This window comes from Somniosus microcephalus, chromosome 6 (genome assembly GCF_052327205.1).
Source record: "Somniosus microcephalus isolate GS21.2 chromosome 6, FLI_Smic_1.0, whole genome shotgun sequence".
In the NCBI taxonomy this organism is placed as follows: domain Eukaryota; kingdom Metazoa; phylum Chordata; class Chondrichthyes; order Squaliformes; family Somniosidae; genus Somniosus; species Somniosus microcephalus.
This window is the reverse complement of record NC_140992.1, coordinates 47,480,118-47,541,065: the sequence shown is the minus strand read 5'-3', so window position 1 is coordinate 47,541,065 and position 60,948 is coordinate 47,480,118. Positions and strand designations below refer to the sequence as shown.

At 40.4% G+C, this 60,948-nt stretch overlaps 1 protein-coding gene across 2 annotated transcripts; it reads left to right on the top strand.

Annotated features, from left to right (window-relative positions):
- Positions 1–462: 462 nt before the first annotated feature.
- Positions 463–54,213, top strand: dcun1d1 (DCN1, defective in cullin neddylation 1, domain containing 1 (S. cerevisiae)). 2 transcript variants are annotated; one of them, XM_085990143.1, is made up of 7 exons: positions 463–910; positions 9,185–9,401; positions 30,284–30,452; positions 39,995–40,125; positions 46,150–46,232; positions 51,433–51,529; positions 52,426–54,213. In XM_085990143.1, the coding sequence occupies exons 1-7, from the start codon at positions 908–910 to the stop codon at positions 52,503–52,505; spliced, it is 780 nt and encodes a 259-aa protein (XP_085846269.1). In that variant the 5' UTR covers positions 463–907; the 3' UTR covers positions 52,506–54,213. The 2 variants fall into 2 exon arrangements, with proteins under 2 accessions (XP_085846269.1, XP_085846270.1); XM_085990144.1 differs by lacking the exon at positions 463–910 and adding an exon at positions 1,043–1,066.
- The last annotated feature ends 6,735 nt before the right edge of the window (positions 54,214–60,948 follow it).

The following is a 60,948-nucleotide window of genomic DNA, read 5'->3' as shown; positions in this document are numbered from 1 at the left end:
CACAATTTTACCAACACCTGGATATATCCTGGAGGGCCATATCACACTTGCTCAAAGAAAAACGATGACTAGTACATCACATAAAGGAGATTGGAGGTATAGTAGTAGTTCTACAACCTAGAAACAAGAGATGAATAACAACCATAGGTTTTGTAACATATAACACTGTATGCAGGAAATAGTAGGAACATAGCAAAATCCACTAGACGAGATTACATTTTTTTAAATCGGAGATGCCTATATAAGAATATTTTAAATTTCCCGCTCCGTGCCAATCACCTGACGTAGAGCAAAGGAAAGTCCCTCCCACGGCCCTCTGACGCAGGGAGACTGTTAAGAGGCTTTTTCTTCCTTTTGCGAGTTACTGCCTGTGTGTGTGTATGTATATGCGGGGTGGTGGTGCATTATATTCTATTAATTAAAAAAAATCTCTCTTTCCCCCCCCCCCCCAAATCCCAATCCTCCTCTTAAAAACTCTTCCCTCATGATCTACACAAAGTAAAACAAATATTTCTGTAGTCTTTCTTCCCCCCCCTCTCCTTCCTTAAAAGAGTTGTGTGTTTTTTAAAAAAAGAAGCTAATTTTGAAACAGCCTGTCACAGCAGATACTTCCTGCAGCGAGTGAGGGCTGGTGTAGCGGTGCTGCTGCTGCTGGTGGCGGCTGCGAGTGAACTCGAGGAGGAGTTTAGTTTTTGCAAGTGAAGTTTGGCTCAGCCCCCGCCCCCGCCCCGTGGCCGCACTGCCCGGGCTGCAGGCAGCGAGCGGCTCCTCCAACTTTTTGTGTGTGTGTGGTGTGTGTGTGTGGTGGGGGGGGAGTGCGCTGCACTGCGCATGAGTGTCACCCACGGTGACTGCTAATTGTCCGTTTTTTTCTATTTTATTTTTAAAGAGGCCCGAGCGCTTGAAGATGGTGAGTGTTTTTAAAAAAAATCAAATGATCTTTTACAGTAAAGCGCGCCAGGGAGCCGACACATCCATTCCCACCCCTCACCCCCCCCCCCCCCTTTAGCTGCCGCCGCTCGGTTCGACCCGCTCGGGCCCCGCCGCTTCCACCGGTTTTGTTCTCGTACGTTTTTCGGATTGAATGGTTTCATTTTTTTCTGGGCGATGTGAACATTGCCGGGGGTTTTAAGGGGAGGGGGGCCTGAGATTATAACCACCCCCACACCGGCCTCGAGTGACACAGGCCCCTGGCTCTACCGGCGCCCAGCTCGGCCCGGCCAACACTGGGGGGGTGGTGAAAGTCGGTGGCGCCATCGCCACTCGAGGCCCGCTGCTTCAAAGGCCTACATCAGACGGATGTGTGTTGGCTTTTCGTCATTTATTTTTAAACTGAATTGCGGACGAGTTTTGTTTCGCCATGGCTGAGGGTCGGTTTCACGGGCTGGTGTCTATATTCTGTGTTATATCAACTCTGCTCTCCTCTCCCGGGTAAAGTGCCGGGGTTTCTGTGCTTTTTTTTTTATCGCTCTGTTCCTTTTTTTCCAATGCCTTTCTCGTCTAAACTGCGTCACTGCAGAGGGTTTCTTGGGGTTTACTCCGATCCTATGTATCCGCCAGATAGAAATAGCCAACTAATTTTTCTAATGGGGCTAATACTTTGTCCTTAATGTCAACGCTTGCAACAGCCACTCGTAAATTTAGTTTTTATTAATGCAGTTTTAGGTCTAGCACTGGGGAAGACTGCTCATTTTTGGTTTACTTAAGTTGAAGAGATTGTATTGGATACATTTTTATTTATGTGGCTTTTACACACCACCTTGCCTGTCACTGCTATTCTATGATGAATCATACAAGAAAAGAATCAATCAGGACTTTATCGCATTTGAACAGTGTTAATATTTTGTGGCATGTCTGACTTTGGTGAACTTGAATGCATGGTTTGCAAAAAAACACCTTTTTTGTTGAGAATGCTGAACAAGCAGGGACAAGAGTAGTTGCTCCACTCATTTGCGCTTCTGTATTTATATTGGTGCAATTTTGTACCCATATAGAGAAAAATGACTACTTGTGAGTGAAGAACAAAACTGTAGTGTAATCGAAGGTTTCAAATTCTGTTGAGCCACAAGAATAAAATGTAAGGTTTTTTAATCTCTTGACTTGTACTGTTTATCATCCCCCCCCCCCCCAAAAATCCAGAAGATTGAAAAAGTCTTATTCTTCCTGACATATATTTTGGGGGACAAGAAAAGCCTTGTGTTCCTAGAATTTTTGCGATGTTCTTGAGTCTTTGACTTATGGCATTCATAACAGTATTAATGCTTTACATGGTTTAAATACTTAATATTACTTGCTCTTTATCTTGTTCACCTATGGGTATTATTCATATATGCCGGGCATGGAATTTCTTAGTAATTACCTTTTTTAGATGCTCTCACTTCAGTGACCTCTCAATCATCCAGTCCTTGTGTTAATGTCACTGGAATATGATAATGGTTGGTGTCTGCATTGATAGCTACTGCTAGTATGCTCCTGTGAAGCGCACCTTGGGATGTTTTTGAGGACAAAGCAGTCCACTTGATCGGTACACCATCCAGCAGCTTAAACATCCACTCCTTCCACCACAAGCGTACTGTGGCTGCAGTGTGTCCTACCTACAGATGTACTGCTGCAAGTTGCCGAGGCAGCACCTTCCAAACCCGCAACCTCCTGCACTTAGAAGGGGAGCAGGTGCATGGGAATACCATCACCTCCAAGTCACACACCATCCCGACTTAGACATATATCGCTGTTCCTCCACGGATCAAAATCCGAGAACTCCCTATGTAACAGCATTGAAGGAGTACGTTCACCACAAGCACTGCAACGGTTCGAAAAGAAAGCCTTCTCGAGGACAACCAGGGATGGGCAATAAATGCCGGCTTTGCCAGCGATACCCGTATTCTGAGAATGAAAAAATATATAAATTGAAGTATTGAAACCAGTCAAAAGTGGGACTGAAATACGTGTGATACCAGCAAGCGATTTATAGGTTGTATATTCTCACCAGGTGTTCTGATGAATGTTGTAAAATACGCAAGCAATATTCTCACATATTTCTTGCTTTATATCATTAGTCTACAGGGCACTGCACTTCTCCAAAATGTACTAGTTTTTCACTACGTTAAACTTATATTTCCCATTTTTTTGGTTGTTAGAATTTAGCAATTCCAAACACTTTTTAAAACTTAGAATTTCTCCATTTTGTTACCAACATATTCCTCAAATCAGACTAGCTCAAATTTTGACTTCACAATGTCAGATCTTTATAAAACATATAAAACGATTGTAGTTTATTTTTGGATCAGTTGTGCCTAGCTTGGCGGAATATTAGAAGGCACAACTTTGCATTGTGTATGCAAGTAAGAAGTGTTTATCCTTAACATTGGTTTTTAACATTTTTCTATTTCCCAGGAAGATCCTAGTTTTTATCCTGCTCCTGAGTTAGTTGATCTCAGCCAGGTTGCAGTTTGGGTTCTACAATTGGTTTGAGCTGCTGGGTTAGAGAGGGCAAAATGAGCCGGGGTTCCTGCTCCCGAGTGCTGTTCAGCAACCTAACCTGGAAGTCCATGTGCATGGACATTGTGCTGACACGCACTGTCAAGGTTCATATGAATAATGGCTATCTGGACAAGGTATTGGAGAACACCTGATACTTGAGAAACTATACAGCAGCAAGTAGTCAATGAAATGGGGAGGGAAGAAAATTGGTAAGGAGAAAAAAATCCAACTTTTTTTGAAGAAGTTGAGATTGGGGAAAAAAAAATGATACTTGCTTAAAGTCTTTTTGGAATTCTTTCTTTAGTAAGGAGTTATTGGATAGCCACGGCAAATTTTGTAAACTAATCCATTTTAGTTCGTATTAGTGTGTAAGCTTTTTGTAGTATGTTGGTTTTGAAAAATAAACATTAGTTTACTATCCCAGTAACTATCTTGGTGTAGACTTAGTTTTTAAAGCTATATTTTGCAGTTGCATATTGTAAAGTGTTATACTTTTGAATGTTTTTCAGTGAGATTTTGTATATGCTTTTCAATGAGAAAATGCAGAAAGAGGGATCCCACTGACTTTGTGACCTTTTCCTACCAGAAATCATGTTTCTCAACATAGTTATACAGCTATGATATTATGTGCCTCATACTGTTTGCTAAGAAAATTGTTTTTTGGAATCTTTGAACAGATTGATAGAAATCTTCCTTTGTGTGGATTTTAAAACATCATAACTTTATAGTTGACTCCATAAAACTGCAGAGAATTCAAGTGGACCCAACTATATCATTCACTTCTGGAGCATAACATTTAAATAGAAAATTCTGATCCATACATAAAGGATTTCCTCATTTTGTTTTCAGCGCAGTGACTACAATTTACTTTTGAAGACTAATCACAATTGGTATCATTTTGTTGTTTCGGTTGATTTGCTGAATGGTAAGCTGTGGAACAAAGATTTTAAAATTGGCTATTTTCTTTAGCAGTTTATAGAAATTCTAATTCAAACATAACATTTCTTGACGAGCTAGTTAAAGACTTGAGATTCAGCTGTAATTAGTTGATCATTTGACCTGAGTAGGTACTGTGCCTGAATTCATTTAAACAATTGCAATTATTTCTATAGTTTCTTGTCTCCGAATTATATAATATGATAAACTACAATGTTTAATTAAAAAGTTGTAACATTTTGAAAAGTACATGTGGATTCTGTACCTCATGAGATCTAAATCCATCTGCCAGATACACTGCATCTTGGGTTTCACTCCAGAAATACATGCTGTAATGTCATTGGGATGTGCTGGATCAATCCTGTTTTTGGCATGTGGAAGCTATTTTTAGATTCTAACAGGGAGGACAAAAACACGTTGGGAAATGTCTAACGGAATGTTAGCTCATTTTGGGGTACGGGCAGTATACCTGTGGCTTCTTAGTAATTTACACAGAGCATTGGAAGATAAGTATGAGGGAGGAGATGATAAACACGAGTTTGATTTGGTCGTGCTTAAGTAAAGTTGCACTACATTATGTGTGCGTGTAGTTAGCATTTCTGTTTAACTCCATGTGTTAGATCACCTAGGTTTTTTTGTTTTAGTATTTTGTGTACTTTGGGGAAAGAGTCAAATAGTATCATTTAAGCCTTGCCTAAAATATCTAACCAACTTCAAATTTTATTAAGAGTGAAAATATTTTTAAATTTGCATACAAAAAGAATGTTCTACTAAATACTCATTGCATGTGTCCTGATAAATATGTATGTTACTTTAAAAAAAAAAGCGAGGCTTTTCAGCTTTGCTCTGCTGCTACATTGGGTCCTGGATAGAAATTCACTTTCTTCTGAACTTAATCCCATTCCTGGTGACTTTAACTTTGCTGCTGTATACTGAGACTGTATTCTTTGCTGGATTAGCTCTCTTCCACTGTGTTGTGTGCTCTTGCAGGCTCGGTCTCTGCTGAGACTTTTCACACTGTTGGGCTAGTTCTGATCTGTTCCTGCTGGTTCCCATCCTGCTCTGGATGATGCTGAATTATCTCTGCTGCTATGTTTGATTCTGTGGTTGCTGCTTCTCTTCCACTTGTTGTTGATCACCCTTTGCTGGACTAGGTGAGACTGGTTCCTTAAGCCCCTGATCGTGTGTGCTCCTTGCCACCCTACAGCTGCTCCTCGGACCAGCTCCTTCACCTGCACTGATCCCGTGGCTTCTTGGTGTTCACTGTGTGCCTCTCTTGGCATTCTCCGAAGGGCCCATCGTGGCCTCCTCACAAGCAGCAATTCTATCTTCTATTGCTAATTTTCCTGCCCAGTGCGTCCGTTGGGGGCTAATCTTGCCAACCGCTTTCGCATCTCGCTTACCCCCACCGCTGCCCTTTTGGATTCTACCTATGGATTCCACTGTGCCTCAGAATTTCCCTCCAGAATGTCCCGTTCACTCACGAGCAAGGCCATTGTCATCCACAACCTTATTGTGGATGAATGTATTGGCATCCTGGCTTGGACTGAAGCTTGGTTCAAAGATGGCAAAACCTTGTTACTTACCAAAGCCTCCCTGCCTGGCTATACTTTCTACCACCTGTATCACCCAAACTGCTGCAGGGGAAGCATGACCCTCATCACCAAGTCTCACCTTGATCTCTTTTCTGACACCCCCCCCCCCCCCCCCACAAAAAAAACCCCCACTCTGCCGTGTTTTCCTCCTTTGAGCACCACCTTATCTCACCCTGCTGCCTATACTTTAAAATCCTTGTTCTCTACTACTTCCTTCCAGCCTCATCCCAAATTTTTTCCTGAGATATTGCCGCTCCTTTCCTCCCTCTGCACGGCCTCCGCAGGTACGGTAGTGTAATGGTTATGTTCTTGGACCAGTAATCCAGACGCCTGGACCAATAATAGAGAACATGAGTTTAAATCTCACCATGGCGGCTTGAGAATTTGAATTGTTTTTTTTAAATGTCTTGAAATAAAAAGCTGGTATCTGTAAAAGTGCCCATGAAGCTATCGGGTTGTCCTAATAACCCAATGAGTTCACTAATGTCCTTTAGGGAAGGAAACCTGATGTTCTTATCCTGTATGGCTGATATGTGACTCCAGTCTCACACCAACATGGCTGACTCTTAACTGCCCTCTGAAGTAGCTAGTATGCCACTCTAGTTGTGTCAAACTGCTACTCCGGGTAGCTTGGGATGGGCAATAAATGCCGGCCTTACTAGAACGTCCACATTCCGGGAATACATTTTTTTTAATTTTTTTTTTTAATTTTTTTTTTTTTTTTTAAGTGTCAGTACTGTGAGATTTCAATCTCCAGCTCAACTCGTCTAAGGGGTACAGACTTGAGTTTATCTGATGTACAACAGGGTGAGCCATCCATTGCCAGATCTAGTTCTACTAGGCCTCTTTCTCTGGGGAAACTGCCCACTACTCTAGGATCATCCTGGACAATAAAGATAAAGCCACACTATTGACTGCCTCCTTTGAACTTCTCTCCTCTCCAACAACAAATGTGATGAGCCCTTGAACTTCTTTGTTAGCAAGATTGAGACTATCCTTTCATCCCATTCATCGCTTAACTCCTTACTCTTGGCCATTAAACCAAACCTCCCAGGCTCCAGGAGGGAGATCACCAGGGTCAGGAGGCATCAGAGCTTCCGTTTCTTTCTCTAACCCCCCTCCATCTTCGACCTAAATCTGAGTCTCTCGCTGTCATCTCATTTAATGTGCTCTTCAACCTCATCTGTACCTAGAGCATTTCTACTACTGCCGTCTCTTCGCACCCCTGGACCTTGGGAGACCCCAAGTTTCCATCCTTGGCCCCCTTCCTTATCTATATACCACCCCTCGGCAACATTATCTGCCGACAAGGAGTCCGCTTCCTTGTGTGTGCTGATGATACCCAGCTCTACCTTTTCACCAGCCCTCTGGAGTCTGCCACTGCCTCTCTGCCGTCGGACTGCTTATTTGACATCCGGCCTTGGATGAGCCACGAAACATTGGAAAGTCCCAAGTAATTTGGCCGTACCATTGCCTGTCATATCCTGCACCAGGTCTTGCTCTTCCGCCACCCTGTCCTTGCTGACCTACATTGGCTGCTGGTCCCCTATACCTCAAATTTAAAATTCTCATCCTCCAAGGGGGTCTCGCCACTCTTTATTTTGTAACCCTCTCTGAACCCCTCCATCTTTCCACCTCCCTTTTCTTCTTTAAGACCTCTTTAAAACCACTTCTTTCACCAAGCTTTTAGTCAGTGTGTCTAATATCTCTCTCGTTGGCTCAATGTCCTTTTTATAAAACTTTACATCTGTGACCTTTACATTAAAGGCGTTAATAAATGCAAGTTTTTTTTTTGCATTTTGTTCGGTTGACGGCAAAGTGCTGTCAAAGCAGCAGATCGTTTTACAGAAATTTAAAAGTTGCACTCGTTTGGACACAAGTAGGTGTTGTCAGTGTTCCTTTTTAAAGGAATATTTCAATTCATAATCATTGGAGCTATAGATGTTTATTTAAACTTTTTTTAAATGATTTTATTTTGTCAGTCTATTTTTTGTAACGTAAACTAATTGTGCGTTTGTTACCCTAATGGATTTCTTTAGCATATTAAGTAGAATTGCTGTTCTGCTGTGTAGAACCTGTGTACTTAATCTGGAGTAGCTGATACATCCATATGGTATTTTGCAGATGTGTAGATTGAGCACTTAGCAGCTGTGTGTTCCCATTCACCTACAATCTGTCACCATTTCCCATATGGCACACTGACATTTGGTGCTGTGCTGTAAGTTTTCTATAACTTTTTCTTCCAGTTGACATAGATGAGGTGAAAGGTGGGATTTGCTGCATTAGGAAACTGTTCTATTCCATAATTCTTGAGATGTCTACATTTCGGTTTAGAAACAAAGTAGCCTCAAATTAACACTTTTATAAAAAAAAAGCGAATCACTGTACATTACTGAATGCTTATTTCCCCCCAGTCGGCTTCCTCTGGCTAGGTTAACGGTGGTCTGAGTTGAAGATTTCCTCGTATTATCAGTGTTCATCTATGATCTGCTGATGGGCATGATTTGAGCAGGCTGAATTAGTTAGCTTATTCTCTGAGTTCTAATGGAACAATATTTGGGCAGTATTTCGTTTAATGGTCTAACTTAAACCAATTAAAGAAAGTGAATTAATCTGCGACCCTTGAACTTTCACTGTTTCGCTGTTCTAGGAAGATAAACCCACAAGTATATGAGCTACTGTAGCATCCTTTTTGTATGATTTTAATGGTTAGACTTTTAAATGCTTATAATTTACAGATATGATACAAGTGACCAACACTAGATAGATGCTAAATTTAGTGAAGAACGAGACAATGTGTAATAATGTTGGACCATACCTGGCGCCAATGTTCCCTCTAATTTTTATGTTTGGTACGCGGTCCCTTTAAATTTGCCGCACGGTATTTTTTTCCAGCGGAACAGCTGGTGAGCGGGACCTCCCGATCGCTGTGCGGCCACGTGCCCGCGCAGCTTGGGGAACGTTGCTCGGTGCATCAGTTATGCAGGATTTTTACAGTGGGCACCTGTATATAAAAGGCTGATGGCCTGTTTAAAAAATAAAACTCTCAAATGTTGGGTGGATCATCCTTTTTTGCAGTGGCATTTGTTATGGGACTTGATTGTGTGTGTATAACTTGAAAGTAATCAATGCATTAGCTAAGAGCTAACAACTTGTTCCTTTGTTCTGTGCAGAACAAGCTGAAGTCCTCACAGAAGGATAAAGTGCGGCAGTTTATGGTCTTCACACAGTCCAGTGAGAAAACTGCAGTATGTTGTTTATCGCAGAATGACTGGAAGTTAGATGTTGCTACAGACAATTTTTTTCAAAATCCAGAACTTTATGTTCGTGAAAGTCTGAAAGGTTCATTGGATAGAAAGAGATTAGAACAGCTATACCATAGATACCGAGGTAAGTGCAGTTTTTGTCCTTGTTAAGCATAAATTAAGTTTATTTAAATGTAGGGCTTACTTCTTTCAAAGCTTCTATGAACAGCTTTGACCTGTATTATAAGAACATAAGAAATAGGAGCGGGAGTAGGCCCTTCGCGCCTGCTCCGCCATTTACTAAGATTGTGGCTGATCTTCTACCTCAGCTCCACCTTCCTGCGTGATCCCCAAATCCCTTGGTTCCCTTAGTATCCAAAATTCTATTGATCTCTGTCTTGAATATACTCAACAACTGAGCATCCACAGCTCTCTGGGGTGAGAATTCCAAAGATTCACAACCCTTCTTTGAGTGAAGAGATTTCTCCTCATCTCAGTCTTAAATGGCCGACCCCTTATTCTGAGACTGTGAGCCCTAGTTCTGGACTCCCCAGCCAGGGGAAACATCCTCCCAGCATCGACCCTGTCAAGCCCCTTAAGAATTTTATACGTTTCAATGAGGTCACCTCTCATTCTTCTAAACTGCTCAATCTCTCCTTGTTGACTCTGACTTTCTAAGTGCCCTGTTACCATGTCCCTAATAATAGATTCTAACATTTTCCCTACTACTGATGTCAGACTAACTGGTCTATAGTTCCCCAGGAAATGTGATTTCAGAGTGAAATAAAGCATCACTCACGATGGAACCCCTAAATCTTTTTTTTGGGGGAGGAATTTGCGTATTGCAGAAAAAAATTATGCGATTTGCACATGCACGAGAAAATCATTGAATCCCGGCCCACCCACCCTCCCCGAGGCCCTTGGCTTTCTTTCCATCATTCCCCCCCCCCCCCCCCCCCCCCGGGGCATGTCTGCCACAGCCTGCTGGAAACAGGAGGAGACAGATTAGGGATAATGTGCAGGTACTCTTAATTGGCAGGATGTGACTCGTGTTGGGGCCTTAACTATTCACAGTATTTATTAACGACTTGGATGATGGCATAGAAAGCCGCATATCCAAATTTGCCAATGACACAAAGATAGGTGGCACTGTAGGCATTGTCGATAAAAGCATAACATTACAAAGGGATATTGATAGATTAAGTGAATGGGCAAAACTGTGGCAAATGGATTTTGATGTAGGCAAATGTGAGGTCATCCACTTTGGACCTAAAAAGGATAGAACAGGGTATTTTCTAAATGGTGAAAGGCTAAAAACCGTGGAGGTCGAAAGAGACTTGGGGGTCCAGGTACATGGATCATTAAAATGTCATCAACGGGTACAGACAATAATCAAAAAGGCTAATGGAATGCTGGCCTTTATATCTAGAGGACTAGAATACAAGGGAGTAGAAGTTATGCTGCAGCTGTACAAAACCCTGGTTGGACCACACCTGGAGTACTGTGAGCAGTTCTGGGCACCACACCTTAGGATGGATATATTAGCCTTGGAGGGAGTGCAGCATAGGTTTACCAGAATGACACCTGGACTCCAAGGATTAAATTACGAGGAGCGATTACACAAATTAGGGTTGTATTCCCTAGAATTTAGAAGATTACGGGGTGATTTGATCGAAGCTTTCAAGCTATTAAAGGGAATAGATAGGATAGATGGAGAGAAACTATTTTCGCTGGTTGGGGAGTCTCGGACTAGGGGTAATAGTCTAAAAATTAGAGCCAGACCTTCAGGAGTGAAATTAGGAAACACTTCTACATACAAAGGGTGGTAGAAGTTTGGAACACTCTTCCGCAAATGGTAATTGATACTATATCAATTAATTTTAAATCTGAGATTGATAGATTTTTGTTAATCAAAGGTATTAAGGGATATGGGCCAAAGGAGGGCATATGGAGTTAGGTCGCAGATCAGCCATGATCTCATTGAATGGCGGAACAGGCCTGAGGGGCTAAATGGCCTACTCCTGTTCCTATGTTCCGCGGCCCCACAACCGGCAGTGTTTCGAGTGCGGGCAGCGCGGCCTGATCTACAGCGACATCATTGTCGGCAGCTTTGTCTGCACATCGTGCTCGGGCATCCTGTGAGGACTGCGGGGAGAGGGTGCAGTGCGCTGTTGCCGCGTTACTCAATCCCAGTTGCTGAGCACTACAGTCGTCCCTTGGCCATTTGGGTTAACACGAGTTAGATAAGTGCTCAATAACTGGAAACAGCAGCCACTCGGTCAACACGTGATTCAGAGTGATAGGTTAAGGTTTAGCGCGAGACCCTTGTTCTGACTCCTGTCAGTGTTCAGTAACTGGCGGCCCCTCCGATTTATTGGCTTTAATCTTTGGCTGAGATCAGCATTTCTGTCGTTGTCACCATAGAAGCTGCCATCACAGAAGGAGTCCATTCAGCCCATCCTGTAAGTGCCAGCTCCTTTCTAGAGCAAGGGACACCAGGGTTTACACAAAGGATTGAGAGGTTGTGGAATGTGACATTTAAGGATAGGTGGTTGAAGAAAAAGGGGATAAAGCCAATAATGAGCTTTATAAACCAACTGTCAATCTATTGGTTTTTTGAAAAAAAAAAGCAACTCCTGATTTCTATACCAAATCTCATGATTTTTAAGAGTTTGTCTCCTGATTTGTGAGGCAGGTGATACTAGTTTCTTGTTTTCTCTCTAACTCCTTTCTAGAATAGCGGGGTTACGTTTGCTACCTTCCAATCCGTGGGGACCGTTCTAGAATCTAGAATTCTGGAAGATCAATACTTTACCTTTAAGATCTTTATGGGCACATTGAAAGTAAATGTCCAGTTCTTCTGTACAGCCCTTGTAGTCCTTGAGTGCACTCCTAAAGGGTCACTATTTTGCAAAGAAAGAATTGATTGGACTAGTTGTTTTAGGCACTCCAGTGCCATAGTACATTGGGCTGATTTCACTGGAGTTATGGATCATAGATTTTTAAAAAAAAATTCGGTCATGGGATGTGGGCATCGCTGGCAAGGCCAGCATTTATTGCCCATCCCTAATTGCCCTTGAGAAGGTGGTGGTGAACGGCTGCAGTCCGTGTGGTGAAGGTACTCCCACAGCGCTGTTAGAGAGTTCCAGGATTTTGACCCAGCGACGACGAAGGAACAGCGATATATTTCCAAGTCAGGATGGTGTGTGACTTGGAGGTGGTGGTGTTTCCATGCGCCTGCGGCCCTTGTCCTTCTAGGTGGAAGAGGTCGCGGGTTTGGGAGGTGCTGCCGAAGAAGCCTTGGTGAGTTGTTGCAGTGCATCTTGTAGATGGTACACACTGCAGCCATGGTACGCTGGTGGTGGAGGGAGTGAATGTTTAAGGTGGTGGATGGGGTGCCAATCAAGCGGGCTACATACCGATGATTCACCAAAAATTGGCAATCATTAAAAATAGGCAAGGAAGAACAAATTGGAAGGCAAATCAATCCATGCACACTTTTAGTAACTGGCTGAAAAGGCATTGATGTGGTGCTTTGGAACAGTGGTAGCCAGGGATTTGATCCTGTATGCAGCTGCATCAGCGTACTGACATCCATATTGCCAACAGGGTCGCCAAAATTTGTTTTCCTAACATGTATAGTTATATGGGGCAGTAAGCATTAACTTTTGAGTACTTTCTGCTAAATTGCCACATAAATGATACAAAGAGATAAACTTGTGCATTTTTCTGTGTATGTCATCTGTTGGGAAGTGTGGGCCACAATCCACTGTTCTGTGCATGATTAGACTTGATGGTGGGTTCTTCACAACATGTCTACATCTAGGCTTTCTTTAACTAGCAATTCAGTTTTTCTACTGATTTATTCTACCTTTATTCCATCTCTTCACAAGGTGGTGACGTGCTGGGGTATAGTTCATGGGTGGAAGACGACCTCTGGTACCTCACTCAAATGGCTGTTCTTCATGTGCTCCTGGATAGTAAATGTTGGCGAGCTATTCGCCTGTGGGAGTGGTATTGGTTGTGCCCACTCCTGTATTTGTCTGAATTCTACACTTGTATTCTATCAAGGGTAACTACCGGATAGCAATCGGGAGCAAGAGTCCTGATTATTTATGTTTCCCCACCACTGAACCCAATTGTAGTGCCATTTTTGCTGACCTTGGTACAGTTGACAAATGGATCAAACCTGGGGACTTGCTTGAACTGTGTGACTGAGCCACAGTTTATAGTGCATTAACCCACTGTGCAATTGGGATGGGGAACTCTATATAGCACTTTTGAGGAATAAAATGGGGAAACGGGTGGGTAAAAGATGCTGATGAGTGTATCACTTTCTAACATTAGGGATTAGGTGACAATTTAACAGAATATGTTTACTATTTTAAGTACTTTTTGTTGGTGTTAGCTAGAGATCATTATCAGAAGCTGTCAAATTTTCCCAATTCAAGTACTGTGGCATTACTTATGGCTGCTGTTCCTATGAAATGTAGCATACTCCTGTAAATTCTGTAGATTTTTGTGTGTTTATGGTAGTCTGGTTTGTCTTGAATTGTCCAGGCAAAATTGGGGTATGAGTAGTTTAAATTTTAAGTTGTCACCGTAGTCTTGTTGGGCTGTTTGTAAGGTAGAGGTAACTGATGTAATACATCAATCCAGTAGAGTGCAAAGTAACAGCCTGCTCCTTTGACAGAATTAACATCAGCGTAACTTCGGATTCTATCATGTTTTCTCAGAAAATGTGCAAAAATACCTTGTATATTACAGACTTTACATATAATTCAAGAAATGCATTTGTGTTCTTCCTTGTTGCTTTAAGTTAAAGCCACACTGAAAACTTTAAAATCGAGTCAAATGTACTCCGAGTAAAAAAGCCCAGTGGAGAAAATGAATAAATGGAGAGGCAAACTTGGAGATTGACAGAAACTGTGCTTGGTCTTTTTATCTGAGAATATGTGTTTCCACTCCGCCATTCTGCCTTCTGTTGAAGGGGGATAAATTGAAAACTGCCAAGTGTTTCAAGATCATGAGTAGAAAAAGTCAGGATCATTGAAGTACAGTAGTGCTCCTTTTGTTTCTCAGTTGAGGAAAAAATATTAAGCCTGCTTCTTGCCCATTATTCTGAAATAAGCCTGTTTAGATATGAATCTAAATAAATTCTCCTGAATCAGATCAAGATTTCATTGATCATGACCTGGAGGCTTAAACTTTGTGATCTCTACGGAAGTGCCAAAACATAAGTTAATTTTGTCCCTTGATGTGCTTTCTTTCAGGAATAATTTACCAATGTCGTTTATTGAATATAGGACAGTTAAGCCTATTAATTTTATTGCAATGCACTTAAAGCATTTCAGATCACCAAATCATTTCATATTCCTTTTTATATAATCTTGGAGTAGAGACTAATGTTTGCAAACCTCTTGCTGCATTAAAATTATGTGGGACCTCAATCCTTGATGGAAGAGCTACAAATATAATGTACTTTACTAGTCTTTTGAAAGTTGTATAATCATCAAAATTTGAGTTCTAGTCTGTCAATGTTCTGCATACCTCCACTAACTGCAAATAGAATTTAAAATGTGATTGTGTCAAAAGCTTTCTGCATCTAACCTATGATTGTGGTTATGATCAACTTAATGTACTAGAATTTGATATTTTATTACCCTGCTATTTTATAACATTTCAGCATCCTTTATGCTTTTTCCTTCTTGAAATAGCTTACAGTACACCTTCCCCCTCATTTTTTGTGAAAGATGTTTTTTTTAATTAATATCTGCTCCATTGCCTGTGTTGGAGGCGGGAGGAAGACTTCTGTTGTCTGAACACTGGGTTGGTACCTCAACTCAAGTACTCTACCAGATGTTAACTGAACTTCAGAATTATAAGGAAGAAAGAACTTAAATTTATATAGTGCCTTTCGTGACCCCAGGACGTCCCAAAGCGTTTCACAGCCAGTGAATTACTTTTGAAGTATAGTCACTATTGTATCCCCTCATCATTGCTCGCCTCTTTCAATAATGGACATGCTCAAGATTTTGCTACATTCACATGGATCTGTGAGGGTTGAGAGAAATGCCCCGCATAGTAAAGTGAAAATGATAGGTTTGCAGATAATTTGAGATTCATGTTTCCTGTTGATTTCATGTAAACACATTTTAACCCACAATTATGATAGAATATTTTAACAGTATTCTATTTATCTGGAATGTCAACTCTTGTTTTGATCAAAATGGCTGATTCCACATTGTCAAGAAAAAACTGCGTTAATTTTGATTAATCAAGACATTTTCTCTCTATCTACCACTGTATGCTCAATTTTTAATCTTCGAGTGGGTGGAAACTTTTTTCCAAAATTGAGCATTTGATGGCATAATCCTATGGTGATTAAGATTTGACAATAGCTAGTTGTACACTTTTATTTCCCTTTTTTCCTGCAAGTTTTCTCCCCCTCCCCTGTTCTCCATGACGACATTGGCCTGGAATTCGCTGCAGTGCGTGTTGACACCAAATGCCATAAGTTAGTGCCTGGTGCTGCCCGATCTTCAGTGATGAATTTACGTCAAAATTTGCTGGAAAAGTAATTAAAATACAGGAAACTCTCTCTTATCCGGGACCGGCGTGGTGCCGGTTGATCAAAAAGTCCGGATCACAGAGAGGTATACTTACTAAGGTACGAGAGCCCTGCACATGGCAGCAGATCCAGGCGTCCCTGTTGCATGGCAACAGGTGCAGGAACCCCAGTTACACGGCCACGGATCCAGGAACCCCGGTTACATGGCCACTAATATGAAGTAAAACTTACCTGAACCTACTCCTGAATTTTGCCGGTTGAGAGATTTCCGGTTATTTAGGTGCCGGTAAAGAGTGTTTCCTGTACTCCATAGCGAACATAGCAACAGCTCCGGAGCCAATGGATCGTTAAGAATTTATTCTGCTTGTTGATTTTTGTGGGACTTTCAACCTAATTTATTTGTTTAAATCAGGCAGCAAATTACTAAAAGATATAAACGGGAATAACTCTCCAAATGTATCATGAAGCTGTGGAGTGCAAGAAGAGTGCCGTACTTTACCACCGATTGACATCCGAAAACGATTTCAGAAGCAATGCAGAAAACAGCCACCCCGAGAGGCAATTTCAGTGTTTCAGGGATTACCCTAGTTTTTTTGATTCATTGTATCTAGCAGTGTGAGAAATAAGTATAATATTTGCATTACATTCAACCATCAAAAATGTGGGCTCTTTGATCGATCTGATCAAGAAAATTTAGAATCCAGATAGCATGGAATCGTAGACTTTCATAGCACAGAAAGAGGCCATTTGGCACATCGTACCTGTGCTGGCTCTTATGAAGGAACTATCCAATTAGTCCCATTCCCCTGCTTTTTCCCTATAGCCCTGCAAATTTTTCCTTTTCAAGTACAGTTACTATTGAATCTGCTTCCACCACCCTTTGTAAATAAATTCTCCTTTATCTCTCCCCTGGTTGTTCTGCCAATTATCTTAAATGTGTCCCTGGTTATTGATCCACCTGCCAGCGTTAACAGTTTCTCCCTATCTACTCTTATCAAAACCCTTCATAATTTTGAACACCGTTAATAAATCTCCCTTTAACCATCTCCTGCTCTACGGAGAAACATAGCAGCTTCTCTAGTCGCCCCATAACTGAAGTCCCTCATCCCTGGTATCATTCTGGCAAGTCTCCTCTGCACCCCCTTTCAAAGCCTTGACAGCCTTCCTAAAGTGTGGTGCCCATAATTGGACACCATACTCCAGCTGGGGCCTGACCAGTTATTTATAAAGGTTTAGCATAACTTCCTTGCATTTGTACTCTCTGCCTCTATTTATAAAGCATTTCCCACATGCTCTTTTAATAGCTTTATCAACTTGTCCTGCCACCATCAAAGATTTGTGTATGTGAACCCCCAGGTCTCTCTCTCTCTCTCTCTCTCTTCCTGCCCCTCCCTTTAAAATTCTACCATTTAGTTTATATCGCCTCTCCATATTCTTCCTCCCAATAGCAACTATTTATAAAGCCCAGAGTGATGTTGCCTCTTTTACGTGCGTTCCTGTTGTGATTCCTGTATACTTTGCCATTCTGCAACAATCTGAAGTGGTGAACTCAGTGGCTTAAATTCAGCAAACTCAATCTCGCTATTGATTTTTAATGGGGGGCAGAGCTATGATAATTAGCTGTTCAACTGTTTTGGTGAGGGAAATGGCAGAGTGGCACAAAAGTCTCTGGAAATTATGGAGTGGCGTAAGTAACTGTTGAAGTGACCCTTCTAAAGCCTGGGACTTCTGTGCTGTAAATCGGGCCCTGCAATGTTGATGTGCTGTTACAATGGCACAGATCTGGAAATTCTGGGCCTTTGCCTCCTTGCTGGGGTATGCTTTCACAAGTGCTTGGTCACCCTCCAATACTCTAGTCAGAGAAAGGGAGAGTTTTGGGGGGTGGGTTGTAGGGTCATAGGGCTGGAGGAGGTTAGAGATGGGGAGTAGGTCAGACTATTAGTGGATTTAAACATGTCCAATTGGTTTTATATAAATTATTCAGATTATTTATAACCAAGATAGATGAGTACTGTTGGTGGCAAGTCTGCGGGCATACAGTTTTTGAATAATTTTCTTTCAAAATACCAATTTTTCAAGTACTAATATTTATTGAACTTCTCTAGATTCTTGTGCACTGTTGAGAGAACACAAGAACACTTGCTGACTTAAAAGATGCTTAGACTGTAAAATATTTTATACTTAGTTTCTAAATAGATTGGTCTGAAGACACGAGTGTTGTGGTACTTGCTGAAAAGCTGCTTTTCCATTTACTGTTGAGATTTGGACTGTGCATAAGTAGGTAACTGCAGTACCATTTGTAGGTGGAGTGAGGAGTATACAGTTCTAATGACTGTCATGATATTTCCTTGAGAGAATAAAAATGTAGTGTTTCACAGTGAGAATTTTGATTTTTTTAAAAAGGGGTAAAAAGATTTATGGAGTTATATCAAGCGACTAATGTTTAATGACATCTAGTTCTGGTACATGTAACCTATCCATCTGCGTTAGGTCTGCATACAGCTGAGATCATTGCATTAATATTTAAGTTTCTGAAATGAGTTAACATTAATTGTACATTAAATAATGGAACCTGAGTTGAAACAATATATCCAAAAGATTGTCAATCTTTGCTTTTGAGGTGTTAACCTCCAGTTTGGTCAATTTGTGATTTTCTGTTAATTTCGGTTTTATTTTAGGAAGCTTGGAATCCAAATATAAATAGACAACATTTTAATTAAAGCAAGAAATTGTTTAGCATGGTAAATCGAATTGGGTTTGTCCTCAAATACTTTTTTTTATTCTTGAGAAATGGCTGGAAAATGAAGCTTGATTTTAAAAAAATCTAATCTTGTATAGTGATTTCACCAGCTCACGAACAATTTAAATTCCCCTCCGTTATAAGCAAGTGAAAAAGGAGAAAACATTTGTAACAACTTGTCTTGTGTAAAGTCAAGAAAAATCCTTTTTATGATGGGGTATAAACTTATAATATGACCTTTTCCCTATAAAGAAGAAAGACTTGCATTTATATAGTGCCTTTAACGACCTCTGGATGTCTCAAAGTGCTTTACAGCTTCTGAAGTACTTTTGAATTGTACTCACTGTTGTAATGTAGAAAACACGGCAGCCAATTTGCGCATCTAATAATCTTTATAGATATGGGCCAAAGACCAGTTGCAACCGGAACTGTCAAAGTTTTAACTTTTTTTTTCTATAGGGCACTGGCTTTTTTTTAATCCCCTTTATCCACTTGACCCAAAGTCTGCACGCTGGGCTACAGGTACATGGCTTGTTTCCAGGCTGCCATCAATGTCCCATGTAGCTGGCTGCCAGGAAGCACCAGGGTCTAGAAATTATCTTGAATTATGGCTACATCTTAAGCTTAAGTTAAAAGACGCAGTTTGAAAGGCAGCAGTATAATTTTGTAATTTCCATGCCATTTGTAAGCTCTTATCTGGGCTGAGTTTTGCCTCATTGACCATTTAAGCTGACTGTAACTAGCTAACCCCATTTTTTTGGCACTATAATGTATGCTGAAAGTTATATGAAAGGTGAATGAATGAAGGAAAGATGGTTGGCTATCTTTTGTTACTGTCTTCCAGAGTGTTTGAAAGTAGTTTTATCCTACACATTTCTCATTCTGATCCTCCTTCCCAACTGTTTCTAATTGATGAAATGTTTAGACATTACTGTGCTAGTTAATTTTAAGAAAACTTTTATTTTCCCTTTGAAATTTTAGCCTACACTGCAGGCTAGTCTGCCTCCATTTAAAAAGATCTGAGGACCCATCTGTGGGCAGGGCTTTATTGTAGTGTGAGACACTGGAATGATGCATAGTTATCATGTCTTCAAAATATGAAACTCCTGAGGGAAGTGCTTGATCAGCAATATTTTTCCACTTGAATGGTGGGCCTGTGCCAAAAGTATATGGAATGTAAATTACATTTGAAGAATAAGGAAACCATTCTGAAGCTAAGTAACCTAGTTCACCATGGTTTAGATAATTGTGTTATGAAAAGTGGATAACAATGCTAAATCTATTCTCATTGGAAAAATATAATGGAGGGGATATCAAGGTTTGTCTTAAATAAAGGAATTGACATGAATGTAGAAATATTTTGAGCAGAACTAGGTTGGGGGTAATGAAAACTTAAGGAATAGCCAAGCAAGACACATTGGCCCAGATTTTGCGGTCAGTGGCGAGCAAACGGCGCTAGCCGTTCATTACACTTTCACTTGCCCACAGACTTTATATGCTTTTTCCACTTGAACTAGCAGTTATTAGAAATAGAGAGGGAAAGAAAGATGGGATTAAGAGAGAGAAATAAGAGACGAGGAAAAAGTTTAAAAAAAAAAAAAAAGTTTAAAATTTTTAAAAATCTCCCGACAATTAAAATATGAAGGAATGAGACTCTGCACTTGTAAAAGTAAATTCGCAGTGCCAGAGAGGTTGCTTGGCAGTAATTGAGACTTATCACACTGTTTAAAAATTCACTTACACTTGAATGGCCAAGCCCTAACTTTTTCTGGCGTGTTTAGTGGGTACCTATCACGTAAGTGCCCCAACTTCATGCTATTGCATGTATTTGAATGCAGTTTCTCAGCGAGGTACCGGTTTAGCGCAGCTTGTGAAGGAGCAGGGCATCTTGGACAGCAAGTTTCTGATTTCTGTGTGTTTAACTGCACATGTGTGCACGCTGAAAGTTGCTGTCCGATTTAATCCTTAATAACGGTGAGCGCTGATTATTTCTACCGCATAATCCAGTACAGTACCTAGAATAGACTGCTACCTAGTGCATTAAGTAATAGAGCAGAGAGGCAATAATCAATGTATTGGATTCTGACTCTGGGCAGAATTTGTGCCCTGGATGTGAACTTTTTCATGGCTACTTTTGTGGTACTGTGATTTTTTTTCTTCCACCTTGCTTACGCTGTTTGCTTTTGGGACCAGGTGTTGTACAGGTTGCTGACGTTCCACACTCTTGCAGTTGGACTGTAAGGGGTTCTTGATGATTGAGAGCTCATGGCTCAGGGAAATTGGACCCTTTGTCTATATGCAAATATCTGCTGTTGGCAAAACCACAGCTAGGAGCCCTTGCATACCGAGCCTCCTTAGATATATGTGGATATTTGGTAATTAAAGTCAGATGTTGCAGCATGAAGACTTTTGAAAGCAAGGGCTGATTTTATAGTGAAAGGAGAAGATTGACTGAATCTGAGAACTGATATTTTCCAGTTTGGGTGAAAGTTAAATAATTGCTTGTATATGGCTAGGACACTTAAATAATGAGAAGTAGTGACCTCCATTCAGTAACAGAGCGTCATACAGCAAGATAAATGTGGTCAGGACATTTGGCTGTCTAGCTGAAGATTAAGACCTTTAAATGGTGATTGAATGGATCCCACCTCTCAAGATAATGTAAAAAACAATATCTGAGATGATACAACGGTGAACAAAAAGACTTGGGAAGAACAATGGCATGTACACTGCTAGGAGAGCTGGCAGAGGTGGGAATCAATAGTGAGGTCTTGTGGTATACATAGCCAGCCTGACAACTGACTGACCACTGCAGTGCTTGTTAAACTTGAAGAAAAAATGACTTCAAAATTTGTATGTATTCATATCTGCTATGATGTTGCTCCGGTAAGTCAGATGAAAGTTTTATAAAGACAAGAGTGTTGTGCAGTGTAATGATTCTGCTGATTAAGGTAGAAATGTGCTGCCTTATGACTACACAATCTATATGTTAAAACAGAGTCTTGGGTCATTGAATTTATTTGTTTTGTTCAGGCATCTTGCTTATGAATTTCAGGTGCCAGCTCAGAAATGCATAGTATTTTAAGGTTCTCTTATGTCTATGAATGCAGAAGCAGCTTTTTAATATATTAGTGGAGCTCCTGTGAATCAGAGGAAATGCTATTTTACGTCATGTAGCATACAATTATATCAGGACACTGAATAATTCAAATTACATTTTTATTAATAATCTGAGTGTTGACACTAATTTCCAGTCCAAATTCAATGTTTGTTTTTATTTTTGTGGAAATTATAAATCCGTGACCGTGATTATTTTTGTTTAGCCATGCAGTCTGTTTATCTTTTAAAAAGAAATTTTTTACAAAGCCCAGGGTACAGTGGAAGAAGGCAGAGTAGATGCTGCTGGTAGGCACGTAGGATGCTAGAGAAAGTGGTGTGGCATTTCTGGGAAGGGGTGCTGAGACCTGCTCCCGAGAGCTGGGCAAGAGTGATTCCTGAGGTCTACTGGGAGAATGAGAGGGTTCAGATCAGGGTAAATTTATAAGTCTGAAGAGAAAAGTAAAGGCCGTAGAGCAGAGCATTGACTTGGGTAAAATCAAGCAGGTTGGGTCAGGAAGGGGCAGAGAGTTACTAATGCCCTATTACAGTTGTTAAACTAAGGCCACATCAGGGAAAAATAGCAAGAAATTAAAATTAAACAGGCTATATCTGAATGCACGAAGCATTTGTAACAAGATAGATGAATTAATGGTACAAATAGAGATTAAATGGGTTTGATCTAGTAGCCATTACTGAGACGTGGTTGCAGGGTGACCAAGATTGAGAACAAAATATTCCATGGTACTTGGCTTTTAGAAAAATAGGCAAAATGGAAAGGAGGTGGGGTAGCCCTGATAATGGATGAGATAAAGGCAGTAGAGAAAAAGGGTTTTAGCCCAGAAACTCCGAATGTAGTATCAGTATGGGTGAAGCTACAAAATAACAAAGGGCAGAAAATACTGGTGGGAGTAGTTTATAGGCCCCCTAACAGTAATCATAGTGTTGGACCCAGTATAAATTAGAGGAGCATGTAACCGGGTAATGCAATAATCCTGGGGGGCTTTAATCTTCATTATAGACTGGGCAGACCAAATTGGCAAAAGTAGCTTGGAGGACAAGTTTATGGAATGCATTCAAGACAGTTTTCTAGAACAATGTATCGAATAACTAACTAGGGAACAGGCTATTTTAGATCTAGTATCGTTTAATGAGACCGGGTTAATTAGTAATCTTTATAGTAAAAGATCCTCGTGGAAGAGTGATCATAATATGATAAAATTTCATAGTAAATTTGAGAGTGATGTGGTTAAGTCCGAAACTAGACACTTAAATTTAAACAAAGCCAATTACGGAGGTATGAGCGGTGAGTTGGCTGAGGTAGATTGGGAAATTAGATTAAAAGATATGACTGTAGTTAAGCAATGGCAAACATTTAAATAATTCATAATTCTCAATGAATATACATTTCCAGTTGAGTTTTTATACCTCAAGGGAAAGCGGCACAGCCATAACTAGCTAGAGAAGTTAAGGATAGTATTAGATTAAAATAAGCTTACAATGTTGCCAAAAAGAGTAGTAAGCCTGAGGATTGGAAGGCCTTTTTTTAAAAAAAAAATCAAAAAAATCAGCAAAGGCTGTCCAAGAAATTGATAGAGGGAGAAAATAGAATGTGAGTAAACTAGCAAGAAATATAAAAATAGATTGTAAGAGCTTTTATAAGTATAAAAAAGGAAGAGCGTAGTGAAAATAAACATGGGCCCCTTCTCGGTAGAGGCGAGAGAAATTACAATGGGGAATAAGGTAAAGACAGAGACGTTAAACATCTATTTGTGTCTTTCTTGACAGTATAGGACATAACATACTGGAAATTGTGCAGAACCAAGGGTCTAATGAGAGTGAGGAACTTGCAGGAAGACATTAATAAACTTGCAGAATGGGCATATACAGGAAACTTTGTGCTATCCGGCACCCACGGGACCAAGCTGCTGCCGTTGCCTCAAAACTTCCGGATAGACCAGTGTCAATGTTATCAGATAGGAGCTTTTCATCTCCGTATCTGACAGCAAAGACTGTTGCTTAGCAACAGCTTGTCAACACTCGGCCCGTGGCTTGGAAGCGTCTCTGAAGCTGTTGCTAAGATACAGAGACACCTTCCAGAGCCTGCCGTATCTGACCACAAACACTTGCTCAGCAACAGCTTGTAAACACTCGGCCCAGTAGCTTGGAAGCGTCTCTGAAGCTGTTGCTAAGCTACAAAGACGCTTTCCAGAGCCTGCCTGTGAAAAGAATGCTAGGAGAAGAAAAAAAACCTAACCAAAACGGCTGCTGATTTCTGCCGTTAGATTGAAGCTGCCGGACATGCAACCTCCGGATAGCACAAAGTTTCCTGTAATTGGCAATTGAATTTCAACACGGATAAATGTGAGGTATTACATTTTGGTAGGAAGAATAGGGAGGTCACTTATTATTTGGAGGGTGGGGTAGAGGAGCAAAGGGATCAGAGTACAAATCACTAAAAATAGCAACACAGGTGAACAAGGCCATTAAAAAAAAAAGGCAAACCAAGCCCACTAGGGTTTATTTCTAGTGGGATAGAATTGAAAAGTAATGAAGTTATGCTAAACTTGTATCGAACCTTGGTTAGACCACATTTGGAGTGCTGTGTACATTTCTGGTCTCCATATTATAAAAAGGATATAGAGGCACTGGAGAGGGTGCAGAGAAGATTTACAAGGATGATGCCAGAAATGCGAGAGTATACCTGTTGAATTTGCAAACCTAGGCAGCTTCAGGTCAAGTTAGTTAAACACTATTTGCCTTTAACAAATCCATGTTGGCTTTCCTTAATTAATCCACGCTTGAACAAGTGATTGTTAATCACTCTGTAGATGCTGAAAGGCTGTTTCTCCTGACTGGAGAGTTTAGAACTAGGGGTCATAGTCTCAGGATAAAGGGTTAGCCATTTAGTATTGAGATGAGCAATTTCTTCACTCGGGGCTATGAACCTTTGGAATTCTCCACCCCAGAGGGCTGTGGATGCTCAGTCGTTGAGTATATTCAAGACGGAGATCAATAGATTTTTGGCCACTAAGGGACTCGAGGGATGTGGGGATAGGTCGGGGAAGTGGAGTTGATACAGAAGTTCAGCCATGATCTTATTGAATGGCGGAGCAGGCTCGATGGGTCGTATGACCTACTCCTGCTCTTATTTCTTATGTTCTTAGAGTCTGGTAGAATTCGGGGAGGGATGTTGGTTTCTTGGAATCATTGGAAGTAGGGCTAGGGACTATTTTTGGCAGAGTTTTGTTTTTGGGGGGTGGGGGGCTTGATGGAATGCAGCAGATTGGAAACTCTCTTTCATCCCATCTACGCATCCTGCCTTGCCATTTTAACAATATGGAGTTGCAAAGATGGTTTCCCAGCAATTAGCTGGAAACTCTCTCTTGTTTAAAGCACATGGTCTGCATATACTGTTTTCTGACTGCCTGTCAGCTCTGTGTACTTTGAAAAGCTAAGAGACTACCCCCAGCAGAAAAGCTGTTGCTGACCACCTGCCCTCGCTCCCAGCAAGTCAGTATTGCCAAGTTTTCAGTTGAGCACCTGCTTTAAGTTCTTTGATATAAAAACAGAAAATGCTGGAAATACTCAGCAGGTCAGGCAGCATCTGCGGAGAGAGAAACCGAGTTAACGTTTCAGATCGATGACTTTTTGTCAGAACTGGAAAAAGTTAGAGATGTTACAGATTATAAACAAGTGTAGGGGCAAGGAAAGTGGTGGGTGGGGGGGGAGCGTGGAGAGGAGGAAAGAACAAAAGGGAAGGTTTGTGATAGAGTGGAAGGCAGGAGTGATTAAATGACGAGGTATGATTGTACAAAGCAAAAGGAGATGGTAATGGGACAAGTAAAGAAACAAAAGATGGGTCTAGAAGAAGTGTAAATGGGTATAGCAGAATCATCAACAGCTGGTGAACTGTATGTTGAGTTCAGATGGCTGTAAAGTGCCATTCCTTGAGTTCACGTTGAGCTTCGTTGGAACAGTGTAGGACAGAGGAGTCAGAGTGGGAGTGGAACGGAAAATTAAAGTGACGGCTGACTGGAAGTTCGGGGTCACGATTGCGGACTGAACGGAGGTGTTCCGCAAAGCGATCACCCAATCTGCGTTTGGACTCCCCAATGTAGAGGAGACCACATAGTGAGCAGCAAATACAGTATACTAAATTGCAAGAAGTACAAGTAAATCCCTGTTTCACCTGGAAGGAGTGTTTAGTGTCCTGGACGGTGGGAAGGGAGGAGGTAAAAGGCAGGTGTTTCATCTCCTGCGCTTGCGTGGGGAGGGGATATTGGGGGTGATTTGAAGAGTGGACTAGGGTGATCTGAAGAGTGGACCAGGGTGTTGTGGAGAGAGCAGTCCCCTCGGAATGCTGGGAGGGGAAGATGTTTGGTAGTGGGATCACGCTGGAGGTGGCGGAACTGGCAGAGGATGATCCGTTGAATGTGGAGGCTGGTGGGGTGAAATGTGAGGATGGGGAACCCCATCGTGGTTCTGGGAGGGAGGGGGAAGGGTGAGAGCAGAAGTGCAGGAAATGGAACGGACATGATCGAGGTCCATCTCAACCGCGGTAGAGGGGAATCCTCGGTTGAGGAAAAAGGAAGACCTATCGGAAGCACTACTATTGAAGGTGGCATCATCGGAATGGATGCGATGGAGACTGAGAAACTGGGAGAATTGAATGGAGTCCTTACCGGAAGCGGGGTGGGAGGAAGTGTAGCCCAGGACCTGAGCTGGAGTGGATTGTGGGAAGAATGAGCCAAAGTGGCTAAGAAGAAGAAATGTTTATAAAAAAAAAAAAAAAAAATTAAAAAAAAAAAAAAAGATTGGTGACATTTACAGGAAGTGTACAATATGTAGGACTTTCAATATATTACTAGTAGATCTATTTCAAGTATTTTCTCTGGGAGTTGGTTGCACACGTCCACGACCCGGTGGTGGGTGGGGGAGGGGTGAACTGTGGTTCTATGCTCATTGTTGAAGTTAAATAGCTTGCTTATTTCAGCTTTATATATTCCTTTCATTTTAAAGTTCTGTGCCTTCTCCACTGCAAATAAGATGTCAGTTGATAGTTTTTTATTATGGCCTGGGATCCTCCTGGTCACTCCTTTTCTAAAACATCTATATCCTTTTTGAGGTTGCATGACCAAAACTGCACATCATATTCCAGAATTGGCCTCCGCTTTGATCTTTGCAAAGTTAGTGTAATTTGTTCTGATTTGTAACTCACATTACTTCATTTACCTTTATTGATAACTATTTCATACTGACCAGATCATTTCAAGGTACGATCATTGACCTCCAAATTTGTTCCATCAGCCTTCAAGATAGGATCCTCATATGTTTTACTGTCACCTGCTTCTATATGCAATGTCATACATTTAAGTCCACATTATAAGACATCTGACATATCTCGGTCATCTACAGAATTTGGTACCGGTCTCTCTGAAGCCAAACATTTCTGTTTGGATTTGGAAAAGGAGCGGCAGCAGAAGCGAGGTATGTGAACTATCCCGTGACACAAGTTGGCTGTCTCGTGGACTAGCTAGCTTTACGGACTGCTTTAAAAACTGGTTCTCTGACATTTGTTGATTCTACACTGTTTAAATGAATTAAAAGTCGCTGCTGAAAGTTAGGGCCGGTATATAATGACGTAAGGACACTTTTAATGATTGGATTTATGTTCCTGCATAACAACAGAAAATGCTGGAAAAACTCAGCAGGTCAGGCAACATCCATGGAGAGAAATTTGAGTTGACGTTTTGGGTCGAACCCTTCTTCAAAACTGGAAAGAATTCCACTCAGCCTCTCCGGCCCAGAAAGGGAACAATTGAAACTGGAATCTTATTCCTGCAGAGAGTAAATTGTTCAGAGGTTTTTTAAATTGTTTTTGTTTCCTTTCTGTCTTGTTTTTTCTCTCTCTCTCTCTCTCTCTCTCTCTCTCTCTCTCTCTCTCTCTCTCTCAATCCAATCTTTCTTTCCCTCTATTTCCCTTTCTGTATCTAATTTGACTCTAATTAATCATATTTCCTTTTCCATCGTTACTGTTTCTTTCTCTATCCTTCAATCTATTTGGTTAAGGAGATCGACTGTTGGCTCCGTCATTCACCAAGAGCTCAGCTCACACTTTCAACAAAATGCGCCGCAAAATGTTTTCGAGCTGAAGGGTAAGGGAAAACAAAGTAGGGAAAACAAAGTTGACAAACTGGGCGCGATGCCCTGCTCCACCAAATTCTGGGCCAATGTTTCTACTGTTATTTGCCCACATAGCTTCGTCTCATCAGATTTAATACTATTGCCGGCACCCTATTGCAAGTTATTCACAAAACATGGGTTCTGTTACAGAATTTTGTAGCTCAGGCTATGCATCTTGTTCTATTCCTTTGTCTCGGTTGTATATTGCAGCTTGTCTCTAATGTGGCAGAGTATGTTCTACCCTCTAAGGCAGAACATTGTTATATGTTGATACCGGCCTAAATGTAGCTTACTATTCAGCTAATTACTCTAAACATAGCTTTTTGAATATTGTAAATATGAAATGGTAAGTGGAGATGTCCTGTTGGGATCAGTCCTGGAACCCCTACCATTAATAACTACCTTAAGGTCATTTGTGCAGAATGTTTAATTTGTTGATGTGAGATTGTGCAGAAGACAAAAGATCTGCTGGGCATAACATTCAAACGGGAAAGCTGGAGATCTAATACAACAACATGCATGGCAAGCAAAGTTCAGTACTGCTCAATGTAAAGTAATGCAGCGATATAACCTCACAGATGGCATAGCATGAAAAGAGTGAGTAACTAATTAATGGCAGTTAAAGGCTGCTAAAGGAAGAGGAATATTTGAATGTATAGTTACAGAAAGTACAAGTTCCAAGTTGCAAACAAAAATATTGAGTATTTCTCAACTCATGCTGAGGACTGGTATTGTTCCAGTTTTGTCTCCATCGCATCCTCAACTTCCATAAAGGTACTGGAGGGTATTTGTGTTTTTTACTGGGGAATTCCTTGGTGGCGTTCCTTTCTGGGCCCAAATTAAATTTAGGCATTGATGGGAAGCCAACTTTTTTGCACTCGCTGCCGTATAATTGCACCCCATAAAAATTGTTTTTAAAAAGTTTCCAAGGAATCTGCTAGGCTGCCTGTGAATATTTTAAGCTTCATTTTAAATTTGTAATGCTGCCAAGAAGCTGGCTTCACAGACTGTTTACATTTAATTGGCATTTCCGATGTGGTGGGTTGAAAACTCTAGGAAAGGATAGTATGGAACTGGCAATATAGCGCCATTTCACTTGAAACAAATATCTGCAGTATAGTAACACTACTGCTCACTTGTAAATAAATAGTTATATAATTGTATCACATCTGTATATGGTATCATGGATATGGGAATGATCACCTTTTGTGTGCTTTGTTTTTTCATCATCTAATTGAGCTCATCAAAGCACAGGGAGGCCGGTGAAAGATTAATTCTCAATCTAGAAACAAAGAACTTACATTTATATAGCCCCTTATCATTTCTCTCAAACATCTTAAAACTCTTCACAGAGAATTATTTTTTTTGAAATGCATTCACTATTATGTAGGCAAATGCAGCAGCTATTTTGTGCACCACAGTAAAATGAATAACTAGTTTATCCCTATCTCTGTAACCTCCTCCAGCCCTACCACCCTCTGAAATCTCTGCGCTCTTCCAATTCTGGCCTCTTGCGCATCCCCGATTTTAATTGCTCCACCATTGGCAGCCGTGCCTTCAGCTGCTTACCAGAATTCCCTCCCTAAACCTCTCCGCCTCTACCTCTCTTTTAAGGCTCTCCTTAAAATCTACCTCTTTGACCAAGCTTTTGGTCATCTGTCCTAATATCTCCTTATGTGGCTCGGTGACATATTTTGTTTAATGAAGCGCCGTGGGACATTTTACTGTGTTAAAAGTGCTATATAAATACTAGTTACAGGAAACTTTGTGATATCCGGAGGCTAAATGTCCGGCAAGCTCGAGCCACCGGCAAAAATCAGGAGCCGTTTTGTTAGGTTTTTTTTCTTCTCGTGGCTTTTTTTTCCCCAACAGTCAGGCTCTGCAAAGCCTCTCTGAAGCTGTTGCTAAGCGACAGAGACGCTTCCAAGGTACAGCCGACTGTTTAGAAGCTGTTGCTAAGCAACAGTGTTTGTTGCCAGATACGGAGCTGAAAAACTCCGTATGCTTCAATATTAACGCTGGTTTGTCCGGCAGTTTTGAGGGAATGGCAATAGCTCGGTCCCGTTGGTGCCGGATAGCACAAAGTTTCCTGTATTTATTTCTGGTGGTGTTGGTTGAAGAAAGAATGTTGGCCAGGATACTGGGAGAACAATTCTCTCTGAATAGTGCTTTGGTATTTTTAGCGTCTTCCTCAACCCCAGAACAAGTAGGCAGGGCCTTAATGTAACCTCTCATCTTGAAGGATGGTATCTCAAAATTGGAGCACTCCTTTGGTGGTGCACTGAAATGTCAGTCCAGATTATGTGCTCAAGTGGATCTTGAACTCTTGATCTTCTGACTCCAATGTATGAGTGCAACCAACTGAGTTAAGCAGACACCTCTCCTAGAAAGATTAGCATATTCTGAGTAAATGTGTATTTTTGTTTGCTTTTAGATCCGCAAGATGAAAATAAAATAGGAATAGATGGTATTCAACAGTTCTGCGATGATTTAGGATTGGATCCAGCCAGTATCAGTGTACTGGTCATTGCATGGAAATTTCGAGCAGCCACACAATGTGAATTCTCAAAGCAAGAATTCATAGATGGTATGACAGAATTAGGGTAAGTAAAATAATGTATTTGTATATGTCTAAGAATAGAAAATTATGTTTGATAAAGCTTCAATTCATTTATTCAGTGGAATCCCACAAATCCATGTTTCAGTTATATAGACTTTAATAGCAATTTAATAGTACTAATTTTCAAGAATTGGTTCTGTATTCAATTTCAATTTTATTTGTCACATAACCAAATACAACAAGTGAAATCCAGTCAGTGAAATGCTTTTTTCTTAACGAGCCGAGCGCACCAAGCAGCAAGGACACTTAGCTGCCTGGTACGCATGGAGCCCGCAAGGACGGCAGCCATCTTCATCGGCGCCATCACAATAGGGCCCGTTCTCGCCTCGATCCGCCTTTCCCACACTCCTGCCCGACAATCTTCAGCCGCTGTGGTACCGACGTCCCGGGGCCTGCTTCTCCCTGGCTCTCCTTCCACCTGGTCTGACCTTTCAGGGCCTGCTTTTCCCGCCCTCGGTCCGCTGGCCGCCTCCCCTCCTACCGATAGATGCAGATTTTGGGCTTCCCCACTATGAAAACCATTTTTACAGAACAGGGAGACAACAGACTGCAAAAGGACATAGCTGTTGGCCTGAGTGCTGAAGCCTGACTCCCCTTTCCTGCAGAGAAGGGATTTCACAGCTACACATTTATACAGGGCTTCCCCAGCCATTGAAACAAATAAAATTGAAACTATATATATAAGCACTAAGCGCTCATGCACTCAATTGATTTGGACAAGATTTGAAAACATTTGCTCTAACTACTGCAGTCGCTGAGCAAATGCTGTACAAGGGATTGGTAGTGAAATTGCTTACATCTGCATGCTGTGGGAGTACATCAACTACTTGCATTTGTCCCTTTCTTTGTGACCTCTGCCTTGATTTCAGCAATGTTTCTATTTCTGGTGAAGACAGGACTCTAGTTTGTATCTCCCTTTGTCTGGAAAGCTACTATGCGCTTGTAAGTCAGAGGCAACATTACCATATTTGCAGTATAAATCTAGTTTTAATAGTTAAATCAGTAGAAGGTAAGTACAGCAAAAGGCTATTAAGAAAGACTTACATTTATAAAATTGAATATGTTTGTACTGAAACATTTTGTTGTGCTATTGATATTTCTTCACACCTGAAGTTAAAATGCATTTTTGTCTTTGTACAACAAGGGGTCAAAATAAAACTTGTGTAAAATACCAAAACTTATAGTTCAAACCACTTAGCAAAAATCTCGAATAATTTTCAGCAGCAAAATTATTCAAGAATATAATTTAGTTGCTTACTTGCCCATGGTATATGGAATATATTAAAGAAGAAAATCCCTAAATTTGCCTAATTAAATATCAAGTATGGTTATAGGCAACTATCTTAATTCTTTCCCTTCCAATAAATTTATATTGGCCAATTGTATTGGTCAGTTGTATCTGCTGTCCTGCAAGAACCATTTTTTTCTCAACAGCGCTGAAAGCTTTTGCTGATCTTAACACTCCGATTTGGTGCTTTTCAAGCTTTCTTTGCTATTGGCCACACCAGTTTCTCTGATGGTTTGTCTTGAACTGCCATTTTATTTAATGAATTTTGGAATTTTTTAAAAAAGGTATGTTATAAAAGACTGTAATAAAGAATGCTATGTGTATAAACAGGTTTTTGCCTTCAGCATTACTCTAAATCTTTAGTAAAAGTCTCAAATAATGGCCCAGAAATGGCTTCCCGCGGGTGCAAGCCCCCGACCTGCACTTAGCTTGCGCGCTGGCCATTGAGCTGTGGGTCCCCGTGGAATTGCGATCCTGGGCCTCCTCCAACTGTCGGCACGCAGTGCTTGCATATCCCAGGGGTGCAGTTAGTTCGATGCGTCCCCTGGGATCACATGGGCCATGGAGAGCCAATGGTAGCAGGGAATGCTTCATTCATAAGTTTGACAAGAAGGGCTGTCAAACTTATAAATACTATAAGCCCCAAAACATCACTAAATCTTCAAAAAAAAATTTAAATCACATTTTTTAAATAAACTATAAATTACATGAAATAACTATTTTAAACAATTTAAATTTTTGAAAAAAATAATTTTATTTTCTAATGGGGCTAAAAATAAACTTACCTTTCTTTTAAAGTATTTAAAAATAATAAACCTGTGGGGAAAAATGTTTTAATTTTAATTAATTCACCACTTACCTTGTAAAAAGCAGGCCTTGCGACTGCTTTTTACATGTCTAACTTCTGGAGACTTACCCTCCCGGGAAAACCTGCAAAAAAAAAAAAAAAACAAAAAAAAAAAACATGTAAGTTCGATGCGCACGAGCAGCCTCTCCTGCGCATGCATTCGAACTCTGAACCCCTTCTTTCAGGGGAACGGAAGTGCCAGTTTCCCACGCATGCGCCTGTGCGTACTCGCCCGTGGAGACCCGAATTTCTGGGCCCATATTCTCTAACTGTAATCCATTACTCCGTCTCATCTTGCTTAATCTCTGTGCAGTCTTCAACACAGTTGACCACTGCATCATCCTTCATTCTTAAGTTGTCCACCTTGGCACTTCCTCACTTGGTTTAACTCTTAGAAATGTTCTGGCTACGATTGGATAACTATCAATGGCTTCTCTTTCTTTGCACCCCTGCACCCTCACCTCCAGACTCCATCCAGATCTATCCTTGCTCCCTCCTCTTCCTATCTATGTTACATCATCTGCAGACATGCCTTTCTCAACCCTCCACTGCCTCTGATGTCAGACTGCTTGCCCAACTTTCAGTCTTGGATGAGCCACAGTTTCCTCCAGCTAAGTTTTGGGAAGGTTCAAGCCATTGTCTTTGGATCCCACCACAAGCTCTCTACCTTCATCACCAACTTCATCACCTTCCCCAGCCACTGTTTCAGACTGAAACAGATGGCTTGCAAGTTTGGTGTCCAGTTTGACCCTGTTTTGAGCTTCCAACTCCATATCCTCCCCATTACAAAGATTGCCAACTTCCACCAATGTAATATCACTAGCCTCTTCCCCTGCTGAGGCCTTCTGCTACTGAAATCCTCATCCATGTCCGGACTCAGCAATTTTAATGCCCTCCTGGCCTACCTTTCATCCTTTGTAAACTTCAGCTGATCCATGACTCTACTGCCCATATCATATCCAGCGCCAAAGCCATCACCCCTGTCGTTGCTGACCTACATTAGCACCCAGTCTCTGAACCCCTCAAATTTATAATTGTTCCTGTTCCAATTTCCCTCCATTAGCTCGTTCCTCCAGTGCTACTGGAGCCCCAAGAATGTTCTGTTCCTTTGACTGCAACCTCGTGCATCCCTATCTCTTCGTTCCATTATTGGCGGCCATGCCCTCAGCCGCCTACTTCCATGCTCTGGAAGCCCCTGTCATAACTCTATCTCTCTACCTCCCTTGCTTTCCTCTCTTCCTTTAACACCCTCCTTAAAATCCACTACTTTGACCAAGCTTTTGCTCACCCCATCTATTATCTCCTTTGGCTCGGTGTCTATTTTGTGCTTGTATCTCTGAAGTAGCTTGGGATGTTTTCCTATACTAAAGATGCTATATAAAAGCATGTTGCTGCTGCTATTGATGCTGATGTTGCTCACCAGTCAACTGAGCAGGTGCAGTTTATGCAGACTTTCAAATCCATTGAACCGGTACATGGATTGGGATTGAGTGAAGTACTTCAGGATGACCCCACATTCACTCTACTTTTTATTCCTCTGTTGCTAATGCATTGATGCAGCTTTCAACCAATTTTGACATTAGGCTTCAGTGGTTATGATTATCTCTCCTGAATTAAGCTCTTGATTCGGTTGGGTATTCTTTGTTGTTTCACCCGTACTATCATTATCCTATTGGACATTGCCTGAATAACTCTAGGGATTCTGTTTAGAAATTATACCTTACTGCCACATTTTAAAAACTACCTCGCTGTCGATTATGGCCCAAAGATGTGAAGGACTAAGACATGCTCCTGACGAATTGGATGGATGTTTTGAAAAATGTAGTCTTCTCAGCCCCACTGAGTTGTGAAAAGAACAGTACAGGAAACTCGATTTACCGGCACCTAAATAACCGGAAATCTCTGTTAACCAGCAAAATTCAGGAGTAGGTTCAGGTAAGTTTTACTTCATATTAGTGGCCGTTCCTGGATCTGTGACCGTGTAACCGGGGTTCCTGCACCTGTTGCTATGCAACAGGGACACCTGGATCTGTGGCTGTGTATGGGGCTCTCGTACCTTTTACTATACCTCTGTAATTCAGACTTTTTGATAAACCGGCACCACACCGGTCCCGTCGGTGCCAGATAAAGAGTTTCCTGTACTTTTATGTAGTCAATGAAAACTTGCTCTGCCACATTCGCTGATGATTGCACAGGTGGATTCCATTCGCAACTCCTCAGATAATGGAAGAATCCATGCCCGCATGCAGCAAGACCTGGATGACATTCAGGCTTGGGCTGATAAGTGGCAAGTAACATTCACGCCACACAAATGCTGTGCAATGAGACTCTCCAACAAGCGAGAGTCTAGCCACCGCCCCTTGACATTCAACGGCATTACCATCCCTGAATCCCCACCATCAACATCCTGGGAGTCACCATTGACCAGTACCTTAACTGGACCAGCCACATAAATACTGTGGCTACAAGAGCAGGTCAGAGTCTGGGTATTCTGTGGTGAGTGTTTCACCTCCTGACTCCCTAAAGCCTTTCCGCCATCTACAAGGCACAAGTCAGGAGTGTGATGGAATACTCTCCACTTGCCTGGATGAGTGCAGCTCCAACAACACTCGAGAAGCTCAACACCATCCAGGACAAAGCGGCCCACTTGATTGGCACCCCATCCACCGCCTTAAACATTCATTCCCTCCACCACCGGCGTACCATGGCTGCAGTGTGTACCATCTACAAGATGCACTGCAGCAACTCGGCAAGGCTTCTTCGACAACACTTCCCAAACCCACAACCTCTACCACCTAGAAGGACGGGGACAGCAGGCGCATGGGAACACCACCACCTGCAAGTTCCGCTCCACGTTACACACCATCCTGACTTGGAAATATATTTCCGTTCCTTCATTGTCGCTGAGTCAACATCTTGGAACTCCCTCCCTAACGGCACTGTGGGAGAACGTTCACCACACGGACTGCAGCGGTTCAGGGGCAACTAGGGATGGGCAATAAATGTTGGCCTTGTCAGCGACGCTTTCATCCCAAGAATGAATTATTTAAAAAAAAAAAAAAAAAAAAAAAAAAATTCTACCTGAAGTGCCTCTTGGAAGCAAATTTGCCCTGTATCAAGCACCAGAGCATGAATTCCCCACTGCTGACAGGCCATGATACTGTTTCATACCCTTCAAAACTCATGTATCAATTTTAAAATGACATTGAAGGAGGACACAGCTTCTTACTGCATTCACAGTAAAATGAGTTTGTGGGGCTACCAACTGAGTTCTTTTCCAAACAACCTCTTCTACTCCTGGAGATTAGCAAACACTACCACGTGGCTCGTTACTAGTTATTCATTGAATAGAAGCCACTAGTGACTTAGCATTAAAGGCAAAACTTACACATTGGTCTGAGTCAACAATAAGGGTGGAATGCATGTGTGTCTCAAATAATGCTTTACCACGGCCTGGCCCCTGTAATGCACTCTAACAAATGGCCTCAACAGGCTCATCCACATTGATTTCAGAGTACTGGCTCTCTTAAAACCAACATTCCGTGACACGGGTGTTTGATGGAGACTTTGGATCAGAGAGGTGATGTCCAGTCACTGGTTTTTGAACAATTGCTTCTAGAATTCCCAGAAATACTGCCAGCTATTCTGTCTTTGGGGGTAACTTTAATTTTTATCGCTGGGCGAAAAAACGGCGACCATGAATCGGCCGCCTGTTTTATACCCCGCTCAATTTTCTTTTCCATTGACTTCAAAATTACCGCTTTGGTGTTTTTCTAGCTTCATAGCTTCCAAGCGAACAGGAAAGTTCAGACCTATTGTTGATCTCCTAACGAGAGCACTTGCTTAATACATTTGAGATAGTCATAACCAGCGTTTCCCTTTTTTGGGTGCGCGGCCCATTCACAGTTTCGTGCACGTGTGAAACTTAACATTGGAAAAGCCGGTCCCGGGCTGCGCGGGACTGGCAGAGAGTTGCGCAGCCGCACAGTTTAGAGGGATCATAACTAAGCCATTTTAAGTCGCTGATATGAGAATATGGAAGTTCTATGTTTACAATCCAATGTGTGCATAAGATTGACCCTAAATTCTCTTTCGTGCGAAGATTGCTCCATGGATCTGAGGGAATGTAGGCTCTTTAAATGTAAATAAAAAATGCCCTTTATTGCTCTATGTATGGGACTAAACACTTGAAATCTTCCCAGCTATTTGTGGTTTATAAAGTTGGGTATTTGGTTACTGGACATTCCAGCTGATATCCAACATTGTCCTCCTTTAGCAAGAAAGGAAGCATTCTGTCTTTTTTCAAGACTGTCATAAAATGAAATACAATGGCCATTGTTTATTTTTGGTAGGCTGTTGTAGAATATTTATTAATGACTTAGATGAAGAAGAAGAGCTCTGTATATCCAAGCAGGAAGTTGCAAGGTGGCATAGATTAAGTGCGCAAAACTATGGCAAATGGAGTTCAATGTGGGAAAGTGAGGTCATTCATTTTGGACCCAAGAAAGATAAATCGGAGTATTTTCTAAATGGTGAGAAACTAGTGACTGTAGAAGAGCAAATAGATTTGAGTCCAAGTACAAAAATTATTAAAAGCCAGTACACATATATAAAAAAACCAATCAAAGTCTATTGGAATGTTGGCCTTTCTCAAGGGGGCTGGCATACAAAGGGGAGGAGTACTGGAGTACTATGTTTACTTTTGGGCACCGCAGCTCAAAGTATATATTGGCCTTGGAGGGGGTGCCGTGCAGATTCACCAGAATGATGCCGGGGCTTGGAGGGTTAAATTATGGCAACAGGTTTCAGAAACTTGGCTTATATTCCCTTAAGTATAGGAGATTGAGGGGTGATCTGATCGAGGTGTTTAAAATGTTAAAAGGATTTGATCAGGTAGATACGGAGAAACTTTCCTCTGGTGGGGGAATCCAGAACAAGGGGACATGATCTTAAATTAGAGCTAGGCCATTCAGGAATGAAATCAGGAAGCACTTTTTCTCACAAAGGGTAGTAGAAATTTGGAATTCTCTTCTCCCTAAAGACCATGGATGCTGGGACAATTGGAGCTGTCAAGACTTATAGATTTTTGTTATGTAAGGGTATCGAGGGGTATGGAGCAAATGTGGGAAAGTAGAGTTGTGGTGCAGAGCAGCCATGATCTGATGGAATGGCGGAGCAGACCCGAGGGGCTGAATGGCCTACTCCTGTTCTTGTGTCTTCAGCTTTTATGGCTATGGAGGTTGATTCTGTGGCCAATGAAATTTAAATGTCTGGCGTTGGTTAGGGTAGCTGGCTAAGGGCTTAATCTGGAAAGTGACTTCAAGGTTAGTATGTATTTTTTAGGGTGGGGTGTTGGAGGGAGAGGAGTGCAAGTGGTATGTAGCGTGCAGGTTAGTAAATCAGTACTTGAGGTTGATGGGGAGAGGGAGGAAAAAGAGAAGAATGCTATTGGTCATATGACATCTGGCCAATCAAGTTTGGCTAGTTTTAAAAGGCTACATTTTCAACACACCCATTCCTGTCATGATTTACTATACACTACTGGCATTTCATTTAGTGATTACACAACATGGAGCGCGTGTAATGTACCAGTATTGCATTGTCGGGGGAAAAAAAATTGTTATGGGTGACTTTTTTAAAAACTCGATGGCCTCCGAGTTTTCTTCTTGTGTGCATGTAAAGGAGATTTTGTCGAGGGCTCAAGTGAATCAAGATTCATAGTGTGCAGGGGAATTTTAGGGTTCGTTGGGTGGTGTATGACAAAACATTTATAAATTTGCAAATTGAAAACTGCTGGTGTGTTTGCTTTCTTAATGGAAGTGAGCAAATATATTTTGATGTAATGACTTTTACATCTACAAAGCAGTACTAGTTAAGAACTAAATGCTACATTGAAGAACTCATGGACTACCCAAAAAGTCATTTTCACAGGAGTACAGAGAATTTGGTATTTCCCTTCAAAAATCCTAGTTCTGTGTCTCCCCTTCTATATTATAAATTTGAGCAACTCTCAGCTGAATCATGATACTTTTGGCAGCTGGCCAAAGTGCACCAGTTCAAAGGTAACTGCCCAGCTGTGATCTTGATGCATTGTAACACTTTGGCAGTTATTTCATTCCATGGGAGCAATAATCTAGAATTTGATACAGGCATCTGCCCATTTCCAAAATTTGAAGATATTTTAACAGAATTTTTATCTTATGACACACTGCATAATTGATTACAGGCAATGTCCCCCATAAGCTGCGCCGCCCCCTGCGCGGCCTGCTTCCCCCAATTCAAATTTTTACGCATGTGCGTTATCTACAATGGAAAAGCTGGTGATTGGCCTGTGCGGGACCTTGCAGATGACTGTGCAGGCATTGGTTACAGATACTATTTTTGTGGCTTGTGCATCCCCGATTATAATCGCTCAACCTTTGGTGGCTGTGCTTTCTGTTGCCTAGGCCCTAAACTCCGGAATTCCCTGCCGAAACCTCTCCGCCTCTCTACCTCTCTTTCTTCCTTTAAGACACTCTTTAAAACCTACCTCTTTTGATCAAGCTTTTGGTCACCTGCCCTAATTTATCCTTATGTGGCTTGGTGTCAAATTTTTTGTCTTAAAATACTCCTGTGCAGCACCTTGGGACATTTTACTATGTTCAAGGTGCTATATAAATACTAGTTGTTATGAAAACTCACAAGCACCAGATAAATTCCAGACAAAGCTCCAAATGTTTATGTATATAAGACAGAGTGCAAACTGTAAAGGATCGCACTTTGGCTGCCTGCTTTCCCTGCCTCCTATAGTCTTTCCTTCCACTCTCTGTCTCAAACCTTTTCCCTTGTATCCCCAGCTACCTCTTGGTTTTTCTCCAGAGGTGGAAGGAACCGATCTTGCACAAACTCGTATCTCAGGTTCGCTACACACAGTTGGAAGACAGAAAACCAATAAAGAGAAATCAATACTTGAATTGGGGCATTATGGTAACATCAAATAGTCTGAGGGCTTCCAAATTATCTGAGTACCTTTCCAATTTTACTGTGAATTTCAGTTTTTTGCATCTTTCATAACCAATATGCTGACATTTTTGAGTTGTAAAGCTCTGATTCTCCCTTTTTTTTTTAAAGTGTGATTGGTAAGCATGCAGACCTTTTTGAATTAAGAAAAATCCTACATGTTTGACACTTTCTTCACCTCCTAAATGGACCTGCCTAATTTGTCTAATGGATGAAAAGTATATTTTAAATCGGATTTCATTGAAGCGGGATACTACAACTTTGTGATTGGGGGGGAAAAGAGAGAGGGAGGGTGAAGAAATTTTAATAGGTTGATGGTAACAATGGATGAGAACATAGAAATATGTCATGTATTGATTTTTAAAAAAATACATTTTTCTTATTGCTTAAGGTGTGACAGCATAGAAAAACTGAAAGTCCTACTGCCTAAGTTGGAACTAGAATTAAAAGATCAAGCAAAGTTTAAGGATTTTTACCAGTTCACATTCAACTTTGCAAAGAACCCGGGCCAGAAGGGCTTAGGTAAGTGCAGTATAAAAGATACGTTGACCTTCAAAAACATTCCAGTTCCGAGGTAAACTAAAAAGAACAGCATTCTGACAGACCTTGCCTTATTTATTGTAGTTACTTCAGAGTAATGCAGCCTGTGGGGGACAGAATTTTCACCGAATGCAAAGGGAAAACTTAAGGCAGAAGAATACAAAGCTTCTAATGTGACCCAAACCTGATGTCTGTTTGAGTCACATCATTTGTTTTTTGTTTTTGTTGGTTCAGCGGGGGCTGCTTGATAAGAGGGCAGGAAAAGTGTCATGTGGCATGTTGCTGTAATCTAGCTACTCATGGTTTTATGTGGCAGTCACATAAATTAGAGTTGGTGTGTTGGTAGTCGTGATTGCCCCTAGGTAGAAGTAAGGGATGGTAAATTAAATTAAGTTGGTTTTGTTTACTTTTTTTTTAATTTTGCTTAACTGATTGTAAATAGTGTTCCAACTGGAGCGATTTTAATGCAAACTTTTGTAATTTTATTTGGTCCTAGTCTAGTGCTTTTATATGTAGGCTCAGTTCTCCAAAACATTGATGTTAATGGTTTGTTATTTTTCACTTCTGACTATTTATGAAATTGGGGTAAGATTGCAGTACATTTTGAGGCATGCAGATCAACATATATGCAGCGACATGGATTTATCAACAAAATACTCATTTCCCCCCCCCCCCCCCCCCCCACAACCATTGTTATACAGGAAGTCATTCTTTGATAATATCTTGTGTACTATTTGAGTTCTTAAAGAGCAAACACTAAAAATGAACATAGCTTCTCTATTTATAGCAGATCCTGCCTGACTAAGTCTATTACAGCACTTTGGGTAGGTAAGAAATTGTGTATCCACCTGAACCACTTAACTTGCCAAGTGGAGCAGAGGACTCGGCCTTCCAAACTTCAGGCGCTACTATTGGGCACTCATTTAGGATATGGCCTTTCAACAGACTTTGTGGTTAGGATGGAAACCAAAGTGCCCCTGTGAACCCCCAAAAGCAATGTGCCTTCCTAGATTCTCAAGAAAGGCTATCAGGGTTCTATAAATGCCTCATAGTACCGTTAGTCCAGAAAGAGGTACTTCACTAAACATGCTCTTGCGTGTGTTAGTCCTCTATCCATGCTGGCACAATGGTGAACACCCAGAAGTAGTCACCGAGTAGATTCAGAAGCTGACATGAGGCACTTTCAGGGTTGGACAGCTTAGACATGACCTTCCAGCTATTTCACTACTTCTGAGACCAAGTGATACTCCACTCCAGCGCAAACCGACCCATCTGATCTATTTGCCCGCACTCTGGAAAATCTCCACAAATATATCTGCGCCATATTTATCTCCATGTCTGCAGACAACACAGAAAATCTAAAGGAGGCTTGGGAACAAGACCTAGGCTGCCAGATAACGAGGAATAGGGAGAAGTGTGGAGGCAGACCTACCTGCAGGACCTTCACATGCAGCAGAATGCAAGAGGGGCAGAACTAATTTTTCAAAGGTATAAACATAGATTAACTTTAGCAAAATGTTTAAAAATACAATGGTTACCATCATGGCTTTACAAAATTGCCATGTAACAATTAAATTCATTTTTGAAATTTTTATTTTAATCCTTCATGTGATATTTGCACATTAAACTGCGGAGTTAATCAGACGAGAGGGGGGAAAAAAAGTAAATGTTGCAAACACACAAGGTCCTTCGGCATCTGAAAAGGCAGGTTAAAGTTTTTTTTTTATAGAGAGCCTGTGTCAAAACTTATTCAGATAAATATATGTGGATTGCTAAACATAAACTTGTATAAGTTTGATTCTTTCACTACATGTGCTCAATCTGCAGCTGATGGAAGTTACCATCCTTCATTGCATGTCTACATATGATTAGTTAAGAGAAGATTCTTGATCCTTTTGGTCTTGTGATTTTGGTGTTCAAAATCCTGTTTTAAAATGTGATTTTCATGATTCCTGGAACTTCAAAAATACATGTTTTTACCTCCAGATACTCTGGCTGATCTTTCTGCTACGAAACAAATTCATGGAATAAGAATTGATACTTGAACAGTTTATTTAAACTATTATTAAACAGTTACGATCTTTGAAAGATTGACTAGATCAAAAGATCAAACAAATTGCTGGTTAAGTATGAATGGTCAAATTGAAATGTCAGTACAGGAAACTTTTTTTTATCCGGCACGGACGGGACCGACGTGGTGCCGGTTCATCAAAAATTCCGGATAACCGAACGCTATAGTAAAAGATACGGAGCTGAGAGCTCCGTTTAAAGCAACAAACCCTGCTTCAGAACAATGGGCACAAGTTGCAAGCGTCTCTGTAGCTTAGCAACAGCTGCAGCCACACCCTTGCACAGCAACAAATGGAGTAAAAAAAAAGTAATAAAAGTTACCTGAACCTACTCCTGAATTTTGCCGGTTAACAGAGATTTCCGGTTATTTAGGTGCCAGTAAATCGAAAGTTTCCTGTATAGTCTGAATTTTCTCTATTTCAGCTCATTTGTGGAAGCCCAAATTCAGGAAAAGTTACCTTTGGTGCTTGACTATTTATTTAAAAATCTGTTGGGCTATACAGGAGAACAAAATGTGGTAATTTGATGATTCCTGAGGCAGTGTGCTTAACACCATTTACCATGCCCTGCGTTAGGTTTTTGGTCATTTTGTTGGCTTGCGTCTGATTTGGTTTAAAAATCTAGATTTAAAATTTTTTGTTTCTGGAGTTTTTGTTTTGATGGGATCGGGCAGGATAGAGAAGAATGGGGTGCTCATGTCCAAGTTTTCTTCTGGCAGTTTAGTGAATGTGGTGTATGTCTTTTGTCTTTGTTTACTTAGTCATGGAAGGTTCACCAGACCTAGGCCATAAGAAATGCATCTTAACCGTTGCGAATCTCTGAAATTTGTGTTTCTACAATTGAAGATCACCTTTCTCACAGAAAATTAGTCTGCCTGTAAAATAAACGCCTGTTCGGTGATCATTAACAAAAATACCAGCATTTTATGCAGTGTGTTTTTATAAACCCATCTTGGTGGTCTCTAACAAACCACATTAGTATTCTGATGTGCCCTGCCACAGACTGATGCAATGTGATTATTCTCTTATGATTTCCATCTCGCCACACGGTGTAGGCAAAGGGGTCCTTTTGCGTGGAAGGGTAGAACAGCAGACAAATAAACTTTCACTGTGCTTCCTCACCTCCTTCTGGCTGGTTAAAGAAAGCTACTAGGAGACCCTGGCTTGTGCCTCAATTTGTGGGATTGTGAAAATTTTCAAGTAAATTTGAGAAATCTGGAAGTGAAATGGGAAGAAACGGAAGAGAATTAATTTATCTTTGTCGCATTCAAAGCATTCTACCTAACTTGGCTCCCATTTTGTGGAGGATAAAAAGAACATTCTGGATGTTGGTTATTTCATTACAAGTGAAGCACTATTGCTGACTAAAAAGCAAACCATTTATATTAACTGGTGCACTTTCTTTGTTTCTAAAATATGGTGGCATGATCTAGGTTTTGTAACCCAGGTTAGTTAATGGCACCTGGTAAAATCCCAGAAAACTGAGTTGAACCTCATCCACATTTTTATAACCCATTTTAAAATATGAACAATGAAAAATAAATGACTGGCGATTTAAGTTTGGGCTGACAAAATCCATCTCCTGGCAGCTCAGTGCTACAGTACAAAACAACCTGCAATTTAGTGCCCAGGTCACATAAGGATGACTATCATAAGAACATAACATAAGAACTAGGAGCAGGAGTAGGCCAATCGGCCCCTCGAGCCTGCTCCACCATTCAATAAGATCATGGCTGATCTGATCCTAACCTCAAATCTTCTATCACTCTCCATCCACCCGAACCCATGTGATCTCCCAGGAGAGGCGAAAAACCAGATAAAAGACCCAATGGCCAATTTGGGAGAAAAAAATCTGGGAAATTCCTCTCCGACCCATCTAGGCGATCGAAATTCTTCCAGGAGATCACTCTGTCCCTATATTTTCTACAGTACTTACCGTCTGTAAAGGCGATCTCCACCCCAGCCAGGAACAGGAATAAAACCATCTCCTGAAATCTAACACAGAATTAGAACACAGTAGGAGCAGAACCAGGCTACACGGCCCCTGGGCCCACTCCACTACCCACAGGGCCATGACCATTCCGAACCTAGACTCATGTCCAATTTCCTGCCCGCTCCCCGTAACCCTTAATTCCCTTTACTTCTAGGAAACTATTTCTGTTTTAAATGTATTTAATGATGTAGCTTCCACAGCCTTCTGGGGCAGCAAATTCCACAAACCTACCACCCTCTGAGTGAAGAAGTTTCTCCTCATCTCAGTTCTGAAAGAGCAGCCCCTTATTCTAAGATTATGCCCCCTAGTTCTAGTTTCACCCATCATTGGGAACATCCTCACCGCATCCACCCGATCAAGCCCCTTCACAATCTTATATGTTTCAATAAGATCGCCTCTCATTCTTCTGAACTCCAATGAGTAGAGTCCCAATCTACTCAACCTCTCCTCATATGACCACCCCCTCATCCCTGGGATTAACCCAGTGAACCTTCTTTGTACTGACTCGAGAGCAAGTATGTCCTTTCTTAAGTATGGACACCAAAACTGTATGCAGTATTCCAGGTGCGGTCTCACCAATACCTTGTACAACTGAAGCAATACCTCCCTATTTTTATATTCTATCCCCCTAGCAATGAAAGCCAACATTCCATTGGCCTTCTTAATCACTTGCTGCACCTGCATACTAACCTTTTGAGTTTCGTGCACCAGGACCCCCAGATCCCTTTGTACTTCAGTACTTTCCAGTTTCTTGCCATTAAGATAATAACTTGCTCTACGATTTTTTCCTGCCAAAGTGCATAACCTCACACTTTCCAGTATTGTATTCCATCTGCCAAATCTCTGCCCACTTACTTAGCCTGTCTATGTCCCCTTGCAGGTTTTTTTTATGTCCTCCTCACTCACTACTTTCCGTCCCATCTTTGTATCGTCTGAAGTGTCCTACCCTGGTTAGGATTTAGGCATAGTATTGGAGAAAAATTAGAGGGAGCTGTATTCTGTAACTAGCCTGTATTGTACCTAACCTGAGTGCTTGGTGCAAAAGATGGAACATACTCTTATTGAAATCCCTCTTAATCACAAAAAGTTAACATAAATAGGATGAGGGGTATGCAGTTATAAGCGGGTAAGCAAAATCAGATATCTGTTTTAATCACTTAATAACTGTTGATGTTTATAACTCATGTTGGGGAGAAATGACATGCAAATAGAACTTGTAGAAAAATGCACTTTGGATCTGAAGTCTCTATTTACTAATATTACAAACATTTTGCTTCTACTGCTAGTGAACAGTTTAATTGTTAAAATCCATTCTTTGTGTCCTGCCATTTCCATTTGACTTTAAGATGACTGACCTGTTGCCGCTTGGCTAATTTGTCCTCACTCGCCTATCCATGCCTGTCTGGGTTGGCTGGGCATGTTGTGCAGTCTTTAAAATATTACATTATACTGAATTGCTCCATAGTCTTTGTTATGAAGGATAACACCTGTACATTTGAGAAGCCATTAAATAAACCAGCATCTCCCTTTATGACATTGAGATTAATGGGGCCATCAAGTAGCACATAATTACACTGTAAATACATAGTTTTAATCAAATATTTTGTTATGGGAACTGTAATCCCTCTACCTATTGGGATTTAACCATTTTTTTTTTTAAACCTCCTACTGATGTATAGTGAGCTTAATCTCTATAGGCATTTTCTGCTGATCAGGTGCTGAAACTAGGGAGTTTTAGATTATTGTTTTAATTAGTTTTACATCACTTCCTCTAGCTAAATAGTCATTACAGCAGCCATGCCAAAATGGAGGAACATTTGCATAACGTTAATGTTTAAAAATTATTTGGCTATAACACCTGCAGTGCTACTCTCGACTTCATTGATGTAAATGTTTGAACTTTCCTGTAACTACTGAAGATGTACTTAAAATTTTATTTTGCAGATTTAGAAATGGCAATTGCATACTGGAATTTAGTACTTGCTGGGCGATTCAAATTCTTAGATCTATGGAATAAGTTTTTATTGGTGAGTACAAGTATGAAAATTTCCAACTGAATCTGATTTATTTTTTGTTTTGAAAGATGATTTCTATTAGGGCAGTCCCTAAAGAAGTTAAATCTGGTTTATACAATGCAGGCATCAGGTTATAATCAGGATTTTACAGCACATCATTGTGCCTGTGCTGGCCCTCTAAGAGCTATCCACTTAGTCCCATTCCCACACCCTTTAAAACTTTCCTTTTTCAAATATTTATCCACTTTCCTTTTAAAAGCTATTATCTATTCTGCTTTCACCACTAATAAGATATTTCATGTCCTAAAAACCTCTGTAAATAAATTTGTCCTAACTTCTCCTTTGTTCTTTTGGTCATGATCTTCAATTTATTCCCTCCAGTTGCTGACACTGACTAGTGGGAATAGTTTTTCTTGGTTACCAAAACCACTTATTAGATATTTTCTTAACCACCTTTTATTATAATGAAAAGAGTCCCAACTTCTCTAGTCTGTCCTCCTAACTAAAGCCTCTTATCCCTGAGATCACCCTGCTGAATCTCTTCTGCATCTCTGCATGGCATTGATGTCCTCCTGAAAGTAAGATGTCCAAAACTGAGCACAGTATTCTAATTGCATCTAACCAATTGTTTATATAGCTTTAGCATTACCTTTGATTATATTATAGCCTACGTTTCCTTATGCATTTTTTTAACCACTTCATCAACTTGCCCTTCCACTTTTATAGATTTATATATCTGCCCCTGCTTTTCTATTTTTAGTATTGTACCATCAAGTGTATATGACTTCTCATTCTCTTTCCCCCCCCCCCCCCCCCCATGTAACGCCTCACATTTCTCATTTAAATTTCACGACAATCAACTAACTTATTTATGTCCTCCTGAAGATAGAATCTTGCAGCACAGACGGAGGCCATTCAGCCCATCATGCCAGCTTTTTCCCATAACCCTGCAAATTAGTTTTCCTCAAATACATGCCCATATGCCTTTTGAAAGTTCCTATGGAATCTGATTCCACCACCCTTTCAAGTAGTGTGTTCCTGATCAGCATAACCGTCTGTGAAATAATTTCTCTTCATTTCCCCTCTAGTTCTTTTGCCAATTATTTTAATTCTGTCCTCTAGTTACTGACCCACTTGCCAGAAGAAACAGTTTCTCCCTACTTTATTAAAACCCCTGTGTTCAGTGCCATTCACAACTCCACAGATCATGAAGCAGTCCATGCCCGCATGCAACAAGACCTGGACGCCGTTCAGGCTCGGGCTGATAAGTGGCAGGTAACATTCGCGCCACAGAAGTGCCAGGCAATGACTATCTCCAACAAGCAAGAGTCTAACCACCTCCCCTTGACATTCAATGGCATTACCATCACTGAATCCTCCACTATCCACATCCTTGGGGAGGGGGGGGGGGGCGGTCGGGGGTCAACATTAACCGGAAACTTAACTGGACCAGCCACACACACACTGTGGCAACAAGAGCAGGTCAGAGGCTAGGTATTCTGTGGCGAGTGTCTCACCTCCCGACTCCCTAAAGCCTTTCCACCATCTACAAGGCACAAGTAAGGATTGTGATGGAATACTCTCCACTTGCCTGGATGAGTGCAGCTCCAACAACACTCAAGAAGCTCGAAAGCAGCCCGCTTGATTGGCATCCCATCCACCACCTTAAACATTCACTCCCACCACCTTAAACATTCACTCCCACCACCACCGGCGTACCGTGGCTGCAGTGTGTACCATCTACAAGATGCACTGCAGCAACTCGCCGAGGCTTCTTCGGCAGCACCTCCCAAACCCGCGACCTCTTCCACCTAGAAGGACAAGGGCAGCAGGCGCATGGAAACACCACCACCTCCAAGTCACACACGATCCTGACTTAGAAGTATATCGCCGATCCTTTATTGTCGCTAGGTCAAAATCCTGGAACTCCCTACCTAACAGCACTGTGGGAGTACCATCACCACATGGACTGCAGCGGTTCAAGAAGGCGACTCACCACCACCTTCTCAAGGGTAACTAGGGATGGGCAATAAATGCTGGCCTTGCCAGCGACACCCAGATCCCATAAACGAATTTTTAAAAAATAATAATTTTGAATACCTCTATTAGGTCTCCCCTTCTCCTTCTATGCTCTAAGGAGAACAATGCAACTGCTCCAATCTCTTCACATAACTGAAGGCCCTCATTCCTGATAAACCACCACCAACTCCATACCTCTCCCTGGCAACTGTCTGAGACTGAACCAGACTGTTTGCAATAAAAACAGAAAATGCTGGAAATACTCGGCAGGTCAGGCAGCGTCTGTGGCGAGAGAAACCGAGTTAACATTTCAGGTCGATGAGAGTATTTCTAGCATTTCTGTTTTTATATCCGATTTCCAGCATCTGCAGTATTTTGCTTTTGTGTCAGACTGTTCGCAACCTTGGTATCGTATTTGATCCTGAGATGAGCTTCCGAGCATATATCCGCGCCATCACTAAGACCGCTTATTTCCACCTCCGTAACATAGCCCGACTCCGCCCTGCCTCAGCTCATCTACTGGAACCCTCATCCATGCCTTCGTTACCTCTAGACTTGACTATTCCACGCACTCCTGGCCAGCCTCCCATCTTCTACCCTCCATAAACTTAAGGCCATCCAAAACTCTGCTGTCTGTATCCCAACTTGCACCAAGTCCTGTTCACCCATCACCCCATGTTCACTGACCTACATTGGCTCCCGGTTAAACAACTGATTTTAAAATTCTCATTCTTATTTTCAAATCCCTCCATGGCCTCGCCCCTCCCTATCGCTAACCTCCTCCAGCAATACAGCCCTCCGAGATATCTGCGCTCCTCCAATCTGGCCTCTTGCACATCCCTGATTTTAATCGCTCCACCATTGGCAGCCATGCCTACAGCTGTCGAGGCCTTAATCTCTGGAATTTCCTCCCTAAACCCCCCCCTCTTTCCTCCTTTAAGACGCTCCTTAAAACCTATCTCTTTGACCAAGCTTTTGGCCATCTGCCCTAATATTCCCTATGTGGCTTGGAATCAAATTTTGTCTGAATGCTCCTGTGAAGCACCTTGGGACATTTTACTCCGTTAAAGGCACTATATAAATGCAAGTAGTTATTGTTCCGTCTCCAAGACCTTGACATCCTTCCTAAAACGTGGTGCCCAGAATTCTACACATTACTCCAGCTGAGGCCTAACCAGTGATTTGTAAAGGTTAACCATAACTTCCTTGTTTTTGTATTCAATGCCCCTATTCACAAAGCCAAGAATCCCTTTTGCTTTCTTACCAACCGCCTTACCAACAAGATGCTTAGTATTCACAGCTAACTACACATCCTATTTTTGTGTCGCCTGCAAATTTTAAGTGTGTCCTGGTATACGTATGAGAAAGAGAAGGGCAATGGTCCCAACACTTAACCCAGAGAGAAACCATTGTTTATATCCCTGCAGTCCAGAAAACGCCTGTTAACCACTACTCTCTCCTCTTGTCCTTTCGTGCACTTTCTATCCATGCTGCCACACTCTTTAATACCATGCACATTAATTTTATTAACAAGCCTCCTATTCAGTACCTGCTCATGTGCATTTTGAAAATCCATATACATAGCATCTTTCACATTTCCTCTATCAATGCACACTTTTTTTATTTCCTTAAAGACCTCTTAAATTTGTCAGACACAATTGGCTTTTACTGGTCAATGCTAGCTGCCCTGAATGAACCCATGTCTTTCTGCATAAGTATTAATTTTACCTGTGTAGCTTGTGAAACTTACCCGCTACCATGTTAGGCTGACTGGTCTATAGTTATCTGGTTTATTCATTTTTCCCTTTGTGAACAAAGGTATTAATTTGTCAACCTTCCAGTCCTCTAGCATAACTTCCATATCTAAGGACCTTTTAGATAGGAAATGAGTTAAATTCCACTTGGCTTGTTCTTGCCATGACTCTGGTTCTCCTTTCCAGTAAGAGCACAGTCTGTCCTTTTGAATAGTATAAGACCTCTTCCTTCCCCACCCAAACAGACTCCATTCCACAAAAAACAGATTGACTTCTTAATAGTTTAGCGATCAAAAATTAAAATAATCTATGACTGTCTTTGAATCCTTTCCACTGTATCTGTCTTCTCATAAGTATGCTGACCAAAATGGGACCCAATATTAGTACAGGAAACTTTCTGGTATCCGGCACTGACTGGACCGAGCTGGTGCCATTGGATCAAAACTGCCGTATAAACCAGCGGCAATGTTAAAACATAGAGCTTTTCAGCTCCGTGTGAATCAACAAACCCTGTTGCTTAGCAACAGCTTCAAAACAGTCGGCTGCAGCTGCAAGCGTCTCTAGCTGAAGCTGTTACTTAGCTACAGACCTTGCAGAGCCTGACTGGGGAAAAAAAAGCAACGAGAAGTAAAAAAAACTTATAGAAAACGGCTCCTGAATTTTGCCGGTAGATAGAGCTTTCTGGACTTTTAGCCTCCGGTTAAACGAAAGTTTCCTGTACTTGGTCACTTTGTCCTCCATCCTCAGGCCCAACAGAAAAAATGTTAAAACTCACTTTTTCCAGAAAAGTCTGGAAAACATCAGTCAAGGCGGGACTTCGAGTTCTGGTTTCCTGGTTGAGGCCAATACTCCAGCAGTGTGGCTACGGGTCTGCCTTTAAAGCATAAATATCAAAATGTAACATAACTGAGTTGCTAGTTAACAAATAAGGGAGAAAGTTTATTTTGTTATTGTAGTTGCAGAAATGTTATAATATTTTGTTGCAGTTCAGGTGAATGGAAAACATTGGGTGGGAGCAAATAGATTCAGAGGCAAATTTGTTCTTTGATATTAAATGAATCTCTAACTTCCAAAAATCAGTATATATGAAATATTGCAATGTAACCACTAAATTAAGTGTAGCCTGTTTTCAAAGCAACTGATGTCATGACAAGTTCTGGCTAAGATGCTGTACTCGATTAATGCATTATGACTTCCTCAGTAAAATTCAGTGGAGATCTGGTAAATACAACAGAGCTCCTTGTTTGGTTTGAACTTTTAGGTTTTTAGTATTTACTTCAGGTCACTGTTGGATTGCAGTCGGCTGCTAGAAAGGGATAAATTGCAGAAACAGATTTTCAGTTTTGTACAGCAAAGCTTACTTCATTGTTTCTCAGTACATTCAATGGCACAATTTATGGTTTTGATGTCTTTAAAAATTGTTGCATATTTGCATTCAGGAACATCATAAAAGATCAATACCTAAAGACACCTGGAACCTTCTGTTAGACTTCAGCTGTATGATTGCTGATGACATGTCCAATTATGATGAAGAAGGTATGCTATCTATAAAATAATTGGCAAAAAGTTATTCTAAAGCTGCTTTGGCCTACATGATTATTATTCACCCTATGCTAAATATCATTGAAAAATTGTTTTGATAATTACTTTGGAATCAGTCACTAAGATCTCTGCTTTGTAATTTAGTACTGTGAGTAATTTAAGAGGTAAATTTACACTTTATCAACCATTAAGATGAGTTCTATGATTTTTAAATATCAAGTGAGACAGTTTAAATAGGGCAAATTTTAGCAATTTGTAGGACACAACAGATTTAAGCTTAGTTTCATTTGTTAGTAAAAGCTGCCAGACTTTTAAAGTTACACCATATCAGTTACTATAGAGATGTTAAAAATGAATGTGACATCAGATTCAGGTTTGAATACTGTACCCGTTTACTTCTGGCTTGAGTTTGAATCCAGCTTGGCTGTTTGGGTTGACAACACCATTGCACCTCAATCTAAGGAAAGTGAATTTGGGTAATCTGAATTTACGCTTGCCAGACATGAGCCAAACAGCCTGAAACTGTCCTGAATTTGTTACAAAATTAGCAGTCATTTAATGTTACATTGGCGCAGGAATGGAGGACTACTCAACTGAGGCTAATGTTGAGGCACAATATACAGAGTTGTACTCTGCATCTCACCCTTGCAGTATCTGACCTGGGAGTTATTTCTGTCGCAAGGTGGTAAAAGTTCAGTTTCCCTGATCTGTGCTCCCCTCCTGGGTGAACACAGGATTAGCTAAACAAAAGCTGACAGATACTTAGTATGTGCTTGGTAATAGTTCAGTTTATTGAGTAACAATCTTAAATGAAGTAGAAATGCTATTTGGAAGTATGGGGGGGGAAAAAAAAAAAAAAAAATTACATGCAACTTTCTGATGTGTTTCAGGAGCATGGCCGGTGCTTATTGATGACTTTGTGGAATTTGCACGACCACAAATCACTGGGACAAAAAGTACAACAGTGTAGCATTGGGAAGCCTTGTCGCAGAATGTACATGATGTGTACAGAATGAAAAATACAGCAAATAATGCACAGTCATTTCACAATTAGTTAATAAAATGCTGATCAATGGATTGAAGTGAAGATCAATCCTTTTATTCTATCCAGAGGGTTGTTAACACCAAAAAGGACTTTTCTTCAATCATATCGTATTCATTTAATGGTGGTTTGGGCTTCTGTCTTAGTCAGGACCTCTATGTAATTTCATCAACACTGAGCGTGAGTTCCATCTGTATACTCTTTGGGATCCTGTACCATTCATCTTGCATCCGTTTGGAGGACTTTTCTGAAAGGATAATTTTATAGTGCTTTTTGACATCAAGCACATTGCTGCCTTCAGTTAGGAGCTGAACAGCATTCTTGGACACCGGAAATCTGTATTTGAAATGGAAACCTTGATTTGATCTTAGTACTTTTTAAATTATGTAAACGGGCAGTTAGACCATCACAGAATCTTACTTTAGCTAATCTTTCAGCCGTTTCTTGTTCTATGGCAGATTACTTGTCATAAAGTCTTACTTTTCTATGAAGACTGCATCATACCATTGCCTATGTACGAAATTCGGTCCTGCTCCATAATGAAAGTGGCAGTAGAATGGTGCAATTCTACAAATGAGATCTGTGGTATTTACTGTTTGTTTTGCTTTTTGATGGGAATGAAGTTTCTCTTCCACTCTGGGCCATCTGATATTAGCATATTGCTAAACTTTTTTTTAGGTCAGGTATAATGCAAGGGGCACCCTTGTCACCATTCTGATACTGGATTTTGCATCTTGGCTTCAGATATTTGCCCTGTGCAGTGCCCTGGATGGTATTTCAGGTTTCCTTTCCAACTGCATTATGCTCAAATTAAGACTGCTGAATTAGGTTTAGTGCTGTTGACTAAGAAACTGAAATTTCTCCACTCTTTCCAACTCAGGCAGGCCACAGCCATGCTTAACAAAGAAAACAGCACAGACCTTCCCTTATTTTTTTCATATTCATGGAAAGTTGACTAGAAATACCTCTGTCTTTTCGTTGGTGTTTGTAGCCAAGTTTAAAATCGTCTGCTTTAAAGAAAGTATTAAAGGCAATTATTTTACACCTGTTTTGATCCTGCATCCCAGCTCACAATTCATTTGTATGCAAAATGGGATGTTTAAGTTGACTTGGCAACCATCATTAACATTGGGGAGAAGAATTGAAAATCTCAGTGTGAAATGGATTTTGATGCTTGTGCGCTTAGCATAGTTTTACCAGTAGTTTCCCCAATAAAGTTCAGATAGGTTGCCATGTCTATTGAGCGTTCCCTCCATACGTATAAGTGAGTTGTAAAATAGAGGGTAACGAAATGTTTCAAAAACTAATTTCTCAGGTCAGCATTCAGTGCAGGTTTAAGATGAGCCTTTTTATTACCCAGACACACAAGTTTAAAATATGTAGAATAATCCATTTAAATAGTAATCAAAATCTGATTCTTACTGTAAATGGCTCCCATGTTGGTCTAATGATGCATTATTCAGGTAAAAGCTTAGAGCTGGAAGAGGCTACAGTCATTAGGATGTTTTACTTTTTATTACAAATCCTTGATCTGGATTTCATACTTGGGTCTTCAAAGAGAAAGCCGTGTATGTTATGCCCTGTGCTAATCTCAAATGCATTTTAAAATTGTTTAATAAACTTTAATTTATAGGTGTTCTGATGTTACACTGCCATCTAATGCAGTTGACTTTCAATCAGTTTTCACTCACCTGTGCTTTGAATCCTGAAATTGCGTTACATTGTTCCTTTCATTTATTTGTGATATGTACAGCCAATGTAGAAACATCTCAATCAGGTTCCACAGTTTGTTACATGCCCAATTGAGTTTTTTGACTTCAACCATTTTATTAATCCAAGTTAAACTTATCAACCAATATTGCCGACTAAAATACGCCTAAAGAGTAAACATGTCTGTTCATCTTGCTTAGAATACTGGAATGGCTATATGCAACTCTTACTTGAGCAGCGTACTGTTTGTTGAAAAGTTAATGGCCCAATATTTAGAGCTATGGCACTGTTTTGAAACTGAACTGTTTCTTTAATTCAATTCTGATAGGTCATTGAAACTTTTTTCAATAAGCTTCTGGTTTACTTTTTATTCCACTATACCATAACAATGCAAAGACATTTAAGTGATCATAGAAAGCTGGCCATTTTAGAATTTTTTTTTTTCATTTTAATTTGGCAATTATACTTTCAATAGTTTTCTTTTGAAGGTGCATGGTACATTTTAAAGTGCAGTTCTACTGTTTTTATTTTGGTGACACTAAGTTTGCAGATGGAGTCGACCCTAATTAAAATAAGTACATGAAATGTGGAAAGTACAACTTTATTGTGCAGGTTTTCTCTAATTTGCTGTTTATACTGTGCAAACATGATGTACTTGAGTACTGTATGAACCATGGAGTCAGTTCGAACTCCACTGTCATTTGCACATGAGATCAGAAGATTCCTAAGAAAAGAAGGCTTAGCTGTTAAAATGAGGTTATAAAGACATGTAAGCTAAGTAAATTTTGAAGCTAAGGTTAAGCAATGATTTTTGGTTATGGCTCGAATTTAGGTACTTCTGATGCCAATATAGTCTTTTAAATCAAGATATTAAAGATAAATCACTAAAGTGGTAGATTTCGATTCCTTACTCACCAATACAATCCACTTGCCTGCTTCTTTCAGCGTGCACTTATTTGGTTCTGGAGAAATTCAGCTTACTGGTGTAATAAAGGATTTATATAAAATGCATACAATGCAAAAATATGCAAGCACTCAAATAATGCACAATCCTATTGCTTGTGTACGGAGCAGAGCTGGAGATAGGCCTGGCAAGGTCCATTAATGGCCACATTCTATTTCTATTGTCTTTTCGTTTTGGTCATGAGGCTTCTTCCCTTTGGTTTTTATAAAATCACAATTGCAGTGATGGATTTCTTCCCCTCAATGTCATTTAGTAGCCAAGTTTCTAACGAGAATGTTCTTTAGTTGGGCATGCAAACTGTTCTAAATATGGACCTTGAGTATTTTGTATGCACACACTCACCTGGGACGACTTATAGTGAGGAAAACTGCACCCCTCTTGAGTAACCAACTGCATGAAGGAGAAATATCACCTCACTTTCATTTTTTTAAGTTTGTCTAAACTTGAAAACAAAGCAACGTGCGCAGAGAGGAGCAAGCAGGATGGCGAATTGTTGGTGAGTAACTAATTGTGCAATTTTAAACAGGATTTAGTTCCACCTTCAGGGTGAGGTGGTTGTCCTAAAACTTAATTCAGTGCTATACATATGAATGGCCTGAACATTTATTTGCTACATCTTTGGATGATTCTCCAGCTTTCAACCCTGATGGAAACTTTTGTTGACTGAATGTTCTCACTTGCCCCTGTGGGAAAATTATCTGTGTGCTAGATCTGTGGGAATGTCTTTCAGATGAATGAGAAAGGTACTTGTACATACATACATTCTTGCATGCCAGGCCTTGTTTGATGGAGAAAATGCACTTACTCCTTTTTTGGTGTGTTTTAAGAAAAACATCAAAATATTTGGATTTGATCCTTGGAACTATTGAATGGAATTTCTTTTTTTTAATTAACTGCAGCATAACTTTTTTTAATGAGTTGGTAGTCTTGGGAAGTCTGATATCCAATTAGTAATCTTTATATTTCTATTTGGTTTACCTACCATTTAGTTCTTCCATGCCACAGCAATTCCTAACCGAGGGTATGCAGAGGACCTACTTCCAGAGACCACTTGTCAGTTTTTAAACTTGCCATTATTATGTTAACTCAGCTTAACAGTTTTTCCTTCCCCATGAAGAAACTCTTCCTTGTGTTTGGCACCCATGCCCAACATACCTGCTACATTAAGAATCTGTGAGCTTGCATCTTGTCACTACTCCAACATGCTGTGCCCCCCAAGATGCTCGTTAAGCTGGCAATTTGGTCATGTACATTAGTACTATTTCTGTATTCACGAACAGTGCTGGTGTAACTTTGTAACTATTGCACTGAGCTATTCATAGTGATTTCAGATTGCACCAAAGCTGTTCACTGACAGAAATTTTGTACTACATGTACAGAAGCTTTGGATGTCTCTTCCAAAAGCTTGAACCTTATGTTTTGTACTGCAGTGTTAAACATTTTGTCTGCACATTTCTTCTGTACATTTAAACAAAAGTGTGATTGCAGTTATGGCATGATGCACATTTTAATATCAAAGCTGACTTAAAGAACTAGTTCTATGGTAGTTGTATTACTTAAGATGCTTAGTCACTTGAAGGGATTAATGGTTTCTTTAAAATTACTATTGGCTCATAAACAACATACTGTTTCAGTAATGTTAATCAAATGCAAAAAAAAAAAAAATTCTGGGGAGGAAGGAAACCGGAGAAGATGGGGTATTTAAAAAAATAAATAAATAACTTTTTCATAAACTTGCATTTCCCTGTTAAAATTTGCTTAAGGATGCTCAAACTTTCTTCATACAGGTACATAAACATGTAAAGCGGAGATCTTGTTTTAAAGGAAAACATAGACATGTGTACCTATTGACCCATTACAGAATCATCTGCAATGTTTATGTAGTGTGCCAAAACCATAGTCTTTCATTGCTTGGCATAGAATAAACCAACATGTTTCGGTGTATTTTTGTCCTGTTTGGCCACATCCTTGAATATGTTAAGACTTGATAAGGGTCCATCTGTTCCGTTTGTGGTATTTTAAGGATTATAAAGAATTGAACACTTGTTCAAACTGAACAATTGTTAACTGTGAAGTCTTCATCCTCGGGTATGGGACAGGGAAACAGTATTGTAATTCAGGCCTAATATAGTGCTTTGTACGTATTGCAATTCTGTACACTTGTAGGTAGTACATTTTAGAGTATTGAAAGCTTGTTTAGGAAGAGCTTGTTTAAATGGATGTCTTGTAAATTATGTAAAATTTTTATCTCATTATGGGCAAATGTATTGTAAATTGACACATAAGATGAAAATCTACAGGGTCCACTGAGAAATGCCAATAAAAGGGTTGTAAAAAAAAAAAAAAAATCAATTTATAAGTATCTCATTGCCTGTTTGCTATACATTGAATAAATGTAGAAACATGTTCTGAAAATTGATGCGGTGTAATAAATGCTGGAGATCAGGAGTCGGACACTTTTGAGTTAAATGTCCAAAATAAGTATATGTGGGTAACTGCTTTATTTCAAGATCACATTGATTTTCTCTCGCCTCCATTCACTTCACCATGTGCACATGTTTTCTTCTTCCCCTCTGTTCTTTTTGTCAGTCTTGGTTAGTCTTTTTATAAAAAAAAAAAAAAAAAAAATATATATATATATATTTTCCTCATCCAGAATTTTTAGGAACAGGAAAAATGCCTGTAAGCCCTTTGATTTTTTTTTTTTTAAAGGGAAAAAAAAGTCTCGCTATAACCCTCAAAACCTCCAACAAATTTATTCATTCTTTCTTGAACACTACTCACTTCAGTGACTTTCTCTAGTAACTTATTACATGTTGCTCTGTTACCCTTTAGGTGAAGTTGTTCTGTTGACTTGTTGCCCCTAACTTCTAAATTTTTAATTTATGTCCCCTGGTACTTGTACACTTCACTGTGCCACAGTGAGCAATTTGCCTGAAGCAATATTGTTAGTTCGCTCCATGACCTTGAAAACTTCAATTAGATCACCCCAAAGACACACTTCCAAAGAAAGCAAGTTCAACATTAACCTTTCACCAAAGCTCAGATTTCTGATGTCTAGTATTTTGCCTCTATCCTCAAAGGCAGTAATAATCTTCCTATAACTGGCTGACCAGGCTGCAGAAGGAGATCTAACTAATAACCTATGCAGTGGCAATACATTTGTACTCGCTCAGCTAATGCAACGCCAGTACTTTATTTGCCTTTTTTTACTGCAGCTAACCATTGTGGATAAATATATGAAACCATCAACACAAGAGCCCACAGATCTCTCTTGTAGCACTGTTCCAGTCGCACATAGTTGTTCTTTTGGTTCCTTGTTCCCATACTAGTTGTTTTACATGTACCAGTATTGAATTGCTATTTATTGTCTGTTATTTAAAATATCCTAATCTTGAATTTGGTTACATTGTTCCTGATCTCTCTCTCATTTCAGTAATACCTACCAACATAATATAAAAAGTGTTCTCAAGATTGATCTCTGGGTCTTAACCGCTTGTATCTATTTCTTTGAGAATTTTTAATGTAGTGCCATACTTGACTTTTCTTTGGTGACTTGATCAATAATTACAAATGTGGAATCTTGTCAAATGCTTTTTGAAAATCTAAGTATGTAATATCAGCTACATGTTCCCTGTCTACCATGTCAGAAATCTTTGAAAAATTGCAGAAGGTCAGTTAAACACAACGACCCGTAATTCAGTCAACGGTGAAGCAAAGGTGTTCGCCACTGGCCTTGAAGAAAGCTGCCCACAGAGATCATGCAATTTTTTTTTTAAGTTTCTTAAAAATTGTAATTTTTATCATAATGGATAAATTTGACACTCCACAAAATTTAATTTAGTTTTTCAGGGCCATAACATTTATTTAGCAGTCAATATGCTGTTAAAACCCCAGTTACACCTAATCTAACAAGGCTTAACATTTCATAGGGTGTTTAACAGCAATATTACCATGGAAAAGCCCAAGTTTTCATCAGTTTCACTGATTGCTGTCTATGGGGGGGGTGGGGGGCACAGCGCAGCCAGTGTCGGAGCAGTGAATGAATGACAACTAAAGGATTTCTGCGTTTAGATGCGCATGCGCTACATCCTTAAGTTGCGGCTGGTTTCAAAAGAGAAATAACTGAATGCTGTTAGTTCGCCGTTATTACCCACTGCAAATTCTGGGCCATGCTCTTGCTAGAATCCATTCTGATTGCTTTAATGAGTTACACTTTCCAAAGTAACAACAGAAAATGCTGGAAAAACTCAGCAGGCCAGGCAACATCTGTGGAGAGAAATTAGAGTCAATGTTTTGGGTCAAAACCCTTAATCTATTTCAGTCCCTGTGCCTCTAGTCTTGATAAAGAGGCCGGGCTGGGAGAGAACAAGAGAAGAGACATTAAGAGGTATTCAAAATGAGACGCGATGGTGATGGGACTAGTGGAGACAAAAGACGGCTCTAGATTAGCTATCTTTTGTCTCCACTAATTCTCCACTAGTCCTATCACCATCTTGTCTCATTTTGAATACCTCTTAATGTCTCTTGTTCTCTCCCAGCCTGGCCTCTTAATCTATTTCATTCCCTGTGCCTCTTTAGTCTTGATAAAGGGTTTTGACCCGAAACATCGACTCTAATTTCTCTCCACGGATGTTGCCTGGCCTGCTAAGTTTTTCCAGCATTTTCTGTTGTTTCGGATTTCCAGCATCTGCAGTATTTTGCTATCGCACTTTCCAAGGGTTCACCATTTAGATGTTTCAATTATTTGAGTTTCACTATAATTGGTAAACTTGCTGGTCTGTGGCTTCTAGTTGTGCCTTTTACCTTTTTTCAAACTATGGAGTTATGTTTGCTTATTTCTCAATTCTCAAAGCTTTTAATTTTTTTTAATCCATTGTATATTGTCTAGCACATCTCTTGATCTTGGAAATCTGAAATTTTACTTGAACTTTTGTTCCTTTTTTCTAGGTAAAGATAGATTTGAAGTAACTATTCCAAACTCTCTGCTTCCCACTATAATTTTTAAGTAGATCAATACTTTGTTTTCACCCTTTATCTAATATATCTTAATGCTGTATAGTATGTTATGCTTTCCTCCGTCAGAAGGGGGTGGTTTCCAACTCCGATGTAGAACTTGAGCACACGATCTAGGATGACATTTCCGTGCAGTACTGAGGGAGCACTGCATAGTCAAGGTGCCATCTTTTGGGATGAGACATTAAACTGAGGCCCTCGTACCTGTTCAGGTGGGTGTAAAAAGATCCAATGGCACTATGCAAAGAGCAGGCAAATTCTCCTGATGTCCCACATTTATTCCTCAAATGTCACCAGAAATAGATTGATAAATTACCTCTGCTGTTGGTTGTGAAGCACTTTGAGATGTCCTGAGGATGTGACAAACAAAGGCAAGTTCATTCTTTCTATAAGTGTGTTAAAATGTATGTGTATATAAATATAAAATGATGCAATTTTTTTTTTGTTATTTGCTGATCTCTGTTTATCTTAGATTCAGGATTTAAATTTTCCTCCCAATGACTGGGTGAAAATGTAGCTTGTGAATTTTTGACCTGATTTTGCTTCTGTTGTGTGTTCCAAGTTTGAAAGTCTGAACACTTGGCTTATATTCCTACTTAACTATTTTGGCCATTTTGATATAGCTGAATCAAAACATTAATTTGGATTGTAGCTTCAATAATTTTTTTTAAATGATTCCTA

Excerpts from the sequence above, each read along its gene's own strand:
- dcun1d1 (XM_085990143.1), top strand. Across the intron at positions 40,126-46,149 it reads CCCGGGCCAGAAGGGCTTAG|ATTTAGAAATGGCAATTGCA; the intron begins GTAAGTGCAGTA and ends TTTATTTTGCAG. Across the intron at positions 46,233-51,432 it reads TATGGAATAAGTTTTTATTG|GAACATCATAAAAGATCAAT; the intron begins GTGAGTACAAGT and ends ATTTGCATTCAG.